The sequence below is a fragment of the Tachyglossus aculeatus genome, chromosome 2 (assembly GCF_015852505.1).
Source record: "Tachyglossus aculeatus isolate mTacAcu1 chromosome 2, mTacAcu1.pri, whole genome shotgun sequence".
NCBI lineage: Eukaryota > Metazoa > Chordata > Mammalia > Monotremata > Tachyglossidae > Tachyglossus > Tachyglossus aculeatus.
The window spans coordinates 136,685,202-136,755,138 of NC_052067.1; the positions used below are offsets into that span (position 1 = coordinate 136,685,202).

The 69,937-nt window shown below is 50.0% G+C and overlaps 4 protein-coding genes across 4 annotated transcripts in view; 3 read left to right on the forward strand and 1 right to left on the reverse strand.

Annotated features, from left to right (window-relative positions):
* Positions 1-697, forward strand: part of LOC119943365 (olfactory receptor 52B2-like) — a 12,970-nt gene extending 12,273 nt beyond the window's left edge. The window contains exon 5 of the mRNA XM_038764305.1: positions 1-697. This exon is cut by the window's left edge and continues 305 nt beyond it. Within this exon, the coding sequence (XP_038620233.1) occupies positions 1-697 (697 nt within the window).
* Positions 698-32,668: 31,971 nt separating this feature from the next.
* On the forward strand, positions 32,669-34,336 carry LOC119949465 (ubiquilin-3-like). The gene has a single exon (XM_038771263.1). It carries the CDS (start codon positions 32,750-32,752, stop codon positions 34,271-34,273), a length of 1,524 nt encoding a protein of 507 aa, XP_038627191.1. The 5' UTR covers positions 32,669-32,749; the 3' UTR covers positions 34,274-34,336.
* Positions 34,337-39,183: 4,847 nt separating this feature from the next.
* Positions 39,184-40,716, forward strand: LOC119943373 (ubiquilin-3-like). The gene has a single exon (XM_038764318.1). The coding sequence runs from the start codon at positions 39,184-39,186 to the stop codon at positions 40,600-40,602; it is 1,419 nt and encodes a 472-aa protein (XP_038620246.1). The 3' UTR covers positions 40,603-40,716.
* Positions 40,717-44,322: 3,606 nt separating this feature from the next.
* LOC119943380 (CMP-N-acetylneuraminate-beta-galactosamide-alpha-2,3-sialyltransferase 4-like) lies at positions 44,323-59,924 on the reverse strand (the record flags this gene model as incomplete). The annotated part of the gene is made up of 9 exons (XM_038764331.1): positions 44,323-44,409; positions 44,625-44,768; positions 47,130-47,279; positions 50,759-50,945; positions 51,234-51,329; positions 51,836-51,896; positions 52,169-52,266; positions 52,521-52,607; positions 59,842-59,924. Coding segments are annotated over 9 exons (993 nt in total), but the record flags the coding sequence as incomplete, so codon positions are not given.
* Between the last annotated feature and the right edge of the window lie 10,013 nt (positions 59,925-69,937).

Consider the following 69,937-nt stretch of genomic DNA (forward strand, 5'->3'; position numbering starts at 1 on the left):
GGCACTGTCCCAAGAGATCTCCTTCCATGGCTGCCTGGCCCAAATCTTCTTCATCCACGTCACCTTTATTGCTGAGTCCACCATCCTGTTGGCCATGGCCTTCGACCGCTACGTGGCCATCTGCCAGCCTCTGTGCTACCCCGCCATCCTGACCACTGCAGTCACTGGCAGGATGGGACTGGCTGCCCTGGGCCGGGCCCTCTGTGTTATGGTCCCTGCTGTCTTTCTGCTGGAGCGGCTGCCCTATTGCGGTCACAGGAGAGTGCCACACACCTACTGCGAGCAAATGGGCATTGCCCGCCTGGCCTGTGCTCCCATCAGGGCCAACATCTGGTATGGCCTGACCACCACCCTGCTGTCACCTGGGTTGGATATGATGTTCATCGGCACCTCCTATGGCCTCATCCTCCGTGCTGTCTTCCAGCTCCCATCCCGGGATGCCAAGCTCAAGGCCCTGGGCACCTGCGGAGCCCACTTCTGCGTCATCCTGCTCTTCTACCTCCCGGCCCTCTTCTCCTTCTTTGCCCACCTTTTTGGCCAGGGCATTCCCTGCCATGTCCATGTTCTCCTGGCCAACCTCTATGTTCTCCTTCCCCCTATGCTCAACCCCATCATCTATGGGGTCAAGACCAAGCCCATCCGGGAGAGAATGGTGCACCTCCTGTCTTGTGTCCCTGCAGCTGGCAGGGGCTCATGAATGCCCCTCTGCATGATGCTCACCATTACCCCTGTGACTCCAGAGGTGAGTCGAAAATTGTTGCGCCCTGTTGTGCTGGGGAGAGCAAACCTCTGACCTGTGATTGAGACAGAAAAAAACAGCCACTCAGAGGGTTGGCACATTGGCACATTGGAAGCTGTTGTCACTATCAGCCTGCACCAGAGACCAAACAATTTGCGGGGTCAGGGAAAGACCAGATGGGGTGACCAAGTGGCCTCTGACCCCACCCTCTCTCGGACCCAAGTTGTGGGGGCCCCTTATCACTGTTTTGTGTTTCATTGGGCTACAGCTCAAGATCACTGTGTAGCTCAGGACTCAGTGCCTTCCAAAGTCACCTTCACTTTCTGAACAGCAAACCAGACCTCACTACCTGTGTGCAAAAATGGGGGTGCCTGATTCACTTCCCTCCTTTGACAGATGGGAAAGCCGAGGCCCTTCATTCCCAGTGAGGAGCCTAATTAAAGAGAAAGTCGAGGGAACTCCCCTTCCCATGCCAAACTCATCCCAGGAGGTTAATGATAATTTTGGCATTCAGTGCCAAGTGCTGCATTAAAGAGCTGGGATGCAATATAAAATAATCAGGTCAGACACAGTTCCTGGCCCACATGAGGCTCTCAGCCTATTAGGAGGGAGAACAGGTACTTAATCTCCATTTTACAGATGAGGGAACTAAGGCATAGAGAAGTTAAGTGACTTGCCCGAGAACACCCAGGAGGCAAGTGGCCAGCAGGGATTAGAACCTAGATCCTCTGACTCCCAGACCCAGGTTCTTTCCACTAGGCCACTGCTTCAAAATCTTTCAGACCAACATGGAAGACCTTTATAGAAGTCAGGGGAGATGTCTTTTATGATTAAAAAAAAGGTGGAACATCAACAGTTGCCCAATAAATGTCAAAAGCACTTACAGTGGTGTCAGACACTGTACTAAGAGTTGGGATAGATGCAAGCTAATGAGATTGCACACAGTCCCTGTCCCACACAGGGCTCAAACTCTTAATCCACATTTTACAGTTAAGGTAGCTGAGGCACAGAGAAGTTGTGACTTGCCCAGGGTCACCCAGCAGACAGGTGGTAGAGCTGAGATTACATCCCAGGTTCTTCTTACTCCTAGGCCAGTGCTCTATTCACTAGACCACACTAATAATAATAATAATGGCATTTATTAAGCGCTTACTATGTGCAAAGCACTGTTCTAAGCGCTGGGGAGGTTACAAGGGGATCAGGTTGTCCCACGGGAGACTCACAGTCTTAATCCCCATTTTACAGATGAGGTAACTGAGGCCCAGAGAAGTTAAGTGACTTGCCCAAAGTCACACAGCTGACAATTTGCAGAGCCAGAATTCAAACCCATGACCTCTGACTCCCAAGCCTGTGCTCTTTCCACTGAGCCACGCTGCTTCTCACTACTCCCTCCTACTTAGACTGTGAGCCCCGTGTGGGGCAGGGACTGTAGCAAACCTGATTAAATTGTATCAACCCCAGTGTCTAGGACAATGTTTGACATATAGTAAGTGTTAAACAAACATCCTTTGAAAAAATGTCCCAGCAGGACAGTAGGGCACCCCCTTAGCCTGAGGAGAGAGAGCACTGGAAGGGGGAGGATTTTATAGAACAGCCCTCCCTCTGTCACCTACTCACTTCTGCCTAAAGCCCTCCAGGACCCATCGCAAGATGAACATTACTGAGGAATTTTACCCCCACCCCAAATCTGGTTTTCTGGCTGGACATGGACCAGAAATCAACAGTTCTAGAAACTCTGGGGTTGAAACAAAGCCCTGCTGCCTCCAATCAATCAATCATTGATAATAATAATGGTATTTGTTAAACACTGACTATATGCCATGCAATGAACTAAGCACTGAGGTGGTTACAAGCCAATTGGATTGGACACAGTCCCTGTCCCATGTGGGGCTCACAGTCTCAATCCCCATTTTACAGATGATGCAACTGAGGCACAGAGATGTAACATGACTCGCTCAAGTTCCCACAGCAGACAAGTGTGAAGCATGAGAAGCAGCCTGGCTCAGTGGAAAGAACCAGGGCTTTGGAGTCAGAGGTCATGTGTTCAAATCCTCGGTCTGCCAATTGTCAGCTGTGTGACTTTGGGCAAGTCACTTAACTTCTCTGTGCCTCCGTTACCTCAACTGTAAAATGGGGATTAATACTGTGAGCCCCCTGTGGGACAACCTGATCACCCTGTAACCTCCCCAGTGCTTAGAATAGTGCTTTGCACATAGTAAGTGCTTAATAAATGCCATTATTAGTATTATTAAGTGATGGATTAGGATTAGAACCCATGACCTTCTGGCTCCCAGGCCCATGCTCTAACCATTATGCCATGCTGCTGGTACTTATTGAGTCCTTACTTCCAGCTGTGTACTGTACTAAGTGCAATACTTGGTCCCTGACCTCATAGAGCTTATGGTCTAGGTCCAGAGATCACAGACCCAGACAATTCCAAGCCATGATTCCCTCTGGGCTCAGAGTTAGGAACAAGAGAATTGCTTCCTCCACACCCTCCCACCTGCCTCAAATCAATCAACCAATCAGTCAATCATATTTACTGAGTGCTTACTGTGTGAAGAGCACTGTATTAAGTGCTTGGAAAAGTGCAAATACAACCGAGTTGGTAGATACATTCTCTACCCCCAACGAATTTGCAGTCTAGAGACAAGATTACAGTGATCTCTGATGCCTCCTTCTGGGGTCTTCTGATCCAGGAGGGGTGTAAGGGTCTGGTCCAGGGATGTTCTACCTATCAAATTCCACCCTGCATGAGGCTTGAACTTCATTGGGTGTGTGTGACGGGGATGTGGGGAGGGAAAAACAGCGTGAGAGGCAGCATGAGAAGCAGCATGGCCTAGGGGATAAAACACAGGCCTGGGAGCCAGAGCATCTTTATTTTTTTTATTGCATTAAGCACTTACTATGTGCCAGGCACTGTACTAAGTCCTGGGGTAGATACAAGCTAATCAGGTTGGACACAATCCGTGTCCCATATGGGGCTCACAGTCTTAATCTCCATTTAACTGATGAGCTAACCGAGGCACAGAGAAGTGAAGTGATTTCATTCAATCATATATATTGAGTGCTTACTGTGTGCAGAGCATTGTTCTAAGCACTTGGGAAGTATAAGTCGGCAACATATAGAGACCGTCCCTACCCAACAACGGGCTCACAATCTAGAAAGGGGAGACAGACAACAAAACAAAACATGTAGACAGGTAGATTTGTCCAAGGTTGCATAGCACAGAAATATTTTTTTAGTCATATTTATTGAACACTTAACTGTGTGCAGAGCACTCTACTAAGCACTTGGAAAGTACATTTCCGTAACAAATAGAGACAATCCCTATCCAACAACAGGCTCACAGTCTAGAAGTGGGGGCGGTGGTGAGGTTAGAACTTGTGTCCTCTGACTTTCAGGTCCATACATGGTCTTTACACATGATACATCTGGTGTAACTATATTAGTTACTAACTATACTAACTATATTAGTGTTTTTCATAAAGCAGTGCTCAAAAAAGCACTGAATAATAATAATAATAATAACAAAATAATAATGGGGGAGGGATAAAGAGGTTATGTTTGTGTGAGGGTGCTTCAAGTGAAATCTAGACACCTCAGGGGCTCAATTTCTTTAAAAAAGTTGAAAACCCCTCATATAAAATCTTCATACATATATATATATTTTTTTTTGAAAATTAAAATTATAATTTAAGAATGACATATAATTTGGGTTCTAATCTTGGCTCCACCACTTGCTTGCTGTATGACCTTGGGCAAACCACATAACTTCTCTGTGCCTCAGTTTCCTCAACTGCAAAATGGAGATTCAATACATGTACTCCATACTATTTAAACTGTGAGCTCCCTGGGGGATAGGGATTGTATTCAACCTGATTACCTTATATGTACACCAGTGCATAGAACAGTGTTTGATACTTAATAATAATTATGGTATTTGATAAGCACTTACTAAGTGCCAAGCACTGTTCTAAACCCCGGGGTAGATACAAGGTAATCAGGTTCTCCCACTTGGGGCTCAAAGTTTTAATTAGAATTAGAACCCATGACCTTCTGACTTTCAGGCCCATGCTCTATTCACTATGCTATGCTTCTTAGACTGTCCATTCCTAACTGTGGAGAAAGATGTTAAAGAGGGAGCCATCACATAGGTCCTCTAAAATGGTGCCATTGAAGACAGAGTGCTAGGCTGGGGGGATTGTGAAGATGAACCAGGATGGCCTCATTCAGGGTCGAGAGAGAGATAATGTAGTGATGTTAGAGAAACAGATAGGTTGGATGATTCATTCATTCATTCATTTAATTGTATTTATTAAGCGCTTACTGTGTGCAGAGCACTGTACTGCACTTGGAAAGTAACAATTCAACAACAGAGACAATCCCTACCCAACAATGGGCTCACAGTCTAGAAGTGGGGAGACAGACAACAAAACAAAACAAGTTGACAGGCATCAATAGCATCAATATAAATAAATAGAATTATAGATATATGAACATCATTAATAAAATAAATAGAATAATGAATATGTACATATATACCCAAGTGCTGTGGGGTGGGGAGGGGGGTAGTGTAGAGGGAGGGAGTCAAGGTGATGGGGAGGAGGGGAGGAGCCGAGGAAAATGGGGGCCCAATCTGGGAAGGCCTCCTGGAGGAGATGAGCTTTCAGTAAGGCTATGAAGGGGGAAGTGTGCTATTTTGGCAGATGTGAGGAGGGAGGGCATTCCAGGCCAGAGGTGGGACTTGGACCAGGGGTCGATGGTGGGACAGGCTAGAACAAGGCCCATTGAGAAGGTTAGCACCAGAGGAGCGGAGTGTGCAGGCTGGGTTGTAGAAGGAGAGAAGGGAGGTGAGGTAGGAGGGGACAAGGTAATGGAGTACTTTAAAACCACTGATGAGGAGTTTTTGCTTGATGTGGAGGTGGATGGGCAACCACTGGAGATTACTGAGAAGTGGGGTGATGTACTAATAATAATAATGGCATTTATTAAGCGCTTACTGTGTGCCAAGCACTGTTCTAAACGCTGGGAAGGTTACAAGGTGATTAGGTTGTCCCACGTGGGGCTCACAGTCTTCATCCCCATTTAACAGATGAGGGAACTGAGGCACAGAGGAGTTAAGTGACTTGTCCAAAGTCACACAGCTGACAAGTGCCAGAGCTGGGATTTGAACCCAGGACCTCTGACTCCAAAGCCCGTGCTCTTTTCCACTGAGCCACTCTGGGACATGCCCAGCGTGTTTCTGTAGAAAGATAATCTGGGTGCAGAGTGAAGTACCCATCCCTAACCATAAGCATGGGCATCCAGGAAAGCTACCAGCACATGGTACCTCCCAGCACCCTGGTGCCACTGCCAGAGACAGAGTCCTGAGCTAGATGAGCTGCTCAGTTGACCCAGGATGGCATTGCCATGATCTAGGGTGAAGCAATTAAACCTTCATGCACTGAGGGGACTGACCCCCTTGAAGCTTAGCAAATGTCCAATCCTAGTCTCCTTGCAGTGAAAGCAGGGTTGAATTGCATTTCCTCCTGTGGGGGCCAGGGAGAGTTTGGAGAGAATGAGGAGGAAGAGGCTATAATCCCCTCTGAAAAAGGGCCTTAGAAAGAGGGGCAGGAAGGGTGGGGCAGGGGGAAATCAGGTTTGGCTTAATCTGTTTGTCTGGGGAGGCCCTGCTCTGGTTTAGTAGCTCAGGGTTGAGATAAATGGGTTGCAGCTCATTATAAAAGAGAGAGACAAACAGACAGAGTGGCACAGACCTGGAGAGTGTTGATCTCAGATAAAAGTTCTCCACCCGAGGAGGGGGTTGGAGGCATGGAGCTGTCGCTCATGATGGTGGGGGAAGATGTGCCTTGTTCCCTGGGTTTGTCGCACCTTATCTGGGATTGGATGATTGGAGACAATGCTCCCCCAGCACTACAAAAGGCCCGTCTCAGCCCCCAGCTCCAACCTAGCCCAAGATGCTTGTGCAGCTGACTCTCTGGCTGGGCCTGCTGCTCCTCTCCTCCCAGGTCACTACCTTGCAGGTAAGAGATACCATTTTGGGGGTTTGTGGGTGAGGGGAACACTGGAGTCCAACTTGGCTGGGATTCCATCAGTTCAGGGAAGCCGGAGAACTGGAGGAAACTATCCCTTCACTTGAAGGGAAGCAGCAGAGCATAGTGGATAGAGCAAGGGCCCGGGAGTCAGAAGGTCATGGATTCTAATCCCAGATCTGCCACTTATCTGCGGTGTAACCTTGGTTAAGTCACTTCCCTTCCTCTGTACTTCTGTTACCTCATCTGTAAAATGGGGATTGAGACTGTGAGCCCCATATGGGACAGGGACTGTGTCCAACCCGATTTGCTTGTACCCGTATACCTCCGGAGCGTGGCACACAATAAGCGCTTAACAAATGCCATAATCATCGTTACTCTTATGGAAGAAATTTATCCCATTCCAGGAGCTGTGTCTCAGGGATCCAGCTCTTCCAGAGAAAAGTGTTTGGGCCCAAAGTGCCTCCATTCTGCCCTCCCAAGGGTCCGATGATCAGGTCTTGGTCCTGAGATGCTGTCTGCATAGCTGAGAGGGAAGTGGAGAGCTGAGCAATGATTTAGAGAATTAAAGCACGGTGGGAGGTTTGTTCAGATTATAGAACCTCCTCACCCCTGGCCTCCAGTGTAGGATTTTTGGTGGATCTATGCTTACCAGCTGTTCCCTGGGCCAATTCTGAGCAATGTCACACTGGATCAGTCCTAGCCAGCCCCATAACTTATCTAGCCCAGGACTTGGTCTCTGACAGTGACTTCCAGACACTTGGAGAAACCATGTTCCAGCTGCCTTCCTAAACACCATCCTCACAGTTGGGGATGGATGTTCAACACCTCTGTTTCCATTTCATCTCTTCCTTCACTCTAGTACCTGCTGAGTGTCTGGCCGTCCCCCTCAGCCTTCTTCAGGCCCAATAACTCCAGTTCATTATGCATTTATGCCTTGCAGCCATATCATGTTTTTCCATGGTATTTGTTAAGAGCTTATTATGTGCTGAATACTGTTCTAAGCTCTGGGATAGGCACAAGATCCATGTCCCACATGAGGTTCACAGTCTTAATCCCCATTTTATAGATGAGGTAACTGAGGCACAGAGAAATGAAGTTACTTGCCCAAGGTCACACAGAAGACAAGTGGTGGAGCCAGCATTAAAACCCAGATCTTTCTACTCCCAGGGCCATGTTCTATCCATTAGGTCATGCTGCCTCTCACGTTCTTCTCTACACATTTCCCAAGCTATGTGTCACTCCTCTTCCCCATCAAGCCATCTCTCCAGTTCCCTCTGTGGCTGAGGACCTCCATCCCTATGGGTCTGATCTGTGAGGGTCTCCCCAAGGAAGAGGCTAACCCTCTTCTCTACCCCTTTTGTCCCTACCCTCGTTTGGTCTGCTTGATCGGTCAAACAGTCAATCAGTGGTATTTACTGGGTGGTTACTGTGTGCAGAGCCCTGTGCTAAGCACTGGGAAGAGTAGAAGTAGAGAAGTAGAGAAGCAGCATGGCTCACTGGAAAGAGCACAGGCTTTGGAGTCAGAGGTTGTGGGTTCAAATCCTGGCTCTGCCACTTGTCAGCTATGTGACTTTGGGCAAGTCACTTAACTTCTCTGGGCCTCAGTGACCTCATCTGTAAAATGGGGATGAAGAGTGTGAGCCCCACATGGGACAACCTGATCACCTTGTATCCCCCCCAGCGCTTAGAAAAGTGCTTTGCACATAGTAAGTGCTTAATTAATGCCATTATTATTAAGAGTATGGTAACTCTTAGGTGCAGAGAGAGGTGTGCCTCTTGCTTTCCAGATTGAGCTGAACCTGCCAGCATCAACTCAGAAGACCACCATTTAAGACAAGGATGGACAGCTGCAGTTGGTGTCTAAGGTAGATCTGATCAGTGCTGCCCCAGGGATTAGGAGTCGGGAAGGGCTCCAGGCCAGGGGGTTGGGGATTGTGGGGGCTCCTGCTCTCATCCCAAGCCAGCTCTGTCATTGCAGCTGGTGAACAACGTGACTGGCTCAGTGGATGCCCAGGGCACCTGCCGCTGTGTGTTCTATCTGCCCCACAGGCCCTTCCCTCCTGCAAAAGCTGGAAGAACTGCAGAGTACAACCCAAGAGCTGCTGGAGGCGTATGAGAGGGAACTCTCCAAGGTGGGGCCGGTATCCCTGCGAGTGGGGTTGAGGGGCAGGACTGGAGGCAAGGGGAGGTGAGGAGTTGTAAGGAGGGGCTTGGCCCCCATATTAGCCTGTAAAATCCTCCATGGCAGGACCTCGCTTTTTTTACTTCTATTGCATATTCCCAAGTCACATATGTTGTTCCCTGCACACAATGATTTCCCAGTACAACATTCTGCATACAGGGGACACCACTACAACACTCTGGGTGCAAGGAGGCATACTGTACAGCACTCTGCATAAAAGGGGCACCCAATACAGCATCATGGACACAGGAGACACCCAGTAGAGCACCTTGGACACAGGGGGAGCTGAGCACAGAACTTTGCACCAGGGGACACACAATACAGCACTCTACAAAAAGGGAGCACCAAGTGTAGCAAGCTGCACATAGAGGCACCCAATACAGCACTCTGGACATAGGGGACATCCAGTATAATATACATTTATTTTATTTATTTATTTATATTAATGTCAGTCTCCCTTTCTAGACTGTAAACTCGTTGTGGGCAGAGAATATTTCTGTTTTTTGTTATAGTGCACTTTCCCAATAGCTCAGTACAGTGCTTTGCACATAGTAAGCATTCAATAAATATGATTGATTGAATGAATATAGTGCCCTGCCTACAGCAGCTGATCAATAAATATGAATGATGCAAACATAATAATGAGGATGATTGTGATGATAAAGAATGGGGGCCACAGAAGTAGCATGGCCTAGTGGAAAGAACATGGGCCTGGGAGTTAGGAGGCCTGAAGTCTAAACCCAGACCTGCCAATTCATTCATTCATTCATTCAATTCATTCAATCATATTTATTGAGCACTTACTGTGTGCAGAGCACTGTACTAAGCGCATGGGAAGTACAAGTTGGCAACATATAGAGATGGTCCCTACCCAACAATGGGCTCACAGTCTAGAAGGGGGAGACAGAGAACAAAACAAAACATATTAACAAAATAAAATAAGTAGAATAAATATGTACAAGTAAAATAAATAAATAGAGTAATAAATACGTACAAACATATATACATATATACAGATGTTGTGGGGAAGGGACGGAGGTAAGGTGGAGGGGATGGAGGGGGGAGGAAGGGGAGAGGAAGGAGGGGGCTCAGTCTGGGAAGGCCTCCTGGAGAAGCTGAGCTCTCAGTAGGGCCTTGAAGGGAGGAAGAGAGCTAGCTTGGTGGATGTGGGGAAGGAGGGCATTCCAGGCCAGGGGGATGACGTGGGCCAGGGGTCGATGGCAGGACAGGCGAGAACGAGGCATGGTGAGGAGATTAGCGGCAGAGGAGTGGAGGGTTCGGGCTGGGCTGGAGAAGGAGAGAAGGGAGGTGAGGTAGGAGGGGGCGAGGTAATGGAGAGCCTTGAAGCTGAGGATGAGAAGTTTCTGCCTGATGCGTAGGTTGATTGGTAGCCACTGGAGATTTTTGAGGAGGGGAGTAACATGCCCAGAACGTTTCTGGACAAAGACAATCCGGGCAGTGGTGTGAAGTATGGATTGAAGTGGGGAGAGACAGGATGATGGGAGATCGGAGAGCAGGCTGATACAGTAATCCAGACGGGATAGGATGAGAGCTTGAAAAAGCAGGGTAGCGGTTTGGATGGAGAGGAAAGGGCAGATCTTGGCAACGTTGCGGAGGTGAGACTGGCAGGTTTTGGTGACGGCTTGGATGTGAGGGGTGAACGAGAGAGCGGAGTTGAGGACGACACCAAGTTTGCCGGCTTGTGAGATGGGAAGGATGGTAGTGCCGTCAACAGTGATGGGAAAGTCAGGGAGAGGGCAGGGTTTGAGAGGGAAGACAAGGAGTTCAGTCTTGGACATGTTGAGTTTTAGGTGGCGGGTAGACATCCAGATGGAGATGTCCTGAAGGCAGGAGGAGATGCAAGCCTGGAGGGAGGGAGAGAGAGCAGGGGCAGAGATGTAGATTTGGGTGTCATCAGCATAGAGATGATAGTTGAAGCTGTGGGAGTGAATGAGGTCACCAAGGGAGTGAGTGTAAATCGAGAACAGAAGGGGACCAAGAACTGAACCTTGAAGAACCCCTACAGTAAGGGGATGGGAGGGGGATGAGGAGCCTGCAAAAGAGACTGAGAATGAACGACCGAAGATGTAAGAGGAGAACCAGGAGAGGATGGAGTCTGTGAAGCCAAGGTTGGATAGCATGTTGAGGAGAAGGGGGTGGTCCACAGTGTCAAAGGCAGCTGAGAGGTCGAGGAGGATTAGGATAGAGTATGAGCCGTTGGATTTGGCAAGAAGAAGGTCATTGGTGACCTTTGAGAGGACAGTTTCCGTGGAATGTAAGGGACGGAAGCCAGATTGGAGGGGGTTGAGCAAACAATTGCTTGCTGTGTGGCCTTAAGCAAGTCTCTTAACTCTCTGTGCTTCAGTTGCCTCATCTGTAAAATGGGGATTAAATCCCCCTACATCCAATTTACACTATGCGCCCCGTATGGGACAGAGATTGTGTTTGACCTGATTATTTTTATTTACCCCAGTACTTAGTACAGAATAGGCACACCGTAAGCATTTAACAAATAGCACACATTGTTATTATTATTTTGGGGATGGAGGGAGCAGTTTGGGGGCAAAGATAAATGGCAAGGGCCCATTTGGCAGGTCAGCAGCTACTCCCAACTACTCCAGCAGCAAGAACATGAGATTCTGCACTGGAGTCATTGAGTGGAGGCCCTGGCCAGCTCCCATCAGATCAACATCCGCAAGGCCAACCAGGAGCTGGAGACTCTGGAGAAACAGCTGCCTGAGTGCTATCAGGAGCAGGTGCAGGAAGGCTTTGAGCATCGCATTCCTCCAGATGAGTTCCTTCCTACCTCCTATCTCTTCATTTCCTCCTTCCCAACCCCTGCCTTGTCCTGCCATGCCCTCAATATTCCCCACTCTCCACTTTTTTGTCTAGTCAGGAGAGGGCTCGGGATGGGGCAGGATGACCTTTTTTCAGAGAACAAGGTTCTCCCATTTCTGAGAAGCAGTGTGACCTAGTGGAAAGAGTATGGGCCTGGGAGTCAGAAGGATGTGGGTTCTAATGCTGGCTCAGCCATTTGCCTGTAGTGGGATCTTGGATACGTCACTTAAGTTCTCTGTTCTTCATTTTCCTCACCTGTAAAATGGGGATTCAAAACCTATCCTCCCTTCTACTTAGACTGTGAGCCCCATGTTGAACAGGGACTGTCTTCAACCTGATTACCTTACATTACCCCAGTGTTTAGAATAATGCTTGACACATATGCCATCATCATCATCATCATCATCTGAGCACACTCTGCATTCAGGGAATGAGAACTGTCCCCTAATTTAGCTTGTCTGGCAAGGCTTCTTCACCTCAGCCATGCAGGATAAGCATAGTGAAAGCCAGGGGGTGGGTTGTCCTGTCCTATTTTGAAAGATCGCCTGAATGAAATTTTTTAGCATCTCTTGTAAGGGAACCAGTAATAACGATGGTAATTGTGGTATTCATTAAGCACTTGTTATGTGACAAGCACTGTACTACACCCTTTCAGGGTTGCACCTGGAAAGTTTCCAGTACTCAACCAGTCTTGACTGTGGGAGGGAGGGTCAAGCAGAAGCATATCCATTCAATTCCTGGCTTGGGCAATGGCTAGAGAGTGGAAGGCAATCTGCTACAAGTAAAAATTTCCCTGCACTGAGCAGCAGTAGCATGTGAGAGAGTCAAGGGTGGAGACTCAAGTTTACTGCATGGAAGGAGGCAATGGTAAACCACTTCCATATTTTCACCAAGAAAAATCTATGGATACACTACCAGAACGATTGCAGATGGAGGTGGGGCGTTCCGGAAGAGATGTGTCCATAGTATCACTATGGGTCGGAGATGACTCCACGGCATAGGATAAAACTGTACTACAGTCTGGGGTAGATATAATACAATCAGATCAGGCAGGGTCCCTGTCCCGCATGGAACTCACTATCTAGGGGAAGGGAGAACAGGTATTTTCCCTCTATTTTGCAAATAAGGAAAGTGAGGCATAGAGAAGTTGTGACTTAGCCTAGGGTCACCCTGCAGGCAAGTGGCAGAGCTGAGACAGAACCCCTGTCTCCTGATTCCCAATCCTGTGCTCTACCCATTTCTAAACCAATGTCCTCATATGATAGTGGACATACATAACAGCAGGTCAGCACCCTCCTTGTCAAAATCCTGCTGAGACTCAGAGTCAGTGATTCAGTTTGCTCAATTTGCCCTCCTCTAGACTATAAACCTCACCCCTTGACTTTAAGCTCTGTTGGCAGGGAACATGTCTACTAACTCTGTTAAATTGTACTCTCCCAAGCACTTAGTACAGTGCTTTGCACACAGTAGGCGCTCACTAAATTTGATGGATTGGTTGACTGTTAGCCAGCTCTTATGTAGTTTAAACAATCCCATTTTCTTTACCCTTCACAGTTAGGGACTGCTTCCATGAGTTTAATCAATGGACCTCCCCACTGTTTCCACATGCATTTTTAGAATGTAGCAGGCAAAATTAGATTCGGGACTCTTTTAATTATAACAATAATAACAATGATGGCACTTGTTAAGTACTTACTATGTGTCAAGTACTGTTCTTAGCGCTGGGAGGGATACAAGGTAATAAGGTTGTCCCACATGGGGCTCACAGTCTTAATCCCCATTTTACAGATGAGGTAACTGAGGCACAGAGAAGTTAAGTGACTTGCCCAAGGTTACACAGCAGACAAGTGGCAGAGCTGGGATTAGAACCCATGAGCTGACTCCCAGGATTGTGCTTCATCCACTATGCCATGCTGCTTCTCTCTGATCCATGAAGAGTTTAGCAGAAGGATCCTTGCTCAACTCCTTCTTGTCAAATGTCCATTTAGACTTCCAGTGCCATTTCAGATTGCTATATAATTAGAATGGCATTATGTTGTCCTGAGCCTGTGATCCCTTGGGATCCCTAGTTCTTTTTCTGCCAAACTTAAATAAATAATAATGATAGCAATAATGATGGCATTTGTTAAGTGCTTACTATGTGTCAATCACTGTTCTAAGCGCTGGGTTTGCACTGCTCTAAGCTAATCAGGTTGGACATAGTTTCTGTCCCACATGGGACTCACAGTCTTAATCCTCATTTTACAGATGAGGTAACTGAGGCACAGAGAAGTTAAGTGATTTGCCTAAGGTCACAGAGCAGAGTCTTCCTGTCTCACAAGCCTGCAACCTTGGTGTCATCCTCAACTCCGCTTTCTCGTTCACCCCTCACATCCAGTCCGTCACCAAAACCTGCCAGTCTCATCTCTGCAACATTGCCAAGATGTGCCCTTTCCTCTCCATCCAAACCGCTACCCTGCTCGTTCAAGCTCTCATCCTACCCCGTTTGAATTTCTGCATTAGCCTCCTCTCTGATCTCCCATCCTCCTGTCTCTCCCCACTTCAATCCATACTTCATGCCGCTGCCCGGATCGTCTTTGTGCAGAAATGCTCTGGGAATGTTACTCCCCTCCTCAAAAATCTCCAGTGGCTACCAATCAACCTATGCATCAGACAAAAACTCCTCACCCTCAACTTCAAGGCTCTCCATCACCTTGCCCCCTCCTACCTCACCTCCCTTCTCTCCTTCTACAGCCCAGCCCGCACCCTCCACTCCTCTGCCGCTAATCTCCTCACCGTGCCTCGTTCTTGCCTGTCCCGCCGTCGACCCCCGGCCCACATCATCCCCCTGGCCTGGAATGCCCTCCCGCCGCACATCCACCAAGCTAGCTCTCTTCCTCCCTTCAAAGCCCTACTGAGAGCTCACCTAAGCCCCCTCCTTTCTCTCCCCCTTCTCCCCCTTTGCATCCCCCCATCTTACCTCCTTTCCCTCCCCACAGCGCCTGTATATATGTATATATGTTTGTACGTATTTATTACTCTATTTATTTATTTATTTTATTTGTACATATTTATTCTATTTATTTTATTTTGTTAATATGTTTTGTTTTGCTCTCTGTCTCCCCCTTCTAGAGTGTGAGCCCACTGTTGGGTAGGGACTGTCTCTATATGTTGCCAACTTGTACTTCCCAAGTACTTAGTACAGTGCTCTGCACACAGTAAGCACTCAATAAATACAATTAAATGAATGAATGAATGAATGAGTGGCAGAGCCAGGATTAGAACCTAGGTCTTTCTGACTCCCAGGCTCATGTTCTATCCACTGGGCCATGCGTGGGCAGTCTCTCTAATACCTCCAGGATTATTTCTGATTATAGTAATAATGGCCTTGTATGGCTCTTCAGCTTGTGATCCCTTGGGACCTCTGAGTCTTTTTGTGTCCAACTCAGACCTGGCCAGTCCCTTCCCATCTTGCACCTGTGCAGGTGGTTGACTCATCTTGGGCTTTCTTCTCTCCCTATCCCCTCTATTCTGCTCCAGGCTCTTGTGCCCACGACGGGATCTTGGTGGTCAGCTGGCCCTTAGTGATGCAGCTCAACTGGTGGGGCTTCGTTACAAGGCAAGGGCCAGGAGCCGGGACTCCACCCTGGACCTTGGCTGGAATGGCTACTGGGTCACCCCGCTGCACAAGGATGGATTCACTTCAACTAATACCAGCTCTACAAGTCGTACGATGACCTGGTGCTGTCCAAAAACTACAAGGAGTGGAAGATGGGCTATGGGGATGACAGTGGGGTCACTGTGTACCAGGGCTCCATGTACTTCAGCTACTATGGGACCAGCGAAATGGCCAAAGTTGAACTCAAAACCAACACCCTGGTCCTACACATGGAGCCGCCGGGGGCCACATTCAATAACTGCCTCTCCCATGCCGGGGCCCCCTGGCAGGACCTGGACTTTGCCGGAGACGAGAAGGGGCTGTGGGTGATCTATTCCATGGAGGAGAACAGAGGCAACATGGTCATCAGCAGGCTCAATGCCAACACCCTGGAGGTGGAACAGACCTGGAAGACCATGCAGTACAAGCCATCCATGTCCAGCGCCTTCCTAGTCTATGGAGTGCTGTATCAATCAATCAATCAGTCAATCGTATTTATTGAGTGCTTACTGTGTATAGAGCACTGTACTAAGTGCTTGGGAAGTACAAGTTGGCAACATATAGAGACGGTCCCTACCCAACAGTGCTCACAGTCTAGAAGGGGGAGAAAGAGAACGAAACAAAACATATTAACAAAATAAAATAAATAGAATAGATATGTACAAGTAAAATAAATAAATAAATAAATAGAGTAATAAATACATCCAAACATATATACATATATACAGGTGCTGTGGGGAAGGGAAGGAGGTAAGGCGGGGGGGATGGAGAGGGGGAGGAGGGGGAGAGGAAGGAGGGGGCTCAGGCTGGGAAGGCCTCCTAATCTCCAATCAAAGCAGGGGTGACTGAACGAGATGGGATTTGGCTCTCTCCAACAACACAGGGCCCAAATTTCCTTCAGTTGTCCCGGGTTCAAAACAGGAAAACGGAAGAGAAGGACGGCCTGAGCTAACCTGGCTTCAGATGGCCCGGCTGCCGACTCCGACAGTTTAGATAATGAACTCTCTCCGAAGGCATCAGCCTTCCGAACCACGGGCGTCTGCACCAACCGATCCCCACCCACTGCTGTATGTGTGCGTGCATGCGTTCCCTCAGCACCTGGCAGGAGGAGATTTTCAACACTTTCTCCACCAACACAGGCCACGGGGGCAGGGTTGACATCATCCTGGACAAGATGCTCAAGACACTGCAGAACATCAACTATGATCCCTTGGACCACAAGCTGTACGTGTATAATGACAGATATCTGGTCATCTATGATCTTAGCTTATGGCCTCTGGATCCCAGAACCAGGGCTGCCTCCCGGCCCGTGCTGAGGCTGGTCAAGCACTGAGGGGAACCAGCAAAGGGGCAGATCCACTGACCTCTGTGACCTTAGAACCCACTAGATGGTTCTGCCCTCTGAATGGGTCTCGTTGTACAATGATGAAATCAACCCCTATGTGGATGAAGTCGTTCTGTGGCTAGCCACTGTAGATCAAGTCAAATTAAACCAAATGGATGTAAGCTAGATTTCAGACTTTTTGAGGACAGGGATCATGTCTACTGTACTGCATTTCCCATGGACTTGTTGCAGTGCTCTGCACACAGTAAGCCCTCAATAAAGGCCATTGATTGATAGATTGATTGAAGAGAGCCATTATTACCCAAACAGATCCCAGATAACTGTCTTAAATAGGAGATTTAGGCATGAGTGAGCTGGACCTGCTCATTGTTTCTGGGATATTTTGGGTGCCATTCTCAGGGTCAGTTAGCCAACACAGGCCCTTGTCTTCCCTTCTCTTGGTCCCTTCTCCAGGGTCCTGAACAAGACTCCACATAAAGTGGACATCCAGGACAGACAACAGGACTAGTGACTGACAACTATCTTTGACTGGCAGACTGTTGGGGAAGACAAGATACACACATATTTATCACACACACACACACACACACACACACACACACTCTCTGTGCTGAGCACTGCTGCACAACAGAGCTCAGGCTGCCCTCTGAGCTGATATCTAAGTTGAGCCAGAAAAGACACAGAGCCCAATAGACATGGAGACAAAAAGCCCACATGACAAAGACAGAGAATATAGCAGATACAGCAAAGCACATATGTGAGTGCAGAGATAAAGAATGATAACTGTGGTATTTGTTAAGCACTGGGATAGATACAGTACATGAGAAGCCATGCAGTCTAGTGGAAAGACAATGAGCCTGGGAGTCAGAGGACTTGGGTTGTAATTCTGTCTCTGCTGAGTGTCTGCTGTGTGGTCTTGGGCAAGTCACTTCTCTGTGCCTCAATTACCTCATCTATAAAATGGGGATTAAACTGAGCCCCCCGGTGGGACAGGGACTGTGTCCAGCCTGATTATCTTGTATCTATCAATCAATCAGTGGTAATTATGAGCACTTATTGTGTGCAGAGCATTGTCCTAAGCACTTGGGAGAGTACAATGCAACAGAATTAGCAGACACATTCCCTGACTATAAGGAGTTCACAGTATCTACCCCAGCACTTAGTTCAGTATCTGGCATATAGTAAGCACTTAACAAATATCATTTAAAAAACAGTGCAAAACAAATCAAAATATCAGATCAGACACTGTTTCTGTCTCACATGGGGTCCACAGAAGCAACGTGGTTCAGTGGAAAGAGCACGAGCTTTGGAGTCAGAGGTCATGAGTTCAAATTCCAGCTCCACCAATTGTAGCTGTGTGACTTTGGACAAGTCACTTAACTTCTCTGTGCCTCAGTTACCTCATCTGTAGAATGGGGATTAAGACTGTGAGCCCCCCATGGGACAGCCTGATCACCTTGTAACCTTCCCAGCGCTTAGAACAGTGCTTTGCACATAGTAAGCACTTAATAAATGCCATTATTATTATTATAAGGGAAAGGGAGAGCAGATATTTAAATTCCCATTTTACAGGTGAGGAACCTGATGCAAAGAGAATAATAATAATAATAATGGTATTTGTTAAGCCCTTACTATGTGCCAGCCACTGTACTAGGTTCTGGGGTGGATACAGGGAAATAGGGTTGGACACTGTCTCTGTCCCACGTGGGGCTCACAGTCTCAATCTCCATTTTACAGATGAGATAACTGAGGCCCAGAGAAGTGAAGCGACTTGCCCAAGGTCACACAGCAGAAAAGTGACAGAGCAGGGATTAGAAGACAAGTATCCTGACTTCCAGTCTTTCTGCTAGGCCATGCTCCATGAGTGCTGCAGGGGCAATGTGGTACTCAGGAACATCAAGGGAAATCAGTGGCGGATCTGGAGCAGAACCACAGTCCCTGAGCCACCTCAGGCTTCTGGATAAAAAGTCTGAAATATACGTGGGGGAGAAAAGGGGGTCCCAGCCCCTGCACCTGCACCTTCCTGAGTTGTTTTAGGTAGGAGGTGGATGCAGCCCCACCATCTCTGCTCTGGTTCTGCTTCCTGGGGAGTGGGAAGAAAGAGAGGAGAGGAGAGAGTGAGAAAGGAAGAGGGGAGGAGAGAGAAAGAGTGGGTGAGAGGAAGAGGGACCTAGAGAGAAAGAGATGGAGAGAGAGAGGGGAAAAGAGGGGAGGAAGGGAGGGAGGGAGGGAGAGAGAGAGAGAGAGAGAGAGAGAGAGAGAGAGAGAGAAGGAGGGTGAAAGAGAAAGGAATAGAGAGGGGAGGGGAGAGAGAAAGAGGGAGGGAGAAAGAGCGGAAGAGAGAGAGAGGGTGATAGAGAAAAAGAGGTAGGGAGAGAGAAAGGAAATAAAAATGGAAGGAGGGTGAGAGAGGGAAGGGAAGGGAGGGAAGGAGAGAGAGAGAGAGAGAGAGGGAGAGAGAGAGAGAGAGAGAGAGAGGGAGAGAGAGGGAGAGAGAGAGAGAGAGAGGGAGAGAGAGGGAGAGAGAGAGAGAGAGAGGGAGAGAGAGAGAGAGAGGAGAGAGAGAGAGAGAGGGAGAGAGAGAGAGAGAGAGAGAGAGAGAGAGAGAGAGAGAGAGAGAGAGAGAGAGAGAGAGAGGTTTTCCCACCCAGCTCACCCCTGGCCTCATTGATGAAATCCTCTCGTGGAAGAGAGAGTAGGTAGAGAATTTGCAGGGGTGGAGAAGAAGCAATAAGAGAGCTCAGAACACTGGATTTTAATCCTGTTTCTTCTTGTTTGGGTCTCCCTTGATGAGGAGATCAGCTGATCAGTATCTTCCCCCATAAAATCTTTTCATAAACTTGTAAATTTGCCTTCTCTTCCCCAAAATAACCATCGTACAAGTCCTTCCCTACATAGATCTCATTTCATCATTTCTGTTGGCCTCTGGCTTTCCACTTCCTTGGCTTACAGGCTGTTATCCTTACTGATTCTCGGCCTCCCTCCTTTCCCATCCTATAGGCTGTTTTAAGCACATCCTACAGACCTGCATGGGATGGAAAAGCAGCATGGACTACTGGAAAAAGCATGGGCCTGGGAGTCAGAAGGACATTTATTCATTCATTCATATTTATTGAATGCTTACTGTGTGCAGAGCAATGAACTAAGCGATTGGAAAGTACAATTCAGCAATAAAGAGAGACAATCCTTGCCCACACCAGGCTTACAGTCTAGAAGGGGGGAGACAGACATCAAAACTAGTAAACAGGTATCAATATAAATATATAGAATTATAGATACATACACACCCAAACAAGTAAACAGGCATCATTATAAATAAATAGAATTATATATACATATAAACATAAGTGCTATGGGACAGGAAGAGGGGGGTAGAGCAAAGGGAGTGAGTCAAGATAACATTGGGGGGAGCTGAGGAAAAGGGGAGCTTAGTCTGGGAAGGCCTCTTGGAGGAGGTGAGCCTTCAGTAGCGATTTGAAGGGGGGAAGAGGGATTGTTTGGCAGATTTGAGGTGGGAGAGTGTTCCAGGCCAGAGGTTCTAATCCCAGCTCTGCCACCTGTCTGCTCTGTGACCTTGGGGGAGTCACTTAACTTCTCTGTGTCTCAGTTCTCTCATCTGTAAAATGGGGATTAAGACTGACACATAACAAATGCTTAACAAATACCATAAAAAAGTAAACCACCTGAGTTTCTGAAGAAGAAGCAGTGTGGCTCAGTGGAAAGAGCACGGGCTTTGGAGTCAGAGGTCATGGGTTCGAATCCCGGCTCCGCCACATGTCTGCTGTGTGACCTTGGGCAAGTCACTTAGCTTCTCTGAGCCTCAGTTACCTCATCTGTAAAATGGGGATTAAGACTGTGAGCCCCACGTGGGACAATCTGATCACCTTGTATCCCCCCCCAGCGCTTAGAACAGTGCTTTGCACATAGTAAGAGCTTAACAAATGCCATCATTATTCATTATTATTAAGTAGGAAGAGACTTTCCCAGATTGGTGCTGACCCACCAATATTTCCAATGTTCCCCAGGCACCTCTCATGGGCACAGAGCCCCCTCCTACCTCCCCTCACTACTCTCCTTCTATAACCCAGCCCAACCACTTTGCTCCTCTAATGCCAACCTGTGCCTCGATTTCATCTATCTCACCCTCGACTGCTTGCCCACATCCTGCCTTTGGACTGTAATGCCCTCTCTCCTCATATCTGCGACTCCCAGGCCCATGTTCTCCTGTTACACCTGGTGCCACTGTTGAACCTTCCCCCTCTTGCTAGGGACCTTGTGTCCCCTGGAGCCCTGGCAGCTGGCAGACAGATGCTTGGGGAGACCATGTGGGTTTGAACCGTCCCTATGCCACAGTCAGACCCAGAAAATCTCTATTTCCACAGCTGGTGGCAGGGTATAGACACCTGTCTACTTGTTTTGTTTTGATGTCTGTCTCCCTCTTCTAGATTGTGAGCCTGTTGTTGGGTAGGGACTGTATCTGTTGCCAAATTGTACTTTCCAAGTGCTTAGTACAGTGCTCTGCACACAGTCAGTGCTCAATAAATACAACTGAATGAATCTGAGAGACAACTACTCTTCCCCCTTTTAAAGCCTTATTGAAGACACATCCCCCCTGGGAGGTCTTCTCTGAAAAAAGCCCTCCTTTCCTCTTCACCCACTCCCTTCTGGGTCAACCTTGCACTTGGATTTGCACCTTTTGTCCACGTATCCTTTAGCCCCACAAATAAATATATGCAATTTCATTTATTTACATTAATGTCTGTCCCCCCTAGAATGTAAGCTCACTGTGGGCAAGGAATGTGCCTGTTATATTGTTATATTGTATTCTCCCAAACACTTAGTACAGTGCTCTGCACATGGTAAGTGTTCAATAGATATGACTGACTGACTCACTCACTCACTCATAGCATCACCTTTCTCCTGAGAGTCAGAGTTGTCTTTCGGCTCAAAGTGAAATGCAGCTGATTGTGAGATGGTGGAGGTGGATGGGTGCCCACTTTCCATAGCATAAAAGAAGCCTGACTGACTCACCCTCCCTACATGGATAATAATGGTATCCATTATTATGGAAGGGAAGGGCTTTTCCTTCAAAGCCCTACTGAGAGCTCACCTCCTCCAGGAGGCCTTCCCAGACTGAGCCCCCTCCTTCCTCTCCCCTTCTTCCCCCTCCCCATCCCCTCCACCTTACCTCCTTCCCCTCCCCACACCACATTTATATATGTACATATGTTTGTATGTATTTATTACCCTATTTTATTTGTACATATTTATTCTATTTTTTTTATTTTGTTAATATGTTTTGTTTTGTTGTCTGTCTCCCCCTTCTAGACTGTGAGCCCACTGTTGGGTAGGGACCTTCTCTATATGTTGCCAACTTGTACTTCCCAAGCGCTTAGTACAGTGCTCTGCACCCAGTAAGTGCTCAATAAATATGATTGAATGAATAATGGTACTTTTTTAGGGCTACCTATGCCAAGCACTGTGGTAGGGTTAGGGTTATATACAAATTGATCAGGCTAGATGCAGTCCTTGTCCCACATGGGCTTGCAGCCTAAGTAGGCAGGAGTCCAAGTATTGACTCACCATTATGCAGATGAGGAAACTGAGTCAATAAAAAGTTGCTATTGTTGTTATTATTAATATTATTATCATCATCATTGTTATATTTGTTAACCACTTAGTGTGTGTCAAGCACTGTTCTAAGTGCTGGGTAAGGTACAAGTTAATCAGGTCAGACACAGTTCCTGTCCCACATGAGGCTCACAGTCTAAGTAGGAGGAGGACCAGGTACTGAATCCCCATTTTAAATATGAAGTAGATGTGGCACAGAGAAGTGAATCAATCAATCAATCAATCATATTTATTGAATGCTTATAGGAGGAAGACCAGGTACTGAATCCCCATTTTACATATGAAGTAAATGCGGCACAGAGAAGTGAATCAATCAATCAATCATATTTATTGAATGCTTACTGTGTGCAGAGCACTGCACTGAGCACTTGGGAGAGTACAATATACCAGTTGGTAGACATATTCCCTGCCCACACCGAGTTTACTGTCTAGAGGGAGATTTATAGTCTAGAAAGGGAGTGACATGCCCAAGGTCACCTAGCAGGCAAGGGGTGGAACCAGAATTAAAACCCTGGTCCTCTGACTCCCAGGCCCATGCTCTTCCCACTAGGCCATGATGCTCCTTCTAAAGTTTGATTAAGAGAGCAGGAGAAAAAAAGAGGTGAGGTATCTGGTTGGTGGTATTCCCCAGGCTTAGAGTATTTGAGCCAGTATGAACGTGGGGAGAAACTCAAACATAAAGCATCATGGCCTGGTGGAATTGGTATGGGCCTGGAAGACAGGTGACCTGAGTTCTTACCCCAGCTCTGTCGATTGTCTCCTGTGTGATCTTGGGCAAGTCACTTCACTTCTCTGGGCCTCAGTTCCCTCATCTGCAAAATGGGGATTCAGTATCTGTTCTCTCAACTTAGAATGTGAGATCCATGTGGGACCTGATTATTTTATATATACCACAGTATTTAATGCAGTACCTGGAACATAGTAAGTACTTAAGAAGTACTATAAAACAACAACAACAATAACAACAACATATCCTATCCCGAATAAAACATAAAGGAAGGAAAATATAAGAGCATTTTTCCTCTGAATGTTTTGGAGAAAGAGATCCACAGTGCTAAGGATATGGAACTGGGGGATGAGGAGTATGAGATTTTAACACATAAGCAGAGTATAGGATGTCCTTAAAAGTAACAGAGGCTTTCAGTTCAAACTTGCTCTGGGATTAACATTTAATGGAAGAGCGGAAATAAAGATAGATTTAGAGGCAGATAGGAAGGTGGTTGGGAAGTGAGAAGGTGGTTGGGAAGTGACAAAGAGGACAGTGACAAATTGGCAAAGGAAGCAGGAAAAACAAAATGTGCTTTCTTTAATAGAATTCTGTTCATATGAACTGCTTTTAGTGTGAAACTTCAGAAGTGTGAAATTAAGAAACACCTCGCACTCTGGCCACAAGTTACCTGCAACACGAAGGGTGGAGGTGACCCACTGGAAAGAACTTCATGCCCACAATAAGTGTGAGTCTTGGAAACTGGTGTGAGAGAGAGAAAGAAGGGAGAATCTACTCCTAGAGGACCTAAAAGCCGGGATAATTTTTCACCCTTGGCCTCTCCTCCCCCTCACTCCCCCCCCCCCCTCGCCCTTCCACCTGGCTGAGGTGGCTTAAGGGAGTTCTTCAATCAATCAATCAATCAATCAATCGTATTTATTGAGCGCTTACTATGTGCAGAGCACTGTACTAAGCGCTTGGGAAGTACAAATTGGCAACACATAGAGACAGTCCCTACCCAACAGTGGGCTCACAGTCTAAAAGGGGGAGACAGAGAACAGAACCAAACATACCAACAAAATTAAATAAATAGGATAGAAATGTACAAGTATAATAAATAAATAAATAAATAAATGAATAGAGTAATAAATATGTACAACCATATATACACATATACAGGTGCTGCGGGGAAGGGAAGGAGGTAAGATGGGGAGATGGAGAGGGGGACGAGGGGGAGAGGAAGGAAGGGGCTCAGTCTGGGAAGGCCTCCTGGAGGAGGTGAGCTCTCAGCAGGGCCTTGAAGGGAGGAAGAGAGCTAGCTTGGCGGAGGGGCAGAGGGAGGGCATTCCAGGCCCGGGGGATGACGTGGGCCGGGGGTCGACGGCGGGACAGGCGAGAACGAGGTACAGTGAGGAGATTAGCGGCAGAGGAGTGGAGGGTGCGGCCTGGGCAGTAGAAGGAGAGAAGGGAGGTGAGGTAGGAGGGGGCGAGGTGATGGAGAGCCTTGAAGCCCAGGGTGAGGAGTTTCTGCCTGATGCGCAGATTGATTGGTAGCCACTGGAGATTTTTGAGGAGGGGAGTAATATGCTCAGAGCGTTTCTGGACAAAGATAATCCGGGCAGCAGCATGAAGTATGGATTGAAGTGGAGAGAGACACGAGAATGGGAGATCAGAGAGAAGGCTGGTGCAGTAGTCCAGACGGGATAGGATGAGAGCTTGAATGAGCAGGGTAGCAGTTTGGATGGAGAGGAAAGGGCGGATCTTGGCAATGTTGCGGAGCTGAGACCGGCAGGTTTTGGTGACGGCTTGGATGTGAGGGGTGAATGAGAGAGCGGAGTCGAGGATGACACCAAGGTTGCGGGCTTGTGAGATGGGAAGGATGGTAGTGCCGTCAACAGAGATGGGAAAGTCAGGGAGAGGACAAGGTTTGGGAGGGAAGACAAGGAGCTCAGTCTTCGACATCTTGAGCTTTAGGTGGCGGGCGGACATCCAGATGGAGATGTCCTGAAGGCAGGAGGAGATGCGAGCCTGGAGGGAGGGGGAGAGAGCAGGGGCAGAGATGTAGATCTGGGTGTCATCAGCGTAGAGATGATAGTTGAAGCCGTGGGAGCGAATGAGGTCACCAAGGGAGTGAGTGTAGATTGAGAACAGAAGGGGACCAAGCACTGAACCTTGGGGAACCCCCACAGTAAGAGGATGGGAGGGGGAGGAGGAGCCTGCAAAAGAGACTGAGAAAGAACGACCGGAGAGATAAGAGGAGAACCAGGAGAGGACGGAGTCTGTGAAGCCAAGGTCAGATAGCGTGTTGAGGAGAAGGGGGAACCCACATCCTCTGACTCCCAAGCCCATGCTCTTGCGACTAGGCCATACTGACGATCCCTGGAGGCCCCGGGCCAGCCTGAAAGAACCTAGTGATCCTTTGAGAAAAGTTCTACAACTTTTGTTTTTTATTTGTTCGTTTGGCTTTTTCTGGTGTGTGGCAGGGAAGGGCTCAATTCTTCCTGGAGACAGACAGCTGATCCCGACAATAATAATAATTATGGTATTTGTTAAACCCTTACTATGAGCCAAGCACTCTTCTAAACGCTGCGGTAGATATATGGTAATCAAGCTGGACACAGACCCTGTCCCTTGCTGGGGGGAGGTGGGGGGCTGGAGGGAGAGGTGTCACAGTCTTAATCCCCATTTTACAGATGAAGTAACTGAGGCACAGAGAAGTGAAGTGACTTATCCAAGGTCACACAGCAGACAAGTGGCAGAGGCTGGATTAGAACCCACATCCTCTGACTCCCAAGCCCATGCTCTTGCGACTAGGCCATACTGACGATCCCTGGAGGCCCCGGGCCAGCCTGAAAGAACCTAGTGATCCTTTGAGAAAAGTTCTACAACTTTTGTTTTTTATTTGTTCGTTTGGCTTTTTCTGGTGTGTGGCAGGGAAGGGCTCAATTCCCAGGGAAGTTTCAATCAATCGATCAAACAGTGGCACTTATTGAGCACTTATCGTGTGCAGGGCACTGACCTGAGTGCTTGTTTTAGAGCGAAGTGAGTAACGTCCCCGTCATTAACCACTCATTCATTCATTCAGTCGTATTGATTGAGAGCTTACTGTGTGCAGAGCACTGTACTAAGTGCTTGGGAAGCACAAATCGGCAACATAAAGAGATGGCCCCTACCCGACAACGGGCTCACAGCCTAGAAAGGGGAGACAGACAACAACACAAAAGCAGAAGAAGGCTTCCTGGATAATAATATTAACAATAATGATGGCATTTGTTAAGTGCTTACTATGTGCAAAGCACTGTTCTAAGCGCTGGGAAGGATACAAGGTGATGAGGTGAGGTTGTCCCACGTGGGGCTCACAGTCTTAATCCCCATTTTACAGATGAGGGAACTGAGGCACAGAGAAGTGATGTAACTTCACCAAGGTCACACAGCTGACAAGTGGTGGGGCCGGGAGTTCGTGGAGCTGCCGCCCTGACCCTGTGATGTCGAGGTGACGGCACAGAGCCCGCTTGAACAGGGTGTTCTGTGGGTTGGGGGCGGGGGGTGAGGGCAGCGGACAGGAAGGAAGGACCCCAGATTTAACAGCCTGAGGCCCTAGCCCGGTGGCTTCTTCGGGTGATCCGGGGCAGGGACTCCAGGCTTCAGCCTCCTTGGTGGCATGAACCGCCGGATCCCAGGGGCTTAAGCGAACACCCCGAAAAGGGGCGAGGACGGCGTCCCGCTCATCAACCGGCCCGGCTCGATGCCCAGCAGTGGTCCCCAAGCCCCGCCGGCGCCCAGCCAGGCCCAGGGAGGCCCGGCCTCCCACACCATCCAGGTCACGGTGAAGACGCCCAGCGCCCAGGAGGAGTTCTCTGTGGCCCAGGATGACACCGTCGCCCAGTTCAAAGAGAAAATCGCCGCCCGGTTCGGGGGCCAGCCGGACCAGTTGGTGATGGTGTTCATGGGCAGAATCCTGCGGGATCCGGACACGTTGCGCCAGAGGGGAGTCCGGGACGGCTTCACCGTCCACCTGGTCCTGCAGCCCCGCCGGCCCGGCCCCTCCCAGGTCGCCGGGGCGCAGAACTGGCCGCGCCCGCGCCCGGCCTCGGCCACCCCGGCCCGGATGCCCCCTGGAGGGCCCGAGAGAAGGGCCCCGGGGCAGGAGGACACACCATCGGGCTTGCTGCTGGGCCCGTTGCTCTCCAACGCCCATCTGATACGCGGGGCCCCCCTGGACCAACCCTCCGGCCTCCCCTGCCCGGATCCCCCGCAGCCAACACTGAGCCCCCCTTTCCCGACCCTCGACCACCTCCCCGGAGGAGACCCCGCCCTGGACCACCGCCTCGGCCCCGGCCCTGCCCACGCCCCGACCCGACACCCCGGCTCCACGGAGGCCCACTGCCCCCAGGACCACGTTGGGCCCAAGGCCACCAAGCCCGGCGCCCGGGGGAGCCTGGTGGGGGGCACCTGTGCCATCCAGCTGCCTAAAGCCGTCGCGGCCGCCGGGCCCGCACCGACGCCCGGGGAAGCCTCCGGCCGGTCCGGCCCGGGCCCTGTGCCCTCTGCCGACCCGCCGGCCGAAGCGAGAGGAGGCCCAGCCAACGTGCCGCTTCTCCCCGGCTACTCCGGCCTGTCCGGCCAGATGACCCAGCAGCTGCCCAACGTCCGGCAGCTGGTGCAGGTGGCCGAGACGCTCCTGGCCCTGTCCAACCCTGCCGTGGCCCAAGCCCTGCGACAGATCGAGGGGGGCCTGCAGACCCTAGCCGTCGAGACCCCGGCCCTCCTGCCCTGGCTGGACTCCGGGACTCCGGGACTCCTGCAGGGCCGGCCCGGAGGGGCAGAGGTAGCCAGGACCTGCCCCGAGGCTCCGGACTGCCCCGGGCCTCCGTTCCAACCGGTGACCGCGCTGCAGAGGCTCCAGGCTCTGGCCGGGGGAGCGCCCCAACATCTCCAGCCCCCGGAAATTCGCTTTCACCAGCAGCTGGAGCGGCTCGGGGCCATGGGCTTCTCCAACCGCGAAAACAACCTGCAGGCTCTCGTGGCCACCGAGGGGGACACCCGGGCCGCGGCGCGCAGGCTCCAGCGCCCTCCAGCCGCCTAAACCCGACCCCCCGACCCCCTTACCCCGGCCCCCCGAACACGATGTGCTTTTCCGCCAGCGACGTGGCTTCTTTCGCCGTCCCTTAAACTCCCGTGGGGTTTCGAAGGGAAGGGAGAGAAGAATCCCCCCTCCCTCCCCACCTCCCCGGGGCCAGACCCGCGAGGAGGGAAGAGCGGTCAACATTAGTCATTCACTCAATCGTATTTATTGAGCGTTCACTATGTGCAGAGCACTGTAATAATAATAATGATGATGACATTTGTTAAGCGCTTACTATGTGCCAAGCACTGTTCTAAGCGCTGGGGGCGATATAAGGTAATCTGGTTGACCCATGAGGGGCTCACATTCTTAATCCCCATTTTACAGATGAGGTAACTGAGGCCCAGATAAGTTAAGTGACTTGCCCAAAGTCACACAGCTGACAAGTGGCGGAGCCGGGATTAGAACCCACGACCCATGTTGCCAACTTGTACTTCCCAAGCGCTTAGTACAGTGCTCTGCACACAGTAAGCGCTCAATAAATATGATTGATGATAATGACCCCTGACTCCCAAGCCCGTGGTCTTTCTACTGAGCCATGCTGCTTCTCTACTAAGTGCTTGGAAAGTACAATTCAGCAATACAGACAATCCCTGCCCACACCGGTCTTACAGTCTTACAGACATCAAAACAAGTAATCAGGCATCAATATAAATAAAAAGAATTATAGATATATACACATCAAGACAAGTAAACTGGCAGGGAATACCGCAGGGGGCTGGACCGCCCTTAAGGCTTAATCTAAGGCTAAGTCTTAACCTGTAAGACCCCAAAAGTCTGACCGTTGAGACCAGGGGTGGTCAGACGCCAGTGGACCGGATGGGACAGGATGAGATCTTGCCATTTCCCCTTCTGCCCACCCCGCTCCATACCTAAAGACGTGGCTTAATGGAAAGAGCCCGGGCTTGGGAGTCAGCGGCCATGGGTTCTAATCCCGACTCTTCCACTTGTCTGCTTTGTGACCTTGGGCAAGTCTTTTAACTTCTCGGTGCCTCAGTTACCTCATCTGTAAAATGGGGAGTACTATTTAGCCCCCACCCCCACCCCCATGGGACAACCTGATTACTTTGTTTCTATTCCAGCACTTAGAACAGTGCTCGGCACATAGTGCTTAACAAATACCATTATTATTATTATTATTATTATTATCTTAGAGAAAGGATTCCTGTGGAATCGAGGATTCCTCGGGTCATCAGCTCAAGGGTTGCCTCCAGGCAGATTGGCCAGAGGGGCTAGTTGGTATCTCATTTTTATCCTGGAGCTAAGATGAATTAGGCAGGGGAAACCTGGCTGCAGAACCAACAGAAACCAGACAACGAGATCCTTACATCATCCTAGCCTCCAGGGTTGGGGTATGAAGGGGAGGGAGGAGAGAAAGGCAGAAGTGGAAGTGGAGAGGTTGCTAGGGGAAGGAGAGGGGAGAAAATGGAGTCTTCAAAGTCCTCAAAAGAGAGTAGTAGAAGTAGAAGCGATAGAATAATTGGATTTTATTAAGGGCTTCCTGTGGGTGAAGCACTGTGCTGAGCCCTGGAAAGAATACAGGGGTTCTAATCCCGGCTTCTCCACATGTTTGCTGTGTGACCTTGGGCAAGTCAATTAACTTCTCTGGGCCTCAATTACCTCACCTGTGAAATGGGGATTAAGAGTGTGAGCCCTTTGTGGGACAGGGTCTGTATCCAACCTTACTACCTTGTATGCACCCCAGTGTTTAGAACAGTGCTTGGCACACAGTAAGTACTTAGCAAGTACCATAATTATTAATTAGATCTGGTCCCTGGCCCTCCACATGTTCACACTTTAAAAATGAGGAGGGAAAGAGGACTGATGTCCGACACATAAGGGGCAATAAAAAAGAATTACACAAAAGCAACATAAAAGACAAGACTAGGGATTCATGCGAAAAGGTAGAAGGTATTGTGAAAAGCAGAGTTTCTGCTCATCACGGCTCAGAATGACTCACCCCCCTGTCCCTCACCCCAATGTCGTACATTCATTCATTCATTCATATTTATTGAGCACTTACTGTGTGTAAAGCACTGCACTAAGCGCTCTGTGTGCCTGTGTGGAAGCTACAGGCTACCGCTGCCTCTGATGCCCCTGCCACCTTTGTCTCCCCTGAGGGAAATTAAGGAGTTAGGTTTAGGATGGAAGTTAGATTAAATTCTGAATTTTGGGAAAGGTTGTCAGCATCTAGAAGAGTGGCTAAGGAAATCTTGGGGAACTTTCTTTCAAATACAGGGAGAGTATCATCTCCCCACCAACATTCAGAGGCCCATTTGCTTGAAGTAAGAAGGTAAGTAAATGGCCTTTCAACCCTCCTTCCCACCAGAGGAGGAGATTGGGGAGTCAATGGAATTCGGAGCCCACTTTATAGAAGGAAAAACAGAGGTCCAGAGAGGGAAGGGGACTTAGCCCAAGTCACACGGCAGGGAGCTGATTGAGTCTGGGATTCCAGCTCCCTCTAGATCTGGTATGACCCCTAAAGATCCAGCAAGCTCCCAGAAGCCTTTGGGGCTGGATAAAGATGGGGCCGGGGATAAAGAGAGGTGCAGAGGGATTTTCAGAGGCAGTGATAGAGGCCGCGTAGAATGGGAGAGGCTCTCTCTGAAATCCCTACTTATATTGCTGGGATCAGCTATCACACCATTTGCAGACCCCGAAAGGAACCTGGGTTAGGAGTGTGGGCCCCTGGTCCTCACTCTTGTGGGGTCCCTCAAGACCCCTATCTGGACCTCAAGGGTCAGCTTGGCCCAGTGGGTAGAAAACAAGCCTGAGAGTCAGAAAGATATAGGTTCGAATCCTGGCTCCTTGTCTGCTGTGTGACCTTGGGCAAGTCATTTCACTTATCTTTGCCTCAGTTACCTCATCTGTAAAATGAGGATTACAATTGTGAGGCTGAAGTATGACATGGACTTAGGCCCAACCTAATCGGCTAGTATCTACCCCAGTGCTTAGTACAGTGCCTGGTGGATAGTAAGTGCTTAACTATTATTATTATTATTATTATTATTATTATTATTATCATCATGATCATCATCATCATCATCATCATCATCATCATCAATAAGGGGGTGGGGGGCAGGCCGGCAGAGGAAAGCCCATGACTCAGATTTTCTCAAAGAGTTGCACTTAAGAATCTCCTTTATCAGATTCCCCTGTCCCTTGAGACCATCTACCAGAAACACGGAGACAGACCTGCACTCATGCAGAAACAGAGAGGTGGAGACAGGGTAAAACACTGACATTCACAGAGGAAAAAGCCTATACACTGTGCTCCTCTGGTGCTAACCTTCTCACTGTGCCTCGTTCTCCTCTGTCCCGCTGTCAACCCCTGGCCCACATCCCTCTGGCCTGGAATGCCCTCCCTCCTCAAATCTGCCAATGATTCTTTCCCCCGTTCAAAGCCCTACTGAAAGCTCACCTCCTCCAAGAGGCCTTCCCAGACTAAGCCATGCTTTTCCTCAGTTTCCCCTCCTTTCTTCATCACCATGACTCACTCCTTTTGCTCTTCCCCCCTCTTCCCACCTGACAGCACTTACGTATATATGTAGATATCTATAATTCTATTTATATTGATGTCTGTTTACTTGTATTGATGTCTGTCTCCCCCCCCTCCCCCCACGTCTAGACAGTGAGCCCGTTGTGGGCAGGGATTGCATCTCTTTATTGCTGTATTGTACTTTGCACACAGTAAGTACTCAATAAATGCGAATGAATGATTGAATAAATGAATGAATGAAAATGACGGATACAGACTGGGAGAGACTGAGAGATGGATGAGGCCTCGGAGATAGAAGAGACTGTGAGTCCGTTGTTGGGTAGGGACCGTCTCTATATGTTGCCGACCTGTATTCCCAAGCGTTTAGGACAGTACTCTGCACACAGTAAGCTCTCAATAAATACGATTGAATGAACGAAGAGATCCGGGGGGCGGGGAGATTGGGAAGAGACAGGACGTCCTGACCTCCCCCGTCTGGTAACTGCCCTCTCCTGCATTAACAATGGGCCCAAGGCCCTATCTGTCTCCTCCAGATGACCTCTGCCCGCCCTGAGGACTGGATCCAGGTGGAGAAGGGTCCTGGATGCTGTTCGGCGGGGTTGGGGGCGGGGGTGGTCACTTGCCACCCCCCTCCCTCCTCCTCCTCTCTCAGTTGCCCCTTTAGAGGTTCAAGGGTGGGTCAAGCCATTGCCCCAGTGCTGTCATCAGCGATGTCACAGTGGGGCCTGCGGTGGGTAGGGGGTGGGAGGGGAGAGTGGGTTCCATCGGGCAGCGCTTAGGAGACTCTCAGGTAGAGGATGAGAATGGGGCCGCGTCGTCAGTGAGAGGTGGCGGGCGTGGGGGTCGAGGCTCGCTGATATATGAGCTCTGGGCCGGGGTGGGGTGGGGGGGGGTCCGTATTCTAAAAGGGGGCACAGCCTCCAGCCGAGGCCCGCTAAAGGCCCCGGGGCCAAGCCCCAGCCAGGAGCCGGCCACCTCCGGCCTGTCCCCTCCTCCGGCCCAGGGATCATGGCCAAGAGCGGGGCCCCGGCCTCCGACGCCCGCGTCATCCAGGTGACCATCAAGACGCCCAAGGACCGTGAGGAGTTTGGGCTGCTGGACAGCTGCACGATCCAGCAGTTGAAGGAGAAGATCTCCAAGCGCATTAAAGCCCACCCGGAGCAGCTGGTCCTCATCTTCGCGGGAAAGATCCTCCGGGACCCGGACATGCTGCGCCAGTGTGGGATCCGCGACGGCCTGACCGTCCACCTGGTCATCAAAGCTCCCAAGCGTGGCCTGCCCCAGCCAGCTCCGCCTTCCACCCGGGAGCTCCTGTCCGGCCGCGGCCCGGCGGGCTGCCTGGAGGAAGCCTCCCCTCCTGCGTGCGCGGGCCCGAACGGCCTCCCGGACCCTCGGGACCACCTCCCGGGACCGCATGCATTGGTGCCCGACCTGGTGGCCCAGATTCTGGATGACCCCTTCACCCAGGGCCTCCTGTCCAACACGAGCGCAGTGCAGCAGCTGGTCCTGGACCAGCCGCCCATACAGCAGCTGCTGGAGCGGAATCCCGAGGTGGGCCACCTCCTCAACAACCCGGAGATCGTGCGCCAGACCCTCGACTGTCTGCGCCACCCGGCCGTGTTGCACGAGGTGATGCGGAGCCAGGACCGCGCCCTCAGCAACCTGGAGAGCCTGCCGGGCGGCTACAACGCGCTCCGGACCATGTACATGGACATCGTGGATCCCATGCTCAATGCCGTGCAGGAGCAGTTCGGCCCAGGCCCCTTGGCCAGCTGTGCCCAGGGAGCCGGGGCCCGTTCGCCCCGGCCGGCCCGCACCGAGAACCGAGAACCGCTGCCCAACCCGTGGGCATGGGGGGAGAGGGACCCCGACCTCTGTCCCGTGGTGGGACTGCTGGACCATCCGTCCCGCCATCCTGGGAAGACCCCCAGCCCCCCACCCGCTCGCAGTTCAGAAGAGGACGGGCGAGGAGGGATGCGGCCCCTGGTGGACTCCAGGCCCCCCAGGCCCCGGGTGGATGGTGCCCCCCAGGATCTCCAGAGGCCGCCGCCGGTGTCCAGCCTGCCCAGCACCTTCTTCCCTGGGGCTGCGGGGCACTTCGACGGCCTGGGGTCTCCACGGGCCCCCAGCCCCCTGCAGGGTGACTGGCCTCCTACCGACCCGCTCATGCTGCAGCTGCAGGCAGCCCTGGCCAATCCCGCCGCCCTGCGGGCACTGTGCCAGATCGAGGAGGGGCTGCGGACCCTGGCCGTCCAGGCTCCGCGCCTTCAGCTCTGGTTCCCGCTCTCCCCCACAGCCCCCGGGCCTGAGCAGGAACCCCCGCCTGTCTCCTTCCTCCGCAGGCTGCAGGGCCTGGCGGCCCCCGGCCCGCAGCCGGCCGCCCCTCTGCCCGAGACCCCCTTCCGGACCCAGCTGGAGCAGCTCCGGGCCATGGGCTTCCTCAACCCCGAGGCCAACATGGCAGCGCTGCTGGCCGCCGCCGGGGACGTGGATGTGGCCGTGGAGAACCTCAGGAGGGCCCAATCGTCCTAGCGGCCACGCCCCACCACCCCGAGTCCACCGGGACCCCAACCAAATGAACTGGGCTGCACTTGGTAGGCAGCGTGTCTTGGCGTTATTGAGAGGGAGAGGGCGGGGAGAGGGGTGGTGATGAAGTAGGGAGAGAGAAAGAAGGAGCTTGTGTCACCGTGGACAAGTAGCTTCTCTGTGCCTCAGTTTCCTCCTACTCAGACCATGAGCCCAGACTGGACAGGGATTGGGCCCAATCTCATGATCTTGCATCGATCCCAGCGCTGAGTATGGTGCTCGACACAGAGGATGTACTTAACAAGGACAGTAATTATTATTATTATTAGAAAGGGGAGGGAAAGATGGGGGAGAGGGAGAGAGGGGAGGAAAGAGAAGGGGAAAGAGAGGTGGGGTGAAAGGGAAAGGAAGAGGGACGAGAGATGGGAAAAAAGTCTGGGGGAAGAGAACTGAAAAGAGGAGGGAGAAAGAGAGGAGCAGGAGAGAGAGCTTGGAGAGAAGAAAAAGAAAAGATAGGAAGGAGGAGGGAAGTGAGGGGGCAGGAGAGAAGGAGGAAGGAGAGAGGAGAGGGAGAGAAAAGAGGAGAGGAAAACAGAAGAGTGGGAAGAGTGGTAGAAGAAGATGGAAGAGGAGAGGGGGAAAAGAGAGGAAGAGAGAGAAGGGGATGAGATGGAGGAAGAAGAAAAGAGAAGGGAGGGAGAAATAAAGGGAGAAAAGTGGGAGGCAGGAAGAAGTGGGGGGAGAGAGAGGGGAAGTGCCTGGGCCATGTCATCCCACCAAGCACTCTTCACATTCATGAGAACATTCCATTTATTTGGACAAAGATGCAGCAGATAGACACAGAGTTTTAAGAACCCGAGAGACAGATAAATGAGTGAGAGATTACTTTTTTACAAAAATGCTAGGACAAGGCCACAAGGAACATGGAGGGCCTTCCAAACTCCTCTATCTTCTTTGATTCTGGTGCCCCTTGCCCCTATCCCCCCCACCCCCAACCTTGTACCCCTCCCTCAACAGCACCACTATGGATGGAATTCTCCGAATAGCAAGTGCAGAGGGACAGAGCTGAGGGATCACAGAGGGACAGAGATGAGGGGTCACGGAAGCAAGAGGAGGGAGATGAGGTGAAAAGTGGCCAAATCTTGCTCCCATCTGCCCCATGGCTCTGGGTCTTTGGGTACCGGGAAACCACCAAACAATAGAGTTTATTGAGTGCCTACTGTACGCAAAGCATCAAGACTATGAGCCCGTTGTTGGGTAGACTAGTCTAGACTAGTCTAGACTATGAGTCTAGACTGTGAGCCCGTTGTTGGGTAGGGATTGTCTCTATTGCCGAATTGTACATTCCAAGCGCTTAGTGTTAATTAATTAATGAGGGTATTAAATGCTTACTATGTGCAAAGCACTCTTCTAAGCATACTCTGCACACAGCACTCAATAAATATGATTGAATGAATGAATGAAGAGCTTGGGAGAGGGAAGAGACCATCCCTGCCCTGAAAGATCTTACAGGAGCAGCATGGCCTAGTGGCAAGATCACGGACTTGGGAGTCAGAGGTTGTGGGTTCTAATCCCGGATCCGCCACTTGTCTGCTGTGAGACCTTCGGCAAGCCATTTAACTTCTCTGTGCCTCAGTTACCTCATCAGTAAAATGGGGATGGAGACTGTGAGCCCCACGTGGGACAATCTAATTACCTTGTTTTTACCCTGGCTTGGCAATCAATCAATCAATCGTATTTATTGAGTGCTTACTGTGTGCAGAGCACTGTACTAAGCGCTTGGGAAGTACAAGTTCGCAACATATAGAGACAGTACCTACCCAACAGTGGGCTCACAGTCTAAAAGGGGGAGACAGAGAACAAAACCAAACATACTAACAAAATAAAATAAATAGAATAGATATGTACAACTAAAATAAATAGAGTAATAAATATGCACGAACATATATACATATATACAGGTGCTGTGGGGAAGGGAAGGAGGTAAGATGAGGGGGATGGAGAGGGGGACGAGGGGGAGAGGAAGGAAGGGGCTCAGTCTGGGAAGGCCTCCTGGAGGAGGTGAGCTCTCAGTAGGGCCTTGAAGGGAGGAAGAGAGCTAGCTTGGCGGATGAGCAGAGGGAGGGCATTCCAGGCCCGGGGGATGACGTGGGGCGGGGGGTCGATGGCGGGACAGGCGAGAACGAGGCACGGTGAGGAGATTAGTGGCAGAGGAGCGGAGGGTGCCGGGTGGGCTGTAGAAGGAGAGAAGGGAGGTGAGGTAGGAGGGGGCGAGGTGGCACATAGTAAGTGCTTAACAAATACCACAATTATTGTTATTATTATTACAGCCCAGTGGGAGGAGGCAGACACTAAAATACATGACGGATAAGGGGAAGTTAAAGAGTATAAGGATATGAACCTAGGTGCTACAGGGCAGAAGTGCTGAACTGGCCATTTGGTGATAGAGATTAGAAATGAATTGGGGTAGCCCTGCTAAGAAGATGTAAATTCAAAAGGGCTTTGAAGATGGCCAAGGCTACACACCCTTCCTATCCAATTATCCCTCAGGAAATCACGGATCCACGCACTTATCTAGCTCCTTGCTTGGTGCAGGGCCCAGGAGTGGCTGAGAGGCATTGGGTGGAAGAGAGCCTGGGCTGAGGGCCGACCCTATTCCCTGGGGGTGCTGCCAGGGCTGAGTCCACCCCCCGGACCTTCTACCTCACCTTGCTACTCTCCTACTATAACCCAGCCCACACTCTTCACTTCTCTAATGCTAACCTTTTCACTGTGCCTCCATCTCGTCTATCTCATCACTAACCACTGCCCACGTCCTGCCTCTGGCCTTGAACGCCCTCCCTCCTCAAATCCGGCAGACAGTTATTCTCCCCAGGCTTCAAAGCTTTATTGAAGGTCTTTGCTCTTCCCCCATCTCCCCGTTTCACAGCACTTATGTATATATCTGTAATTTTATTTATTTGTATTGGTCTGTGCATATTGATGTCTGTCTCCCCTCTCTCCCACCACCCCCCCCGCCCCGCGCCAGACTGTGAGCTCCTTGTGGGCAGGGATTGCCACTCTTTATTGCTGTATTGTACTTTCCCAACTGCTTAGTACAGTGCTCAGCACACAGTAAACGCTTAATGAATACGTTTGAATGAATGAATGAATTAATCTCTTCTGAGAGGCCTTCCCTGACTAAGCCCTCCTTCACTCTTCTCCTACTCCCTTCTGCTTCACCCTGACTTGCTCCCTTCAAGCGCTTGGTACAGTGCTCTGCACACAGTAAGTGCTCAATACAATTAAATGAATGAAAATTCACCCCAGCTCCTCCCAGCCTCACAGCACTGGTGTATATATCTGTAATTCATTTATTTATGTTAATGTGTCTCCCCTTCTAGACTGTAAGCTCGTTTTAGAATGTGTCTGTTACATTGTTATATTGTACTCTCTCAAGCGCTTAGTACAGTGCTCTGCACACAGTAAATGCTCAGTAAATGTGATTCACTGACAGGCCGAATGCCCTTCCTCCTCTCATTCATCAAACTAGCTCTCTTTCCCTCTTCAAAGCCCTACTGAGAGCTCACCTCCTCCAAGAGGCCTTCCCAGACTGAGCCCCCCTTTTCCTCCACCCCTCCCCAGCGCCCCTACTCCCTTCCTCTGCTCTACCCCCTTCCCTGCCCCATAGCACTTGTGTATACTTGTACATATTTATTACTCTATTTATTAATGATGTGCATATATCCCAGACTGAGCCCCCTTTTTCCTCTCCTCCTCATCCCCTCCTCTGCCCTACCTCCTTCCCCTCCCCACAGCACTTGTATAGATGTATTACTCTATTTATTTTACTTGTACTTATTTACTACTCTATTTTGTTAATGATGTGCATATAGCTATAATTCTATTTATTTTGACAGTTTTGACACCTGTCTACATGTTTTATTTTGTTGTCTGTCTCCTCCTTCTAGACTGTGAGCCCGTTGTTGGGTAGGGACCATCTCTATATGTTGTCATCTTGTACTTCCCAAGCGCTTAGTACAGTGCTCTGCACGCAGTAAGTGCTCAATAAATACGATTGAATGAATAAATACGATTGAATGAATGAATGAACAAGTACAATAGGAAGCTCTTGTCAGCTGTGGCACGTGGTTGGGGGTACAGCCGATCTCCCTGCTGTTGAGTGGGTTTTCCTCTTCCCTTCCAATTCTACTTGGGTCAAGCAGCAGGAGGAAGAGGAGGAGAAGGGAGACCGCTCTCCTCTTCCTGTGCTGGGAACCGAGGAAAATGACTGGACCTGCACCAGGATGGATTTAGGTTAGAGCTAAAGGAGAACTTTCTGTCAATTCATTCATTCAATTGTATTTACTGAGCGCTTATGGTGTGCAGAGCACTGTACTAAGCACTTGGGAAGTACAGGTTGGCAACATATAGAGACAGTCCCTACCCAACAACGTGCTCACAATCTAGAAGAGTAAGACAGAAAACAGAACAAGTTGACAGGTGTCAATGTGAACAGGGAACAGGTGCCCTACGAGTGATGGCGATTCTCCTTCCCAAGAGATGTATGCTTGTAGTGGGGGCAGGCTTACATAGAGAAACGACAAAGGATAAGATAATGGAGGGAGGGAGGAGAAAGCCAGGGTTTGACTTTTGGTGTCCCTTCCTGTTGGAAAGGGTGACCCTCCCTGCTTCCCTTCTGATCTCCTTCCATTTCACATGGCCTGGACTCCCTCGCTCCGGCTCCCAATGTGACGTCACTGCCATGTCATATTCGGGGGGTCCTGACCCTGGGGGGAGGGACAGTAGGGCTGGTGGGGGGAGGGGGGTGGCATCAGAGTAGCTGGGGGCAGCCTCGGCTACAGCAGGGAGGGGGCCCAAGCAGGGCGGGAAACCAGCACGAGCAGAACCCCGGCCTTGGACGACACCGCATCGCCATGAGCCTGCCCCGCGGCCGGGCCTGCCCCGGGCCTCGTGTAATCCGGGTGACGGCCCAGACGGCCCTGGAGCGGGAGGTGTTCGAGCTGGCCGAGGACAGCAGCGTCTGCCACCTCCGCACCGAGATCTCCAAGCGTCTCAGCCGGCCCCCCGACCGCCTCGTCCTCGTCTTCATGGGCCACATCCTCCGCGACCAGGACACCCTGCTCCAGAGGGGCATCCACGACGGCACCCTGGTCCATCTGGTGGTCCGGTCCCGGCCGAGCCCTGGCCCGGTCCCCGCCCGAGAAAACCGGTTGGGGGCCGGCTGCTGCCCGGGCCTGCCGGTCCGGCGCGGGCCCCTGCACAGGACCGCCCCGGGCCACCTGCCCCGGGTCGCGCCTGGGGCCCCTCAGAGAGAGGGCCCCGACGGCCAGGGTCTGCCCGCCCACCCCGGCAGCGCCCTGCCGTCGGTGCCCGGCCAACTGCCGCCCCCCCAGCTCTGCCGGGGCCTGCCGCCGTGGAGGAGCCCCCTGAGGCTGCCCGGGGCCCCCCGACCCCCGACCCCCTTCCAGGGGGCCCCGCGGGCCCGGCCGGTCTCCCAGATGGGCCCGGGGGGCTGGGCCCCTCGCCGCGTGAAGGCGGTGCCCGGCGGGGACTCCCTCGCCTTCCAGCAGCTGGACAGCCACATCCTGCAGCTGATGCTCGGCGGGGTCCGGCCTCCGCAGCAGCCCCCGCGCCCGGGGCCGTGCCCCCCGCAGCCCCTCCACCCCTGGGCACCGCCCCGCGAGCCGGTCCCGTTGGGCCGGCCTAGGCTGGGCAGCGCGGGCCCGGCCAGGCCCGGCCGCCCCGTCTGGGGCCCCCGGGGCGGCAGCGCCAGCCTGCCGGACCTCCGCTCCGCCTGGAGACCCCCCGGCCGGGCCGGCTCCCTCCTCGGGCCGGCCCGGGCCCCCGCTCCGAGCGCCCCCAGCCAGGCTCCGCAGCACCCGCTCGGCTACCACCTGCAAGCCCTCCAACAACGCCTGCTCCGGCTCCTGCGGCTCCTGCAGGGCCCGGCCCTGCTGGGCCTCCTCTTCGCCCCCTCCCCACGGGCGCCGGCCCCGGCCGCCCTCGAGGGCTGCCGCCAACGCCGCTCCCCTCCGACGGGCACCCCGGGCACCCCGGAGGGCGGCGCAGCTCTTGGTCGCCTGGCCCTCTCCCCCGAGGCCGGGCCCGGCTGCCCCACACTGGCCACCCTGCAGCTCCTGCGGGCCCTGGCTGGGTCCGCCTCCGGGCCCCTTCGCCCCTCCCGGGGGTCGTTCCAGGCGCAGCTGGACCAGCTGAAGGCCATGGGCTTCTCCGACCGCGATGCCAACCTGCGCGCCCTGACGGCCACCGGCGGCGACGTCCGGGCCGCCGTTGAACGACTCCTGGGAGACGCCCCCCAGGCGCAGGCCTAAGTCACCCCAGGCCGGAGAGAAAGTAAACATTTTCCCAGGAGCGGGGCTGTCTCACACTCTCCTCTCGCCGCTGGGCACACGCGAACCGACCCTTCGTCTCCCCTCCTCCCCTCCTCTCTCCCCCCAGGACGTGGAAAGGCGGAGCGCTGAGTTGGGGGGCTCTTTCACAGCAGAGCCCACTCCCCTTCCCGGGGTAATAATAATAGTATTTGTTCACCGCTTACTACGTGCCAAGCGCTGTTCTAAGAGCTGGTGTAGATACAATAATCATAATCATAATATGCTATTTGTTAAGTGCTTACTATGTGCCAAGCATTGTTCTAATTGCTGGTGTAGATATAATAGTAATAATAATAACATGCTACATTTTAAGTTCTCACTATGTGCCAAGCACTGTTCTAAACGCTGGTGTAGATATAATAATAATAATATGCTATTTGTTAAGTGCTTACTGTGTGCCAAGCACTGTTCTAAGCGCTGGTGTGGATACAGTAATCATAATCATAATCACAATAAGCTATTTGTTAAGTGCTTACTATGTGCCAAGCATTGTTCTAAGCGCTGGTGTAGATATAATAATAATAATAATAATAACATGCTATTTGTTAAGTGCTTACTATGTGCCAAGCACTGTTCTAAACGCTGGTGTAGATATAATAATAATATGCTATTTGTTAAGTGCTTACTATTGCCAAGCACTGTTCTAAGCGCTGGTGTAGATACAATAATCATAATCATAATCATAATATGTTATTTGTTAAGTGCTTACTATGTGCCAAGCATTGTTCTAAGTGCTGGTGTAGATATAATAATAATAATAATAATAATAATAATAATAATAATAACATGCTATTTGTTAAGTGCTGACTATGTGCCAAGCACTGTTCTAAGTGCTGGTGTAGATATGTTAATAATATGCTATTTGTTAAGTGCTTACTATTGCCAAGCAGTGTTCTAAGTGCTGGTGTAGATATATTAATAATATGCTATTTGTTAAGTGCTTACTATTGCCAAGCACTGTTCTAAGCGCTGGTGTAGAGACAATAATAATAATAATAATAATAATATGCTATTTGTGAAGTGCTTACTATGTGCCAGTAAGCGCTCAGTAAATACAATTGAATGAATGAATGAATGCCAATCGCTGTTCTAAGCACTGGTGTAGATATAATAATAATAATAATAATAATAATAATAATAATAATAATGGTATTTGCTAAGTGCTTAGTATGTGCCAGGCACTGTAATAAGCGCTGGGAGAAAAATGAGGTAATCAGGTTGTCCCACATCGGGGCGGGTGGGGGGGGGGGCGGTGCTCACAGTCTTAATCCTCATTTTACAGATGAGGTAACTGAGGCACAGAGTAGTTAGGTGACGTGCCCAAAGTCACACAGCTGACAAGTGGCAGAGCCGGGGTTACAACCCATAACCTCTGATTCCCAAACCCATGCTTTTTCCACTAAACCACAATGCTTCTCCCCCTTTTCCTCCTCCCCTCCGTACCCTCTCAGAGAACCCCAAGGTTACGGGGTTTCCACGAGCCGGGACAAGTCACCCACCGAACCTCGTACTTCCCGGGCCAGGGGTTGGGACCCTGGCATTCAGTCTAATCCAACTCCACTTTCCTCAAGCCCCGCCCTCTCCTCACTCAACGATTCTCTCAGTTCATCCAAATCTATTTTCGCTCTCTGCCAACCCCGCTCTCCCTTCTAATAATAATAGTAACTACTAGTTATGCTATTTGTTAAGTGCTTACTATGTGCCAGGCACTGTACTAAGCGCTGGTGTGGATATAAGCAAATGGGGTTGGACACAGTCCCTATCCCATGTCGGGCTCACAGTCTCAATTCCCATTTTACAAATGAGGTAACCAAGGCACAGAGAAGTGAAGCGACTCGCCCAAGGTCACCCAGAAGACAAGTGGCAGAGCCGGGATTAGAACCCATGATCTTCTTGCTCCCAGTCCCTTGGTCTATCCACACCATGCTGCTTCTCTCCACCCTCCGATAGCCCCTCCCTCCCTCACCCCGCCCTCTTTTCCTCTCCACCCTAAGCTAACCCCACCCTCCCAGGCACTGTACTAAGTAAGCACTGGGGTGGATACAAGCAAATGGGGTTAGACACAGTCCCTGTCCCATGTAGGGCCCACAGTCTTAATCCCACCTGGATTACTGAATCAGCCTCCTTCCTGACCGTCCAGCCTCCTGTCTTTCCCAACCCCAGTCCATACTTCACTCTGCTGCTCGGATCATTTTTCTACAAAAACGTTCAGCACGTCACCCCCACTCCTCAAAAAACTCCAGTGGTTATTCATCTACCTCCGCATCAAACAAAAACTCCTCACCATTGGTTTTAAAGCATTCCTTCACCTTACCCTCTCCTACCTCAACTCATTCCTCTCCTACTACCCAGCCTGCATACTTTGCTCCTCTAGTGTCAACCTTTTCACTGTGGCTTGATCTTGCCTATTTCACAGCTGACATCTTGCCCACATCCTGCCTGTGGCCTGGAACTCCCTCCTTCCTCAAATCCGACAGACAATTACTCTCCCCTCATTCAAAGCCTTATTGAAGGGACACCTCCTCCAAAAGGCCTTCCCTGACTAAACTCCCCCCTCCCCCTGCCCCCCTTCTCCCACTCCCTTCTGCATATCCCTGGCTTGCTCCATTTTGTTCTTCCTCCCTCAAAGCCCCACAGCGCTAATGTACATATGTGTAATTTATTCATTTATATTAATGTCTGTCTCCCCTACTCTAAACTGTGGGCTCTCTCTGGGCGCAGGGAATGTGTCTGTTTATTGTTTTATTGTGCTCTCCCACCTCTTTAGTCCAGAGGTCTGCACACAGTAAGCATTCAATAAATGTGATTGAATGAATGAATTTTACAGATGAGGTAGCTGAGGCACAGAGAAATTGAGTGATTTACCCAAGGTCAAACAGCAGACAAGTGGTGGAGCTGTGATTAGAACCCAGAACCTGACTCATAGGTCTATGCTCTACCCACTAGGCCAAGCTGCTTCCAAATTTATAGGGGCAGGGGACTAAGGACTGCCTAGTTGATGGGAGTCGGGTTGAGGGAAGTGACCTCCTGCCCAGGGAGGACCAGACCAAAGGAAATTGGAGCAGTCGATGAGAACTGAACCAGGCAGGTGGATTTAAAAGCTGGCATCTGGATCTCAGCTTGTAGAGTTTCCGCCCCAGAGGGCTCCCAACAGAGATCTGTCCCAATTGGAGGTTAGGCACTTGGAAACAGAGGGCTGGACTGGATGACCTCCACCTTGCCTGGTTTTAGGATTCTGTAAATAATTTATTGTAGGAAACCAGAGGGAGTTGGGAGGCCTCTTCTGGAGACTTAAGAGACCTGAGCAGAGCAGGAAGCTGATGCCCAGGGTTATAACGCAAGTGTGTGAAGCCCAAGCAGAGGTGGAAGAGTCGCCATAACCCCCCCCAACCCAACCCCATGGCAGGACTAATGCCAATCTCCCATGTCTGTAAGTACTTAATACCACTGATTGATTGCTTGAAACAGATGGTAGCAGCCTCTGGAGGAAAATTCCACTGTCCACTCACAAAAAAATGTTCTGCTCAGCAGCCTAGAGTCTTTCATACCCATTTCTGTCCTTCACTTCCTGGCTGCCAGGGACTGGAGTGATTCTGACCTGGAATCCCAGCTGGCCACACCTGCCACTTCTCTTCAGCTGGGGCCAAGTTGTGGGTGTCCTCAGAAGTAGGTGAGGTTCTTGATGGCTTTGATGTCCAGCAGTTGTTTGATGGCCAGAGCCTCTTGGGAGACATTGTGTCCCGATAACTGTAAGACAGGCCGAGCAGCCCACTCAGGCCTCCCTCCTCTCCTCTGCCCCTTCTCCTCACCCATGATTATACCCTCGAGATTTGCCCAGTCCTGGTTCAAAGGGGCTACATTGCAGGGTATGTGGGGAAGGGATTGGAATGAGGGACAGGTGAGCCCAGCTCTCTCTGCATCGCAGAGACTCGAGAAAAAATGTTTCTCATCTCTAGACTTACCTTCATGGCCTTGGGCATAACCTTCTCGTAGTAATGAATTGACTGGTTCTTGTTTGAGGGGTCGGGGTAGCCAAAGCCAGCAATGTGCACCAGGTCGCAGAGATGCAGCGCCAGTGTGATGGCCATCAGGCCAGTGGTTGGCTTCTGTGAGGGAGCAGAGAGGTCCCGATATCGCCCTTGTGCAGATAATAGAGTGGGGATTTGGGTGCCTCCATAAGCTGAATCCCTGCCCATGATCCTGCTTTCCTGCATCTTCTCCATTTCTCTCCTCTATGTTCCCTTCCCCATCCCTGTCGACCCTATAACAAGAATAAATAATAATAATAATTGTGGTATTGACAAGTAGGATGGCCTAGTGGCTAGAGCATGGCCCTTGGAGTCAGAAGGACATAGGTGCTAATCCCGGCTCCACCACTTACCTTCTGTTGCAACTTGGTCAAGTCCCTTAATGCTGCTTCTCGACAGGCCCCTTCCCCAACTCTTCAGAGATCCCATCCCCAACTGCCTGTGCACTGTTGCCATTATTATTATTATTATAATTATTCTCTGTGCCTCAGTGACCTCATCTGTAAAAATGAGGTCGAGAAGCAGCGTGGCTCAGTGGAAAGAGCCTAGGCTTTGGAGTCAGAGGTCATGGGTTCAAACCCCAGCTCCGCCAATTGTCAGCTGTGTGACTTTGGGCAAGTCACCTCACTTCTCTGGGCCTCAGTTACCTCATCTTGTATCCTCCCCAGCACTCAGAACAGTAATTGGCACATAGTAAGCTCAGCATGACTCAGTGGAAAGAGCCCCGTCTCGGGAGTCAGAGGTCATGGGTTCAAATTAGATTGTTCTATTAGATTGTTAGCTCGCCAAGCGTAGCATCTATGTCTTCTATTTCGTTTGGTTGCTCTCAAGCTCCTAGTGTAGTTCTCCTCGTGTTGTTAGCACCCAACCTAATGCTCTAGGCATTCAGTACGGTGCTGTGTACACACTAGATAATAATAACAATAATAATAATAAAAATATTTGATAAGCACTTACTATGTGCCAAGCACTGTTCTAAGCACTGGGGTAGATACAAAGTAATCAGGTTGTCCCACATGGGCCTCACAGTCTTAATCCCCATTTTACAGATGAGGTAACTGGGGCACAGAGAAGTTAAACAGCTTGCCCAAAGTCACACAGCTGATAAGTGGCAGAGCCAGGATTAGAACCCACATCCTCTAACTCCCAAGCCCGTGCTCTTTCCACTAAGCCACGTGCTCAGCACATATCAAATGCTCAGTAATCAACCAATCATATTCATTGAGAGTTGCTTGTGCAGAGCACTGTACTAAGTACCTCGGAGAGTATAATATAGCAGAGTTGGTAAACATGTTCCCTGCCCACAGTGAGCGTACTGTCTACAGGGGGGCTACAATATCAATCAATCAATCAATCAATCGTATTTATTGAGCGCTTACTGTACTAAGCGCTTGGGAAGTACAAGTTGGCAACATATAGAGACAGTCCCTACCCAACAGTGAGCTCACAGTCTAAAAGGGGGAGACAGAGAACAAAACCAAACATACTAACAAAATGAAATAAATAGAATAGATATGCACAAATAAAATAAATAAATAAATAGAGTAATAAATATGTACAAACTTATATACATATATACAGGTGCTGTGGGGAAGGGAAGGAGGTAAGATGGGGAGGATAGAGAGGGGGACGAGGGGGAGAGGAAGGAAGGGGCTCAGTCTGAGAAGGCCTCCTGGAGGAGGTGAGCTCTCAGTAGGGCCTTGAAGGGAGGAAGAGAGCTACCTTGGCAGATGGGCAGAGGGAGGGCATTCCAGGCCCAGGGGATGACGTGGGCTGGGGGTTGATGGCGGGACAGGCGAGAACGAGGCATGGTGAGGAGATTAGCGGCAGAGGAGCGGAGGGTGCGGGGTGGGCTGTAGAAGGAGAGAAGGGAGGTGAGGTAGGAGGGGGCGAGATGATGGAGAGCCTTGAAGCCGAGTGTGAGGAGTTTCTGCCTGATGCGCAGATTGATTGGTAGCCACTGGAGATTTTTGAGGAGGGGAGTAACATGCCCAGAGCGTTTCTGGACAAAGACAATCCGGGCAGCAGTATGAAGTATGGATTGAAGTGGGGAGAGACACGAGGATGGGAGATCAGAGAGAAGGCTGATGCAGTAGTCCAGACGGGATAGGATGAGAGGTTGAACGAGCAGGGTAGCGGTTTGGATGGAGACGAATGGGCAGATACTGGCAATGTTGCGGCGCTGAGACTGGCAGGTTTTGATGACGGCTTGGATGTGAGAGGTGAATGAGAGAGCGGAGTCGAGGATGACACCAAGTTTGCGGGCTTGTGAAATGGGAAGGATGGTAGTGCCATCAACAGAGATGGGAAAGTCAGGGAGAGGGCAGGGTTTGGGAGGGAAGACAAGGAGTTCAGTCTTGGACATGTTGAGTTTGCACACCATAAGTACTCAATGAATGGAATAATAATGATACCCCTTCCTCTCCCCTGCCCCATGACCCCTCCCTGCCTGACCTTGTGAGAAGGTTTATGAGGTAGTCCCAGCAACCTGGTGGCCGTCAGCCTCATGAAGAAAGGGTTGAGGATGCGCACATACTCAGGGTTAGATTTCCAGATGATAGGGGGCTGTTTCCAGAAACCCCTTAGGACCTATGGAGGAAGGAGAAGAGAGAAAGAGAGCATCTGTTCTTCATTTCTATAGGCAGTCAGATTCTATCTCTGTGAGAAGATGAAGATCCACCCTGCACGGTCCTCCGGTGAACCAGGTTTGAGTTTGGAGAGGCAGATGATGTTTAGGGCACCTCTCCTCACCACACCCCATTTGGGGTGAGCAGTTTGCCCCTAAATTAGCTGCTTAATTCCTCAAAGCATTGTTGTATATTAATGTCTGCTACTCCCTCTAGACTGTCAGCTCATTGAGGACAGGGAATGTGTCTACCAACTCCGTTATGCTATACTCTCCCGAACGCTTTGTTCAGTGCTCTGCACACAGTAATGGCTCAATAAATAAGACTGATTGATTGACTGATGGAATGACTGATCAAGCCACCAAATGTCCAATATACTAGGCCATCTTTTTGCACAGATTTAGGTTTAAGGGGCTGGGCTGTGCCACCGTCAGCAGGACACAGGCTGGAGATGATTTTCCTGTGTCGTTGGCAGTTTGTGAGCTGCTTCACAATGCTTGTTGCTCGTCATGGGTGGTCTGGCTAGAGGGAGAAGATAGCATTAGGGAAAGTGTGGTGGGGAGACCCAGTCAGCGAGGGGCTGTCCAAGGTTCCAGAATCATAAAGGGCCATCTAGAGAAGAAAAGGGGTAAAGTTAGGGAGGCTGAGGGGAGGGTGGGGATGGGGAGATGGAGGGAAGGGTGGTGATGGGCAGACCGAGAGGAGGATGGGGAGATGGGAGACGGGGGCTGTGGGAATGAGGAATAAAAGGGGAGGGGATGGATGGGAGACCTAGGGAAGGGGAGTGATGGGCAGACCGAGAGGAGGATGGGGAGACAGGGGGTCAGTAGGGTTGGGGAGTAAAAGGGGAGGGGACAGATGGGAGGCCTAGGGAAGGGGAGGGATGGAGAGACCGAGGGAAGTGTGGGGAGACAGAGGGGAGGTGGAGATGGGGAGATCGAGAGGAGATGGAGCGATCCAGGGGAGGGTGGGGATAGAGAAGCAGAGTTGCCTACTGGATAGAGCACAGGCCTGGGAGTCAGAAGGACCTGGGTTCTAGTCCCAGCTCTGCCACCTGTCTGCTGAATGACCTGTGTAACTCCTTACCATTGACTTCAAAGCACTCAGTCACCCTGCCCCCTCCTACATCACCTCGCTACTCTCCTTCTACAGCCCAGCCTGCATACTTTGCTCCTCTAATTCCAACATTCTCACTGTACCTCGATCTCATCTATCTCTCCACCGATCTCTCTCCCACATCCTGCCTCTGGCCTGGAATGCCCTCCCTCTTCATATCTTAAAGGCAATTACTCTCCCCTCTTTCAAAGCCTTTATTGAAGACAAATCTCGGCCAAGAGGCCTTCCCAGACTAAGCCCTCTTTTCCTCTTCTCCCACTCCCTTCTATGTTACCTTGACTTGCTCCCTTTATTCATCCCCCATCTCAGTGCCCTAGCACTTAGGTACATATCTGTAATTTTATTTATTTATATTAATGACCGTAAGCTCATTGTGGGCAGGGAATGTGTCTGTTATATTGTTGTATTGTACTTTCTCAAGCTCTTATTACAGTGGTCTGCACACAGTAAGCACTCAATAAATGTGACTGACTGACTGACCTTGAGCAAGTCACTTAACTTCTATGTGCCTCAGTTACCTCATCTGTAAAATAGGGACAGGACTATAAGCCCTACGTGGGATAGGGACTGTGTCCAACCAATTAAATTCTATCTACCCCAGTGCTTAGAGCAATTTCTGGCACATAATAAGCACTTTACAGATATCACAATTATCATTATAACTACTTTTTAGACAGGGTAAGGCTAATGCTAATACTAATGCTAACCTTCTCACTGTACCTCGATCTTGTCTTTCTTGCTGTTGACCTCTCGCCCACATCCTACCTCTGGCCAGGAATGCCCTCCCTCCTCATATCAGACAGATAATTGCTCTCCCATACTTCAAAACCTTATTGAAGGCCCATCTCCTCCAAGAAGCGTTCCCTGACTAAGCCCTCTTTTCCTATTCTCTCATTTCCTTCTGCACTACACATACTTGCTCCTTCATTCCACCCCCCAACTCATCCCTACAACACCGATGTATATGTCTGTACTTTATTTATATTAACGTCTATCTCCCCCTCTATTCTGTGAGCTTGTTGTGGGCAGGAATGTGTCTGTTGTTACACTGTACTCTCCTAAGCACTTAGTACAGTGCTTTGCACACAGTAAGCGCTCAATAAATATGATTGAATGAATGATTGAAAAGGGTACCAAGGATAGGCTAAGCCCTGGAGGGACAGCTCCAGGGTGGGAAAATGGAATTTATGGATGAACCCAGGAGAGAGAGTGCAAGAAGGCAAAGCAGGAGAGAGAGCAGGACCAAGGATATTAGGGCTCTGGAAAGAGGTTGGAAGAGAGAATGGGAACTTGGGTGTTTGAAGTTCCCTAGCTTGGGGAAGACACTGGATACCAGACTCCCTCTGAGAATAGAAGATACTAGGACCAGAGCTTAAATAAATCAGAAGGCAGGCATGTATGCAAAGGAATGAGAAATGGCTTGTCCCAACCCTAGTTCCGTCCTGCCCTTTCGGCCTTTCACCCTCAGTCACCAGAGTCCGTGAACCAAGCCCATGTGAAGTCAAGAGTTAGGTGGGCCTCACTTTACAGACAAGCTGCATTCCCACTGGGGGTCCTCTGGTCTGGAATATGTTGGGAACCATACTGCTCTAGGGAAAACAAGGTATGGTCTGGATAGCTGTCCTTATCATGAGAGGTTCAGAACCAAGGGATGGGGGGCAAGGAAATCTCTTCCCTGTTTTCTCTCCTTCCTTTCAGCTCTCCTAGCCAATTAACTAATTAATTGATTCATTCATTCAATCGTATTTATTGAGCACTTACTGTGTGCAGAGCACTGTACTAAGCGCTTGGGAAGTACAAGTTGGCAAATTAATCCCACTCAGACCAAGCAGAGCCCAGGACCTAAGCATTCACAATGTCCCGTGCCTGATGACATCTGTGCCCAGACCATCCACTCCCCTTTTCCTCCACCATCTGCTCCTGCTCATGCGTGTTATTCAGCCATGAGCTCATTTGCACTATCGTTCTTTCATTCATTCATTCAATCACATTTATAGAGTGCTTATTGTGTGCAGAGCACTGTACTGAGCCCTTGGGAGAGTACAGTATAACAATAAACAGACACACTCCTTGCCCACAGTAAGGTTACGGTCTAGAGGGGTGAGACAGACGTTAATATAAATAAATGAATTACAGATATGTATCATGCTTGGGAGACCTCAGTGACCAGGTGGAAGTCAAACCATTGAGTATCAGGAACTCTGTTTCAGACCCCACTCGGGCAAGGTCCTGGCCCTCCAAATTGGGGGTAGGGGCATGGAACACCTCTCCTCCCTGGCCGCTTCTCTCCAAAGGCCCCTGGCATCTCCCTGCCCAGGGTCTTACCCGCTTCTTGTCAGCCAGGGTGATCGTGACCCACTGGAAATCTGCAGCTTTGAAGGGCACCAGCACCAGCAGGGTATCTGCATTGTTCTCCCGTGGGTGGAAGTAGGCGGATTCTGGGTAGAATAGCCGCATGGTCGTCTTGCTGCCCACGTCCCGCTTGTAGCCATACACAGGGGCATTGTTCAGCCTGTGGGGTGCCAGCCCGTGACCCGTGTCCATTTAGCCCTGCCCTCCCCATGCCACCTGCTTCTGCCTGTATCCTCCAAAAGCCACTCATCATCCTGACCCTGGCTGTACCTGGCCTACACTGGGCCAGTCTCAGTTTCAGAACCAGGCTGGTAATACCAGTCCTTGCCAGGAGGTTTCCCAACCCCTGGCCAGGCCAGAAAGCATCCCCCAGCCCACCCCAGCTCCCGTGGCAAGCTGGGCCACATCCCTGGGCATCAGATGTGAGGAAGGGCAGGGAGGGACACACCTGAGCACTACATCATATTGGTCAATGGCATCACCCAGGTGGCTGTCGATCAGGCGGTTCCCATTGCCCACGACCACGCAGCGGTGGCACTTCAGGCTGCCAGAGAAAACAAATCATCAGGGGGCCAGCCCAGCTCCCACCTTGACAGTGCCCCCTCAGGTGGAACCACGCAACCCCCACCGCCCACTCCCTCTCCTTCACCCTTCTTGGCACAAGTCCACTGCTTCCCCTGGCCTTTCTCCCCCCTCCCCTCCCCAGTTATACTGTCTACTCGGAGTGTACCAGCTGCTGCTGCTCAGACCTGTGGTCAGAGCCCAGAGCAGGGCAGGTGAGGGAGCTCTCCCCGAGGAAAGGAGGTGTGGCTCAGAGCAGGGGCAATGGGAGAGGCATGGCAGAACTGGGGAGAGCAGGAGAGAAGGTACACAGATGGAGGCAGGAGGAAAGGCCCTGCTTGGAGCTTATGCTTCCCCAACTCCCACCCCACAAGTGGGATCCAGTGTGCTGGGAGCTACTGGTGGTCCCTTGGGGCCTGGACAGGACAGTGTTGAGGCCAGAGATGCATCATGGAGTGTCCAGTGGAGCAAGAGAGGGCCGTGTCTCACCTCTGAAAACTCTCGGGCAGGGCAGAGTTGATGAGGGCCAAGGCCGGCAGGAGTAGATTTTCTGCAGAAATGGTGGGAGGTTGGGGAAGGGGTGGGGAAGAGGTGATCCAGGGGAAGCAGGACCAGCTTCTCTGCTCACCCCAGACACTCCAGCCCCCAGGACTCAGATCTCCTACCCAGGGCTCCTAGTGGAGCTCTGGGGATAGACCAAGGAGAGCCCCAGAGCAGGGGCCGTGCTGGTGGGAACCCAGGGACATGATCAGGGTGAGGGCACTGAGGCAGAGTCAGGGACCAGGGCAAGGGGTAGGCTGGGACCTCAACCAGTTCACTGACCACTTCCTTTGGTGCCATAGGGCAGCTGGTACATGGAAGGCTTCTTGCTCCAGAAGTAGTCCTTCAGCCTTAGGAACACGGGCTCATCCTGGGAATAACTGCAGCCCGGCCAGTGCAGAAGGGGAGAGGAGAGAGAGGGCAATGAGAGGTCAGAGCCATCTCTAGCTCCCCCTGCCCCCTGACTCTTATTACAGTTTACACCCCAGATCTCCAGTCCTGCTTCCACATTCTAGTCCTTTACCTATCGGAGCCCACAACCACCACCCCAAGGAGATCTCTGCCTGCTCCCCCAACTCCCCCACTCCCCTAGGGAGCTCTCCCCCAAGGATTCCCCACCCTGCTGTCAACTCACTTTCCAATGATTTGAGCTGCTTTCCTTCCAGCCTCCCCCTGGACACAGGCTTTATCTGGTTGCTCCTCTTGGATAGGAAGAAGAAACCTAAGAGAGGAAGAAACCTGGCTAGCTGGGAAGTCCTGAGTCCAGCCTGATCCTCTGCCCTCCCTTACAAGGGCAATCCCTGACTTCCCTTTGATGCCAACTTTGGCATTAGAAGCAGCGTAGCCTAGTGGAGAGAGCATGGGTCTGGGAGTAAGAGACAGTTGGGTTCTAATCCCCACATTATTTATATGAATGGCTGTTTCCCCCTCTAGATTTTAAACTTGTGGTAGTCAGGGGACTCTATATTGTACACTCCCAATTGCTTAGTACAGTGTCCTGTACACAGTAAGTGCTCAATGAATACTATTGATTGGCTCTGCCACTTGTTTTCTATGTGACCTTGGGCAAATCACTTAACTTCTCTGTGTCTTTGTTACCTCATCTGAAAAATGGGGATTAAGACTCTAAGCCCCATGTGGAGCATAGACTGTGTCCAACTTGATTAGCCTGTATTGTCACCAGCGCTTAGTACAGTGTGTGGCATACAGTAAGCATTTAAATACCATTAAAAAAACACCATGGGCTCTACCAGGGCACCAGAAATACCTAGTGGAGTGACTCAGTGTTTCTATGCTGAGCACCAGCTCTGAGTTCAGGCCTTCACTAGGCATTTGGGATCATGTACAGCCCCCTTCCCAGGCCTCCCAATCTATCTTGGATGGAAGATGAGATCTGGGAGAGGAAGCTAGAATGACCAGCAAACTGCTTTCCTCCCAAGCTGGAGTCAGCCAGAGTAGACACACTCAAATGATGCACAAAAACAGCCTCAGTGAACTCTCCTTGAGACAAATGCAGGTGATCCACACTGTATTGTACTCTCCTAAACACTTAGTACAGTACTATGCACAAAGGACGCACTCAATAAATATGATTGAATGAATGAAGTGGTTTGAGGTAAGGAGCCTCCTGGGGTTTAAAAGGATTTACACTGTTCACTCACAGAGAGGCATGAGATTGCTCCACTCCAGTCCCTCCCTCCTCCTGTCCCCACTTCGACTCTCCCATCTTTCCCAGCAGTATCTCAAGAGGAGATCTTCCACCGCCTCTTAAAATCCACTCCCTCCACCTGTACATCCAACTCCATTCTGTCACATCTTATCAAAACACTTGACCCCTCTCTCCTTCCCTCCTTCCCTCCTTGTCAGTGATTCTCAATTGTTCACTTTCAAATAGCTCCTTCCCCCCTGCTTTCAAACGTACCTGTATCCCACCATTGATTCCATGGTTTCCTCCAGCTACCATCCCATCTTTCGTCTACCATTTCTCTCTAAATTTCTTAAGAGAGTTGTCTTCAACCACTGCCTCCACTTCCTCTTCTCCAATTCTCTCCTTGACCACCCTCCCGTCTGCTTCTGTCCCCTTCGCTACATGGAAACTGCTCTCTAAGGTCACCAATGACATCTTTCTTGCCAAACCCAATGAACTCTTCTCCATCCTAATGCTTCTCAACTTCTCAGCTGCCTTTGACACTGTGGACCACCCCCTTTTCCTTGAAATAGTAACTAATCATGGCTTCAGTGATACTGTCCTCTCCTGATTCTCTGCCTATCTCTCTGACTGCTCCTTTTGAGTCACTTTTGGGGCTCCTACTCTGCCTCCCACCCACTAACTGTGATTCAGTCTGGGTCCTCTTCTAGTCTCATTCTACATCGTTGGAGAACTCATTCAGTCCCACAGCTTAAACTACCATCTCTATGTAGTTGATTCCCAAATCTACCTCTGCTCTCTCTGTAATCTCACATTTCCTCCTGTCTCCAGAACCTCTCTACTTGGGTGTCCTGCTGACACCGACAATTTAACATGCCCAAAATGTAATTTCTCATCTTCCCAGGCAAACCCACTCCTCCTCATATCTCTCCTATCACTGTAATAATAATAATAATGATGGCATTTGTTAAGTGCTTACTATGTGCCAAGCACTGTTCTAAGTGTTGGGGTAGATACAAGGTAATCAGGTTGTCCCACGTGGGGCTCACAGTCTTCATCCCCATTTTCAGGTGAGGTAACTGAGGCACAAAGAAGTTAAGTGACTTGTCCAAAGTCATGCAGCTGATAAGTGGTGGAGCTGGGATTAGAACCCATTTTCCCTGACTCCCAAACCTGTGCTCTTTCCACTATCCTCCCTGTCTCACAAGGTCATAATCTTGGCATTACCCTCAATTTATCTCTCTCATTCAGCTCACATATTCAATCTGCCTCCAAATTGTGTCAGTTCTACCTTTACAATATCACTAAAATCAAACCTTCCCTCTCCATCCAAACTGCTACTATGCTGATCCAAGAACTTGTCATATGACAATGATAATGATGACTGTGGTATGTGTTAAACGCTTACTATGTGCCAGGCACTGTACTAAGTAATCCCCCTCCTCCCCATCCCCATCCCCCCTGCCTTACCTCCTTCCCCTCCCCACAGCACCTGTATATATGTTTGTACATATTTATTACTCTATTTTACGTGTACATATTTACTATTCTATTTATTTTATTTTGTTAATATGTTTTGTTTTGTTGTCTGTCTGCCCCTTCTAGACTGTGAGCCCGCTGTTGGGTAGGGACCGTCTCTATATGTTGCCAACTTGTACTTCCCAAGCGCTTAGTACAGTGCTGTGCACACAGTAAGCACTCAATAAATACGATTGAATGAATGAATGAATGAATACTGGGGTGGATAAAAGCATATTGGGTTGCCCCCTTGACTACTGTATCTGCCTCCTCACTGACTGCCCCACCCCCACCCCTCCTCCTGTCTCTCCATTTCCAGTCCATACTTCACTCTGCTTCCCAAGTCATTTTTCTAAAAGCCATCTAGTAGACGTCTCCTCTCTCTTCAAAAACATCCAGTGGTTGTCAATCCACTTCTGCATCAAACAGAAATTCCTTACTCCCCCTCCATTCTGTGTTGCCAATGCACTTGGATCTGTACCCTTTTAAGCACTTGATATTCACTGCCTACCCTTTCAGTGCCCCCACACTGATGTACATTTCAATGTCTGTTTCCTTCTACAGACAGTAAGTTCTTTGTGGGCAGTGAACAGTCTAACAACTCTATTGTATTGTGCTCTCCCAAGTGCTTAGTTTAATGTTCTGCACACAGTAAGCTCTCAGTAAATATCATTGATTGAATTACCCATTCCTCTCCATCCACACTGCAACTATCCTCATCAAGTTCTGATTCAATCGTGGCTAGACTATTGAATCAGCCTTCTACCTGGCCCCACCAGCCTCCAGCATCTCCCCACACTAAACTATACTGCATGCTGCTGCATAGATCAACTTCTTGAAGTGTCACTGATTTTACATCTCCCCTCTCCTTAAAGCCCTCCCATGACTTCCCATTTTCCTCCACATCAAGCATATACTCCTCAAGACTTACTTCAAGACCACCAACTCCTCCCAATTCAGCCGTCTTGGACTGCTTTTCCTGTGCTTATCCTCTTGGTTACTCCCAAGCCAGTCTCCTAGCTGTACCTTGCTCTTGACTCTCCCCCTCAACCCTTCCACCTGCCCACTAACTTGACATGCCACGACTTTTCCCACCTTTAAAGCCTTTCTAAAACCCCACCTCCTCCAGTAAGTCTTCCCTGATTAACTCCCAACACCTCAACTCACATCAACCCATCAGTCACCTTGAATACTGACATATTTACTTATTTGTACACACCCTTATTCCTACTGTATAGATGTACATTCATTCATTCAATCGTATTTATTGAGAACTTACTGTGTGCAGAGCACTGTACTAAGCACTTGGGAAGTACAAATCAGCAACATATAGAGACGGTCCCTACCCAACAATAGGCTCACAGTCTAGAAGGGGGAGACAGACAAAAAAGAACAAAACATTGTAGTCAAATTATTTTTTCTGATTTCCCTACTGGTAAATATTTTTGCATCCTCTTCTCCATTAGAATATAAACTCCATGTTGACAGGGGATATGTCTCATTCTTCTGTTGTGCTTTACTAAGCACTCAGTGGGTGCTCAGTAAATATTCTTGCTGTTGCTGCTGCTACTATTACTACTGATACTACTACTACTATAAATGGAGCTGAAAGGAGCAGGTCCTGAATTCCCAATGAACTGCAGAGGAGCAGAACACTCACCCTATTTCTTCTTTCCTCTTTCTCTCCCAGCTTAGGCTCAGGACATTCTCAATATGATACATACACCCAGCATGTACCATCTGCCACAACCTTCAGGATTCCAGGACCCTGCCTTTCAAATCCCCTCTTTCTCCTAAAGGAGGTACGATGATGAAAGCTCAGAGGGAAGTTTAGAGCAAATTGATATAAAAAATAGATGCAAGGATACTGGATCCATTCTACTTAAGAGTGGGTCAAGGACTCACTCAGAGGGCCCGTTGTAGAACAAATGGAAAGAACAGGTGGAAGATTTCACAGATAACTGATATTGGAGAGGAGAGACAAAGAGAACTTTGTGATAAGGGAGCGAACTGCTAGGCTGCAAACAAAAAAAAAAGTTGTAACTAAGGTAATGGAGATAAGATAAGGGAGTTGGCCTTGTAGAAGACCAAAAAGGAGGTGGATAGTTTCTCTAACAGAGAAGAATTAAAAGTAATTAAGCTGGTTGTTTATTGGGGCAGGGATTGGGAGAGGGCCAGCTGTCATGGGGTGGAGAGAGGGAGAGGAAAAAGGAAAGGGAGAGGAATCCAGGAGTTTGGGAAAGACGTTTGGGCTTTTGTCTTTGGCTGCAGATGGGATCAGTCAATCAATCAATCGTATTTATTGAGCGCTTACTATGTGCAGAGCACTGTACTAAGCGCTTGGGAAGTACAAATTGGCATCACATAGAGACAGTCCCTACCCAACAGTGGGCTCACAGTCTAAAAGACTGTGGTGAGAGGCAGTTGGTTCAGTGGGAAGACCACTTGAAGCTCACTTCTCATACAACTCTCCTCACATCAGAGTTATGATCAATCAATCAATCAATCGTATTTATTGAGCACTTACTGTGTGCAGAGCACTGTACTAAGCGCTTGGGAAGTACAAGTTGGCAACATACAGAGACAGTTCCTACCCAACAGTGGGCTCACAGATCATTCAGTACAGCTGCCCTGGGTGGGACATGTGAAAGGAATGAGCGACAGCAAGGTCCCCAAACCACTGCCATGCAGTGAACTGAAGTGAGGAAATGGAAAGCATGGACATAGGGAATGTTTCAAGGACACCATAAAGCTAAAACAATACTGCTTTCCAAGTTAAAACTGAGAGTCAACCACCAAAGGTTGACCAGTATGACACATTATAGACAAGAAAGGAGTGGCTCTTTTAAAGCAGAAACTTCGATCATAAATCATGAGACAAAAGCAAAAACGGTGCCAATTCCTATGAACAGCAAACATGACTGCACAATTAGGGAGAGTTGTTTTGTGTCATCAGGGCACTTAGGACTCTGAAATTAGCCTCTTCAGTCATACACATAAACACACACAAATACACACACACACACACACACACACACACACATAACCATTGCTGAATTTTGCCACTGATAGCATTTTAGAGTACAAAGGACACATATCAAGAAAGAGATACAGAAAGAGAGGGAGAGACAGCACTCTGGCTAGTTCCTCCTTCATCTCCCTAACCCCTGGCAGATGGTTTATTTTACCTCCCACGTTGGAGGAGGCTTCCAGAGTTGCTACTGGGAGCTGTAAAACAAAGAGACTCACTTCCACAACTGGCAAATCAGTAAGCTCTCTAGTCAAATTTATGAGCATTGAGCACTCAGATAATACAACTTGCTGGTGGCCTGACAACATGGTTTCTGAAAGGGGAAATTGTGCCTCGGTAAGCTAGTGGCGTACTTTGAAGGAATCAGTTAATGTCAGAGGAGAAATATGGATTCCGTGTATTTAGAGTCTCAAAGAAACACTGTGTTACACAGGATGTGGTAAACTCATGGCAGGCTGGCAGAAAGCACTACAAGTTCAGGAAAGGCTTGGATCCATTCACGGATCAATCAGTGGGATTAATTGGAGGTTTACTGGGTGTAGAGCACCGTACTAAGCACTTGAGAGTGTACAACACAGCAGGCTTTGGAGATGTTGCCCCTTCACACAATAAGTTCACAGTCTAGAGATGTATGAGTGAAATCCATAAAAGGACTGTAGGGGAAACATTAAGAGGTGTTGGATGACCCATCCCTAACCACGAGGATAGGTGTCCAGGACAATAATCAAGATGTGTGTGTGTGTGAGACAGGGTCCCTGCAAGGGGATTATTCATTGTTCAGATTAATCTGTAACAGTACTCTCCTCCATTCAAACTGATCACTGAGACCAGACTGTTAATATAAATGCAATGATTTAATAACTGGCATGTGTAAAGCACTTACTATGGGCCAGGCACTGTAAAACCAGTGGAGTAGATACGGTACGAGTAGATTAGACACAGTCCCCATCCCGCATGGGGCTCACATTAGGTTGAAGATGATGAAGGAGTAAATCAGGGAAGACTTCCCGGGGAAGTGGCCTCACCCTGTGATGGACAGCCAGGGAGGATGGAAGATTGCAGGTAACAATAATAATAATAATTGTGATATTTGTTTAGCATTTACTCTTTTCCAGATACTGTACTAAGTGTTGATATGGATTCACCAAATAGGGTTAGACATAGTTCCTGCCCCACATGGGGCTCACAGTCTTAATCCCCACTTTACAGATGAGATAACTGAGGTGCAGAGAAGTGATGTGACTTGCCCAAGGTCACACCGCAGACAAGTGGTAGAGGTGGGAATGGAACCTAGGTCCTTCTGACTTCCAGGCCTATGCTCTATCCACTAGATCAAATTGCTTCCCTTTAGGTAAGATCTGAGTAAAGGCTTAAGGGAGGAAAGGAGCTCAGGAATTGGTGCTGGGCTAATCCAGCTTGTCAGTAATGGTGATGGATCACAGCATGGGATATAGAAGGAGATGAAAACAGGAAGGCAGGTGGGCCCATGTGGTGGGGAGGGGAGGGGAACTAAGAAGTAGATTTTTACAGGAGGGTTGGGTGAACATAGACCCCCAGCTCTCTGGGAGGGCTCCCCAAGGCCAGTTGATTTGGAAAGAGGAAACCCAGAGGCTGGAGGCTAGCATGGAGGCCAGACTGATGGGTCTTTGGAACGGCCCACAAGAGAGATTCTCGACACTGTAGTTAGGGTTTCAACCCCCCTCAAGGCACGGAGGGGACTGGGTGTGAGGGCACCAGGTAGGGAACCAGTGGCTCTACCTGTCTTGATGGGACATGGAGAAGAAGGTCAGGACTGCTCCCAGGAGCAGCATAAGTAGGAGAATATTCCAGCCTGGGAAGCAAAGAGAGAATCACCCACACAGAGACCCTGATTCCCCAGTTTATTCCACTCTATCCTGAGACCACCTCTCCATCCTGGTCTCTGCCCTCCACCCAGTCACACCCCAGCCTCCCCCATAGTACTCTTCGTCCCCACACCCAGTCTGCCCATGATCCTGCCTCCCTTCACCCCTGCACTTTAACCACACTGTCAAGTCCAGTAACAGAGTGCCAGAACCTCTGCACCACTCTCACCTACTTCTACCCTATATCACCATCCTCTTTACCAGGTGAGCTGCCATGCCCAGATCCACCACTCCACCCAGGCCAGGTCAGAGGGAGAAGACTCACACCTCTGAATGGTCTGGTTCTCAGCATGAAGGCCAAACTACAGGGTTTCTTCTCGGGTTCCTGGAAAGACAGACAGCAAGTCAACAGGTCAGCTGCTGCCCATATCCAGAGTGTCTCCTGCATGACTGGCCTCTGCCTTCGAGGGGCTGATCATCTGAAGGAAAAGCCACAGCTCAAATGTGCACACATACACACACACATGTACAAACCCATGCTCCCACACTCCCACCATGCACGAACGTACACTTAACATCCACAAAAGCACCTCTGCCACACACCCCTTTCCCCCACAACACTCACACATACTCACACCTCTCTACACGTATACACTCCATACATTCGTACTCTCACTCACACCACTCATACACCCAGGGACAGAAGAAGGAGGAGACACCTTATCCTAGAGGGACCTATAAGGTAGACCCACAAAGTTTGAAAAATATGAACATCATAAACCAAATCACAGGCACTGAACAAGTCAGCACGAGTGGACATAAACCCACCCAACAAGACCACTCTTTGGTTAGAGCCCATCAGAGATTGCAGTGAGCAGACACAAAGAAGACAGGGAGGTCCAGACAGGGAGAAGGAGGAGACCACTGAGCGGAAGGACTACTAATCCAGAGCATGGGCCACGCTTCTGCTCCACTTCCACTGGCTCAGGTGCTGAAGGGGGGTCTGTGTTTGTTACACAGGCTCGACTCTCACCAAGGCTTTCTCCTCCACTTCCCACCCCTACTGCCCTCCATCCCAACCCTGTCCCATCCTGGACTCTGCTACTTCCCCCTGCACTTCTTCAGGCAAAGAGTGTTCCAGAAATACATATGTGGCAAATATGCCCATCACTGATGCCCTCCTATCCTTTGTGTGCCAGTCCCAGGGTATGTTTCAGAGGAGTGTACCCCCATGCCCCTACATCCCTGGAAGCTGATGGGAGCAGAATCCAAGGAACCCCAGGAATCCCAGAAAACAGAGTGAGAAAAGACCTGGAAGTAGACAGGGGAAGATGTGGTTGGTGTGAGGTTCTGATCCAGCTGAGGAGACTCCCCTGGCCACAAGGATCCCAGAATTTCCATCCCAGTCATTTCAGGCCCATCTTGCCCCCATCCCACCCTGGATCAGTTGAGACTACCGGTGGGTTGGAGTTGGACCATCATTGTTTCACCTGTCCAGAGGCACCTGGATCTCCAGTGCCTCCAGGGGGGCCTCCAGGGTCACTGCCTCAATGCCTAGGGCTTGGAGAAAGGAGGACGGGTGCCCCACTAGCCTTTGCTGTCTTCAACTAGGTCCAATCAGTAAGTGATGGGGGGATCTGGGCTAATCTTGGATATTTGGAACCCCAGTCAGTGCACCCTTCCACTTTTCAGTGCCCCCTGCATATTGCCAGGGTAGTAGTATCTTCCCACAAAAATCCTACCCTTCCACTCACTTTCCCATCACTGTATACAGCACCACCATCCTTTCTATCTCACAATCCTGTAACCTTGGCATCATCTTTAACTCCTCTCACTCATTCAACACATTTAATCAATCCATCACTAAATCCTGTTGGTTCCAACTTCACATTGCTAATATCTGTCAATCAATCAATCAATTGTATTTATTGAGTGCTTACTGTGTGCAGAGCACTGTACTAAGCGCTTGGGAAGTACAAATTGGCAACATATAGAGACTGTCCCTACCCAACAGTGGGCTCACAGTCTAAAAGCGGGAGACAGAGAACAAAACCAAACATACTAACAAAATAAAATAAATAGAATAGATATGTACAAGTAAAATAAATAAATAAATGGAGTAATAAATATGTACAAACATATGTACATATATACACGTGCTGTGGGGAAGGGAAGGAGGTAAGATGGGGGGATGGAGAGGGGGGTGAGGGGGAGAGGAAGGAGGGGGCTCAGTCTGGGAAGGCCTCCTGGAGGAGGTGAGCTCTCAGTAGGGCCTTGAAAGGAGGAAGAGAGCTAGCTTGGCGGATAGGCAGAGGGAGGACATTCCAGGCCCGGAGGATGACGTGGGCCGGGGGCCGATGGCGCTGAGAGCTCACCTCCTCTAGGAGACCTCCCCAGACTGAGCCCCTTCCTTCCTCTCCCCCTCGTCCCCCTCTCCATCCCCCCATCTTACCTCCTTCCCTTCCCCACAGCATCTGTATATATGTATATATGTTTGTACATATTTATTACTCTATTTATTTATTTGTTTATTTTACTTGTACATATCTACTCTATTTACTTTATTTTGTTAGTATGTTTGGTTTTGTTCTCTGTCTCCCCCTTTTAGACTGTGAGCCCACTGTTGGGTAGGGACTGTCTCTATATGTTGCCAATTTGTACTTCCCAAGCGCTTAGTACAGTGCTCTGCACATAGTAAGCGCTCAATAAATGCGATTGATGATGATGATGATGACAGGCGAGAACGAGGCATGGTGAGATGAGCGGCAGAGGAGCGGATGGTGCGGGGTAGGCTGTAGAAGGAGAGAAGGGAGGTGAGGTAGGAGGGGGCGCGGTGATGGAGAGCCTTGAAGCCAAGGGTGAGGAGTTTCTGCCTGATGCGCAGATTGATTGGTAGCCATTGGAGATTTTTGAGGAGGGGAGTAACATGCCCAGAGTGTTTCTGGACAAAGACAATCCGGGCAGCAGCATGAAGTATGGATTGAAGTGGGGAGAGACATGAGGATGGGAGATCAGAGAGAAGGCTAATACAGTAGTCCAGATGGGATAGGATGAGAGGTTGAACGAGCAGGGTAGCGGTTTGGATGGAGAGGAAAGGGCGGATCTCCATCTAAACTGCTACCATGTTAATCCAAGCACTTATTCTATCCCACCTTGATTACTGTATCAGCCTCCTTGCTGACCTCTCTGCCTCCTGTCTCTCCCCATTCCAGTCCATACTTCACTCTGCTTCTGAGATCATTTTTCTACAGAAATGTTCAGAACGTGTTTCCCCACTCCTCAAGAGCCTCCAGTGGTTGCCCATCCATCTCCAAATCAAACAAAAATTCCTCACCATTGCCTTTAAAGCACTCAATCACCCTGCCCCACTCATACCTCATCTCGCTACTCTCCTACTGAAACCCAGCCTGCACACTTCCCTCTTTTAATGCTGACCTTCTCGATCTCATCTATCTCATTCATTCATTCAATCATATTTATTGAGTGCTTACTGTGTGCGGAACACTGTACTAAGCAATTGGGAAGTACAGTTCAGCAATAAATAGAGACAATCCCTGATCACAACGGGCTCCCAGTCTAGAAGGGGGGGGGAGACAGACATTAAAACAAGTAAACAGGCAACAGTAGCATGATTACAAATAAAAAGAATTATAGATATATACACATCATTGATAAAAATAAATAGAAATAGAATTTGCCACTGACCACTTGCCCATGTCCTGCCTCTGCCCTGGAACTCTTTAATGGTAATATCGTCCCCTCCCAAGCACTTAGTACAGTGCTTTGCACACAGTGAGTGCTCAATAAATATAACTGAATAAGTGAATTAACGAATGAATTGTGTGCTAGCCTCTCTCTTCCCCCAGAGCTCGGGCAGGATGGCAGCCAGCTTAGGAGAGTTGGAGGAGCTGACACATCTGCTCTCGCCCCATGTTCCCTCCCAGCTTTACACTTGCACCCCTCCTGCCCCAGAGGAAGGAGGCATCTTGGCTGCACCAGTAGGGTTCTGGCACAGTCTCAGCACCACGTTGGACTTAAGCCCCCTCACTACTCTCTCTTTATCAAGGAGTGGCTGTGGTCAGACTCACCATGATGCCAAACTGGTTCCTTTCTGTTCACTACCCCTTGGCTCCAGGTGTTGGACTGGCAGGTAGAATGTTGAACTAGCTGTTGAGCATAGATGACTCCTTCCCACTGACCTGGGCTTCAATACCTCCCTCCAGGTGCCTAGATTCTGCGGTATTCTGGGTGTTCCTTATTGCCTCCTGGGCAAGCAGAAGGCATATCAGGAACAAAGAGGAAGTCTGTTTACATTGTGAGTGATACTTATGCAGTGATTGGCAGGGCTCCCATATCACTGTCAGGCAGGGCAGGTAGGTGGGCAGGGCCAGTAGGCAGGAAGAGCAGGTTGGGAAACAAATCAGTGGTACTGGGCAGGGGAGGTAGATGGGCAGAGAGGTAAGTGGGTAGATAGATGGGCGGACAGGTGCGAAGGGCAGGGAGGTGGGCAGACAGGTAGGTGGGAAAGGCAGGCAGGTGGACAAGTCAAATAGGTGGGCAGAGCATGTAGGTGGACAGAGCAGTGACAGCGGGCAGGGCAGGCAGATGGGCAGAGAAACAGCATGGCCTCATGGAAAGAGCCCAGGCCTGGGAGTCAGAGGACCTGGATCCTAATCCTGGCTCCCCAGTTTACCTATGGGATGACCTGGAGCAAGTCACTTAATTTTTCAGTGCCTCAGTTCCCTCAGCTGAAAAATGGGGATTTAATGCCTGATCTCCTTCCTACTTAAACTGTGAATCCCATGTGGGACTTGATTTTCTTGTATCTACCCCAGTGCTTAGTAGAGTGCTTGATACATAGTAAGCATTTAACAAATACTATTATTATTTTTGTTATCATTATTATTATTATCAAGTAGATAGGCAGGCAGGTAAATGGGCAGATAGGTGGCAATGATGGAGGGTAGGGCAGGTAGGAGTAATGCTTCCTAAGCACAAACATCCACCCTCACTCCCATTCCCTTGGCCTTCAGACACTAGATAGGGCATCTGAGTCTGGGCAGCATTTGTTTGGGCAAAGAAGAAGGCCCAAGGGCAGGCTGAAACCTCAGACCAGGAAATGCAAACTGCCCATTGGGACTGTGTGTGAACAGGACATGGGGGTGCCAGGATGACCCCCTCAAATACACACTGGAGTCCTGGGCCTGGATCCAGCATAGGGCCACCCCAAACCAGTGCCAAATACTCAGCTTCACTTACCGAGGAGGCTAGGCTCTGGTCCACTTGGACCCAAATCTGCACAGAGGAAAATGACTGGCTGGCTACAGATAAACAGGATTGGGAGAGGCCAATATCAGTGGAGTCTTTTTCCTTTTTGTATGGTATTTCTTAAGCACTTACTATGTGCCAGGCATTATTCTAAGTGCTGAGGTAGATACAAGGTAATCAGGTTGGACACAGTCCCTGACACACATGGGGCTCACAGTCTTAATCCCATTTTACAGATAGGGTAACTGAGGCACAGAGAAGTGAAGTAACTTCATTCATTCATTCAGTTGTATGCACTGTACTAAGACAGAGCACTGTACTAAGTGCTTGGAAAGTGAAATACAGCAACAAAGAGAGACATTCGCTGTCCACAAAGGGCTCACAGTCTAGACAGGAGGAAGTCGACATCAAAACTGGCCAAGGTCCAACAGCAGGTTCTTGGCAGAGTTAGGATTAGAACCCATGTCCTTTTGACTAACAGGTCCATGCCTTATTCATTAGGCCATGCTACCTCCATGCCTGCCCCAGGGGCCTGGACAACTAGACATCTGATAGAGTGACAAAGGACATTTGGGGGTTCCCCCAGCTTCTCTGCCACCCCATGGAGCTCCAGATTCTGGGCACCAGAGAGAGAAAGAACATTCACCAGCCGGCCTCCCAGGAAGCTTCTCCATACGACCCTGGGTCAAAACACTCCAGCCTTTTCCACTTCAGTGGGACAGAGGTGAGTTGACCTGCAGGCCTTTGCCGAAGGCTCAGCACTTGCCCGGCCCCTGTGGGTCTGAGAGAGCAACAGGAATCACTGAGGTTGCTGCCTTTTAAGGCGAGTGGATTTTGAAACTTCTTGGCAAGTTTCCTTTTCTGGAGAAATGCTTTCAATTGGCATTCCATTTACTGGAATGATCAGCCGAGTAGGAGAGCCAAGGTTGAGGGGAGTGTTGAGGGAACCTGGGAGATGAGATGGCCGAGTGCCAAGTGTGGGGAATGGGGGCAGAAAAGTTATGAGCTGGTAAGATGAGTGGGAAGGGTAGGGTTGGTGGGGGTCAGAGGTGGAGAGAAGGAAGAATGTCGTGAGCAGTGGGCTTCATCCAACACTGAAGTGAAAATTACTGTGATATCGGGCACCTGACTGGGTTAAGTAGGGGACAGATGCTGGAGTGCAGCTCAGGCCGGGGGCAGCCGAGGTGATTAGGAAAGAAGAACTAGAGCTGGGATGAGGGATGTCAAGAAATGGGGCATTGAGAGATTGGGCAGTGCTCTGCTGGGGCTGGGCCTTGGGTGCTTGGCCCCTGAAGCGGGCAAGGAAGTGGAGGCCACATTCCCCACCCTGGAACTGCCCAGTGGCCTAGGAAGAGACTGCCCACCCACCCTGGCCCAGAGCTGTGGGACGGTGGCCAGAAGAATCCTGTGGATGCTGGATTCAGTCCCCACAGCCCCCATGCACGGGCCACAGAACAAAACACACCTGGAGGAGGGTCCAGCACCGGGTGGTTGGGCTGAGCCACTATGCGCCCCCGCTGGCAGATGAGCAGGTGGTCCGGGTATGATGTGCCCCCTCGGGTGGGCATGAGTGCTCCCCACGGCCTCTTCCCTCCTCCTCCCCACAACACACAACTACCAACTCCAGGTTTAGTAAAGTGGCTGTGGGAAGGAGGCAAATCCTGAAAATGGAAGAACATGGTCCAGGTCTACTGTCACCTGCTGGATCTCCCATTTTGAAGCAGCATAGCTTAGTGGCTAGAACATGGGTCTGGGAGTCAGAAGGACCTGGGTTCTAATCCCACCTCCTCCACTTTGCTGTGTGACCTTGGGCAAGTCACTTCACTTCCTTGGGCCTCACTTACCTCATCTGAAAAATAGGGATGAAGAGTATGAGCCTCGTGTGGAACAGGGACTGTGTCCAACCTGAGTAGCTTGTATTTACCCCTGCGCTTAGACCAATGCTTAACACATAGTAAACACTTAATAAGTACCATTATTATTATCATTATTATTATTATTATCTCAGTCAACTCTCACCCCTGACCCTCCCACATCCCTCCACACAAGCTACTCTTCCCCTTCTCAGACCAAGCCCGGCCCCCTCTATGGTCCCATCATCTTCAGCTGGAGGCCAGGCTCGGTCTGTCTGTGCCAGGGACATATGGAAACAACAAGACTCTCTTGGATCCCGTGATAGAGAGAGGACAAAGTCAGAGTTCTTGGCCTGGGGGTGGCACCTGTTCCCCACCTACCTGGGTTTTCCCTGCCCAGGGTGGCCCTGCCCAGTGCTGATCAACTTCTGGCTCAGGATGGCCACTCCAGTCCTGGGATGAAATTCCAATTCTGGGCTGAACTTTATGGGATACCTCAGGCATAAACTGAACTTTGTGGATTTGCTTCATAAAATGGGGTGGGGTCCCCATCCCCAGTCAGACACCCGTCTTTCATTGGGTTGGGCACGTCTTCCACGAAGGGGTGGAACTCATATGGGTGAGAGTAGTGGTGGGTGCTGCTGGGAACTCCAATTCCAGATATTCTGGGTGTGTGGGGATACTGGAGAGTGCCAGAGGGTGGGACAACCCTTTTACAGGCTCCAGAGGGGACTCAAGGAGACTCACCCACTTTCTCACTCTGAGGAATCCAGAGTACCAACACAAACCAATGCCAGCTTTCCTTTGCCAGCTCTCCCCTGCTTGCCCCAGGAGGGCTCAGATTCTACTTGGTGAAGCTCAGCAATTGCCATTTGTGTGGGCAGAGTTAAAGGTCACGTGAGAAAACAATGAGGAGAAAGTATGATTAGTAGATATCCCTTTTCTTGGGCTCACCATCAAGGCCCCAAAAGATAATTTCTCAGGAGCCCAGCTTCAATGCTAACAGTGATACATTGATTATGAGTTTACATGGTGCAGCACACTGTACTCAGCACTAGGTAATGTTTCAGGAACATTGATTGGGACACTATTCCTGATCCACAGATAATCCAGAGCCTGGAGGGGGAAGATTAGAGCACAGATACCATGAGCCGAGTTCAAAGACCACATTTCCTCGGTAGTCCCTCCCCTTCCCCACCCCATTCCAGTCCACCAGTATCATCTGCCGCCATGAGGTTTGTGTTCTCCTTTCATCGAGACTACAGAGGAAGGCAGTTGATCCATTCTTGATGACTCAGTTTCTCACTACCAAGATGTTTGCCTCATCACCCAGGAATGCTGGGGAAGGTTGTCAGCATAGAGTTGGGGACATGCCCCCTGGGCCAGGAAGGTACCACCAGGGAACCAGGGACTCCCGGGGAACTGGTAGAGTTGTAGGTGACTCCACACACTCCTTCCGATCTCCCTGGGCTCGCCAAACAAGTCTCCTGACACCAAGCTTTCCAATGCTTTATTCCACCTCCAGCTCTGGGGTTGAGCCAGCAAGCTCAGGGGCCTGGATGACTGCATATCTCTCCTGGAAGTGGGGGCTGGCTTGGTGGTCCCTGGATGGAGGATTCAGGTGATGTCTCAAGAAAACTTTCCAATGCTGGGATTCTTTGAGGCCTGCAGGAGACAGAGGGCAGGCCAAGGACAGTTGTGCAGCCCTGGGCCTCTTTGGTGTTTCACTCCCAGGAGTTCCCTTTATAAATCTGGGACTCTGCCACCCTCTTCAGCCTGGCAGGGGTGGCAGAGCTTGACCAAAGTCCCTGGGAAAGAGTCTGAAGGAAATTAGAGGACAAGAGAAATCCACCAACAGCCAGGTATGAACTTGATTTTTAAATGACAAGGGGGTCTCTTTCTCCCACCAACTGGACAGTGGTCATTGCCATCGGTTAGACCACCCTCAGGAAACCAGGAGGGAGGGATAGGGCTGAGGGACAGGGAGAATGGAGTTGGGAATCTGCCTGCCCAGTGTTGTCCCTGCTGAGGACACATTGGCAGATGTGACCCCCTGCTCCCAGCTCTGGTGATGGGCTTCCATTTGTTCTACCTCAGTAAAGACATCCATCGTCATCATCATCATCATCAATCGTATTTATTGAGTGCTTACTGTGTGCAGAGCACTGTACTAAGTGCTTGGGAAGTACAAATTGGCAACACATAGAGACAGTCCCTACCCAACAGTGGGCTCACAGTCTAAAAGGGGGAGACAAAACCAAAAATACTAACAAAATAAAATAAATAGAATAGATATGTACAAGTAAAATAAATAAATAAATAGAGTAATAAATATGTACAAACATATATGCATATATACACGAGGATGGGAGATCAGAGAGAAGGCTGATGCAGTAGTCTAGACGGGATAGGATGAGACCTTGAACAAACAGGGTAGCAGTTTGGATGGAGAGGAAAGGGCGGATCTTGGCAATGTTGCGGAGCTGAGACCGGCAGGTTTTGGTGACAGCTTGGATGTGAGGGGTGAATGAGAGAGCCGAGTCGAGGATGACACCAAGGTTGCGGGCTTGTGAGACGGGAAGGATCGTAGTGCCGTCAACAGAGATGGGAAAGTCAGGGAGAGGGCAGGGTTTGGGAGGGAAGACAAGGAGTTCAGTCTTGGACATGTTGAGCTTTAGGTGGAGGGCAGACATCTAGATGGCGATGTCCTGAAGACAGGAGGAGATGCGAGCCTGGAGGGAGGGGGAGAGAGCAGGGGCAGAGATCAATCAATCAATCAATCAATCATATTTATTGAGCGCTTACTGTGTTCAGAACACTGTACTAAGCCGTTGGGAAGTACAGAGATGACTTTACAGGTGGTATGAGATCAGCTGAGAGAAAGTGGGG

Excerpts from the sequence above, each read along its gene's own strand:
- LOC119949465 (XM_038771263.1), top strand. The coding sequence starts at position 32,750 with ATGGCCAAGAGCGGGGCCCCGGCCTCCGACGCCCGCGTCATCCAGGTG.
- LOC119943373 (XM_038764318.1), top strand. The coding sequence starts at position 39,184 with ATGAGCCTGCCCCGCGGCCGGGCCTGCCCCGGGCCTCGTGTAATCCGG.